The following is a 64,005-nucleotide window of genomic DNA, read 5'->3' as shown; positions in this document are numbered from 1 at the left end:
CACCCACGCCCACCAACGAGATAACATCTTTTTTTTTTTTCCTTCATCCATCCCCTACTGGTGGATGAAAAAACATTTCACTCTTTATCCTTCTTTCGGCTCTTTTCGTGTCTTACCGACAATCCACCGTTTTCTATTTTTTTTTTTCTTTCTTTTTTTACTCTGCACTCTTTTCTTTCTATTTTTTTTTTATTCTATTTTTTCTTTCTCCCCTTCCTGTTTTACATTGACCCCCCTCCCATCTTTCTCCACTTGCTCCTCATTTTTCACCTCACACTCGCCAAAAGTTTAACCGACAAATACTTTTTTTGATAGTGCAATTGTTTGAGTTTGTGGTTTTTTTTTTATTTTGGGTTTTCAAGGATTTTTAGGGGTGGAAAAATATGTGGAGAATCAAGTATATACTTTAGGGCTGTTTTAGGGTGAGTGGAAAAATTGAGGGAAAAATTGGAGGTACTTTTTTTGAGGATGGAGATGTTTTATTATTCAAGTGTTCTGAGAACATGTGTAGGGGGTGGGGCAGGTTGAATTAACAATTTAAAAAACTAAATAAATACACGAATTACCAATTACCGATTGTAGAATCGACTCAGAAAATTTTATTTCTGGCTCGTAATTTAGCGGAGGCAATTCCGAAAAAAAAAATCTCATGATTCCTGACACGACACAATTATTATGAACAATCGTTAATGTTATGTTGATAATTGATAAAAATTTGATTTCAAGGATATTTCATCTCTAAAATTCAGGTCTGACGTATCCCTTTAACCCCGTCAGACACGTCACAGCGGATTCAGTGCGCGCGTCGGGTGGAAAGGGGTGACAGGAGGGAGACGATGAGAATGAGGGAGGAGATGGAGAGAGTGTGAGGGAGAGAGTGGCTCTCTCCATGAAGCGAGGACTTGGCGTCCCCAGCCTCGCTCGCCTCATGACATATTCATGGTTCATTATCATAGCGAATCATGGCCCATCAGCTTTTGATTGTCTGCCCAGCGTTGTTAGTCCCAACTAATGCGACTGCGTATCATCCACGTGACTGCTGCCTTTCTATTTCCCTCCATACCCAACTTCCACCCACTTACTCTACTCTTTTACTTACCCACAAAATCCCCCACCCAGGCATCAATTCTAAATTTTTTGAATATTTCAAATTTTCCCGCTCCCGCCCCCAATCAAATTCATCCAATAATTTTTATTTTCATTTTCATTCCCTTTTTAATTTCCAAAGTCGAGAGATATGAGTCAATTTCTTCACTCCCTTGTATCAGTCAAATCTATAATAAAAATCATAAAATATCCATCACCGAATAGTATTAAAAAATCCTTTTCAATCTGCCAGCCATTCTTCGTTAATCGGATTCACCAGTTGAATGATTGTAATGCATGATTTGGAAATGCGTTGCCAATCCGGATTATGGACGGACAGTGGGTGCACTTATGGGCTCTGGCCCAAATACTTTATAGAGTACCTCGTGAACCAATGAAAATCGTACAAGCCTCATACTAAAATCAGGTAATCGTATTTACTCCATATTTTTCCGTGCATCCAACCCCCCCCCCCCATTACTCCTCTATTCCAGTGATAAAAAATTACTTGTAATGCATTTTTCAAATTGATGGTAAGACGCAAATTTTCTTTGGGTCCTCAGAAAAAAATTCACTCGATAATTCTCTTACATCTCCCAAAAATTGATCGCATCGGTTTGAAATTGAGAAATTGAAATTCCCAAAAAAATACAAAATAATTTATAATCCATGAAATATTCATTCCAGTGATTACTATTATTATAATAAAAATGTCTCCTTTCCCCCTGTTGTCGAGATCCATTTTGTTTTCCACTTGAAATGATCTCACCCTCGATCCATCCCACTCAACAGTTGAAACCCTAATTACTTTAAAGTACTTTTAAATGCGTCAAAAGGGCTATGGGAGTATGACCTCCTGTTGGAGACGAGTGTTCACCTCCAATTGAAGAGACACTTCTAAAACACCATAACAAATGGAGAAGTGATGTGCGGAGTGATTTGTCCACGGTAGCCCCTCGGGTAAAATGCTCGAGACAATTTAAAAGTGTTTGAAAAAAAAAATAAATAAATAAAATGAGTGGAAAAAATGGCGAGAGAGATAAAGTATACGGTTGCGGTGTGGCAGGCAGGTGACGGAGTGTTGCGAGTTGCATAATAAATAATGCTAGAGCCCGAACCACGAGCCGTTTCCTGTCCTTCCATTTTGTTGACTGAATGACAGCAGTTGTGCTGGCATTCAATGGCACCCTGGAAAAACCGCCGATGGAAACCTGTACATGTTCCCGTGTGGAATTCACGTGACTCCAGCCACTTCATTCTAGTTTAAATCAACCGATGGGAAATCGTTAAGTAACAGGTTACACCCAGAGAAAAATCATTTGACGATTTATTTACTATTCATCGAATTAAATTAATTCCCTTCAACACATTTTTTTTTACATTTTAAAAATAAAATGCAACGATTTTTTTAATTTTCGTTGTCAATCCCATTTGCTCTGGGTTAATTTGAGCGAGGGTTGAGGCAATTGCTCGGTGATTACTGTCCACTGATGACAGTTGGATTGCTTTGAGAATATTTACTTGGGTCTCTGTTCGCTCATTCATTCGCAAACAAAATCATCGTTGATTTTAAGTGGCGCACCTTTATGACACGCCACATTATCTCATCAATTTTTTATTCCAACTGCCTGACGAATCACTGGCAACCGCGCACTCTTCATTATTTCATACCACAATAATCTGTTTCAATAAAATAAAAAAATAAAAAAATGAATAATACAATATATTATTTTACGTACGTAATACCTAAACCAAAAATTCTGTTATCACCCGATTTTTTATCTCAGCGGAATGAATTATTGTTGAAAAAAAAGGGTAAACCCGTAGAACGGAATGTCCCCCATAAATCGAAAAGTGTCTCCATATTTTTCCCCCGTCATTCGAAAAAAGGCAAGAGATACATAAGGATAGACCCCCGAAAACTTGGCAGCTTTATCTCGGCATTACTCGAAAATTTATTCATATATAATGAAGATTTGAATAATGCAGCGGGTTAACCCCTTGTTCCTCGCGGCTTTTCCAAGGCCTATGGCCTTTGCCATCCCCACACGGACATACATAGTTATATATACATATGTACAACACCTCGAACACTCTGTCGGGGTATAAAGCTCATGGCGATGAGATCGGGGAGACTGGGAGTCCAGGAATACACTAGTGTGCAAAATACGAAGAGGTGTAAGATGTAACAAACAACTGGTGAGATTATATTCAACGTGCTTTTGGCAAAATAGGGGCTTTCTAGGGGTGGGTTAAAAAGGGGTTGAGAGTTGGATGAAATACGCGCCAGTTGTGTTTTCCGGTTGGAATTATGAGGGGAAATACGCGGAAATTAAGCGTCCACGCATTTGATTATTACCCTCTTAATCTCGATGACTATCAGGGGAAAATAACATATCAGAATTTGTATTAATTCTTCAGGACCACGGTTAATTACCCCTCCGATTTATCCCGTAATTAATTCATCAATATTTTATCGAGGTGCGTTCAACTGAATCGGTTCTCGGTGTAATCCGCAATATTTATATTAAATATCCCCGATTTCACTCATACTCTAGCATTATCAACGAGTCAGGATCATTTTTTTTTATCTACTGATTATTATGTTCCCGGGAAATGATGAGAGAAATTTTGAAAGTTTGAATTGGCAATTTTTACGGTTTGGGGAATTCTTGGCTTTTTGTTGTGTTAATTTTTTTTTTAGTGGGTGGGTTGAAAAAAATGGACATTATGGTTAACACACGGAGTTTGAAGGAGCTCTCAGAGTCAAATGGGCGGGTTATCCCAGAGCCGTTGTTGCTCGTTTATCGTTTATTCATGCGGGCATTACGGGCCTAGGTTAATTATAATTTATAACACACGAGGAACGACATCGCATGGTTTCACCGAGTGGTGGTCAATGGCTTTAATTTATCTCCTTTCTGACCAATAATAACAGCAATAATAATATTAGTAATAATAAATAAAAAATATTGTAAACAACGAGAAACCGTCACGTGTCATTTTCTCGCTGATAAATCTCGACATATTGACAGAAATAAAGTTGGACATATTTTCAGGGATTTTTTTTTCTAATGGAATAAAATGATCTCTTCCCTACCCGGAAATAAATCCGTTTCCGATACCCTTTGTAATTTGAGATGATCGGCTTGTCGTGACCTCGGGATCAAGGGACCAGGGATCGTATTTGTGTCCCTATTTTTTTTTTTTCTCTCGAGTGTATCATCACTAGCTTCCGAGGGAACAGCATCGAGTGGATTTCGAAGGTTTTGGGGTACCGGATAACCAGCGAATGGACGAGAGTGATGGTGTCGAGGTGTGGGTGTCCCTTTAATTTTGTTCTCTTCTCGTTTTTTTTTTTTTTTTGCACTTGGATTTCGACGGGAGAGAGGAAAAAAGGGGTGAAAGGGTGGCGGTGGGAGGGCTTGGAGGGGAGGGGAAAAGTGCTCGACAGACCGGCACAAAGCTTGCTAATGGATGTCCACTCCCCCGCGAAAGAGACGAAAGATATAACTACCTGCAGACTAATCCCTGCGACGAATTTATTTTACCCCAATCCTCTGTTTCACCAGAAAAAGCCGTATTTTAATGTTCAATACTCGATTTATGTATTGGAATATTTTATTAAAAGAAAACCAATGTTGAATATTTATTCACTTCAGAGGAATTTTTTTTAATAAAAAAATTGATGACGGGGAGATATATTCAATAAAAATGATGAATTATGGAACGGCTAGGAAAAATTCTGTAATTGTTGAGTAAATTTTTATTTAATTTAATTTTTTACCTATTTTTATTGAATTACATTTTGACGTGTCTTTGGAGAAAAAGGGTAATGAATTTATTTTCAATTCAATCGTCAACTTGGTTTTTTTTTGGCGAAACAGAGAGTTGGACTAACTCTTTTATTGACCCCAGGACCCGATTTATTTTCAGTCTCAGGATCTCTTCCACTGGGTTACGAAAAACCTGCAGACCGATGTCTCATACTGAGAAAAGCATTTGCAACTTCATTTTCAATTGAGTTTAATGAGTAATTTTTTTTTATCAATTCTGTGGATTATTCGTCTTGTTTTATTTTTCTTCAGCGACTAATGTATATGTACCAGATTCTCCTTCAGCTGCAGGCCATTTACAAATATATTGGATTTAACTGGTGTTTCGCCCCTCTCGGGCGAATTACTTCCTCGACCTCTAGAGCAGTTTCCCCAGCGAATCGATTATTTATTTTCGGTTTACCCAATGGGGAAAAATCGAAAATACGAAATTAGACCAACCTTCGCCCAGTTATTTACCGAATGACACAATTTTCAAGGGGGGTGAGAATTTGGAGTTATTGATTCCACTCTTGGTTGAAAATTCAAGGTATAATCTACGTCATGCAAATGAAAAATTGAATTTTTACCGACGATTCAGCGATTTTCTCCAGTGACTAAATCCTCCAAATTCTCTAAAACAGATTCCATATTTTTTTTTGACAAACCATTGAGGAATTTTCCCCAAAATTCTGCTGCAATTCTTCCCCCGATTCTCCGTAAAATTTCGGACACTTCTAATTTGATAAAATATTGCAAAAATGGAAATAAAAAATTCGTAATAGGATAAAAACGGAATTGTTCGGTTGATTGCAAGTGGTTACACCAGTACATTGTGAGGGTAATGACGATGGGGGGTACTTGCACTATGAGTTTTTGTATTATACGGAGATTATGAACCTGTTTGGGTCCGGATCGTCTCGTAGGTTGAGGGGAGTCTTGTTGGGGTGGCGTGTACGAGAGTTGTCTCACCCCAACCCTCCGATCTCTCTCACTCACCAGGAGTTGTCCCGAGACATACGAGACAAGCAAAACGCGCACGCACCGAGTGTACGTTTTTTCACCCCCTGTTTCACCCTGGGTGCCCCTTGGGAGGGGGCGCGTTCTTTATGCTCGATATAATACCGCTCTGAAAACACACACTTCTCTCTCCCTTCCATTTTTTTTCTCCCAAGTATATACAACCCGCGACAATGGCTCGTGCCTCTACAATTCTGACGTCTCAAAAAAGAAAAAAAAATAGAGAATATTTTTCTGACTGAATATTTTTTTTTATCCCTACCGATTAAAAATTGTATAGTCATCAAAAAAATTTCCACAGTATTTCCGGAATGTTTCGGAATTTTCCGGAATTTTCCGGAATTACTAACTCCATTATAATTGCAATTAATCGATGGTCATTTATTTTTAATTGGGATTTTCGAGAGATTTTTCAAAAACTTGGCTGACACACTCATGCGATTATGCATGTCATTTCTGTGGAGTTACTCCTGTGCCTGGAAAATTACGTCAACGCGAAACATTATGTAAAGCTCATGAAGTAAGATAATGGACTAAGGCGTTGGGTGAGGTAAAAGAAAATGGAAACAAATCCGGTGAGCTTATTCAGCGTCGACCATTTAGTAATCCGACGAGCGTTTGGAGCTCGGGAGTTTACAAGGAATATTTAAGTCTCCACTAAGCTGGGATTAACTGGTTGCGCTTGGGCGAGTGTTTTCCAGTAAACATCTTGATTAACTAAGGCAACCGGCTTTTGTTTTCCCACCTTCCCTCTTTTCCTTTTTTCCTCTTTTTCCCTTTTTTCCCTTTTCCCCGCTTTCCCCTCTCCCCCATTTTTCCCTCCACCAAAACTCCAATTCACTGACGGCAATTAAAATTAAACCATTTAAATCTCGGATTATTCAAATAATTATAAATTTTCATCTCCATTTGATAACGATAAATTAATTATAATTATTTACACCTTTGTTAATTAATTCTGATAAGGAAATTCAATTGACAGATGCAAAGTGATTTGATATATTTTTTTTTCCTTCGTCTGCGCTTTTGCCCCATTGTAAAGTTTTCTTTTTTTTACTTCAATGCGGGTGCATTATTTATTATTGTTACTGTAATTGAACGTACAGTGATCGTAGATGCTCAGAATGCTTGACATGCAAATCGCGTGTGTGTGTCCCACCGTGTTGTTCTTGTATAAATATTTCAGCAAGAATAGCCCCTTTTATCTACTTTTCTCCAGTGCCTCGTCGAATATGAATAAGATAGTTGGGGTATATATATGTCGCCAATTTTATCCTCACGAATTCCCTCACTACTGCGACATTGTTTCGCTCTTCTTTCTTCACTCTTCATTTATGTACGAATTTTTAGAACTAGAAAAAGTTTGAAAAAAAAAAAATACATCTCACATGCAAATGGTTTTTGAATTACAAATTTTCAATAGAACTGGAAATGAAATTTTTCCAGTCGAAACTTTTTCTTGGGTATTAGATAAAAAAAAAACTACCCCATTTTGTGGTACCACGTAAAATTACGGAATTATTATTATTGCATGAGTGTTCCGAGAGCGGTAAACAATTCTTTTTTTTTTTTGCAAAGAATTGTTCATCGATTCTGGATTGATAAACGAGAGAATTATGACAAAATCATTTGTAAAATACAATTACTCCAATTGGCTCTAATTATTTAATCTGGTGTCGGGATAACTCGTAACAAACAAACACTTCAAGTCATAAACTTCGCGCCCAATGAACTTTTTTCATTAATAAAGTGAATAAAAAATGAGACTCCCATAAAGAACAAATTAATTTAAAGTGTACCTCAAGATAGTCGACACTGTCCCCATCTCATCTAGCTTCTTCATCCCTTAGACCATCTGATCTCACGCAATTATCCCCCCACCCACCCCTTAAGTACTCTCCTGTGGCACCACGCACCTTCATCCCAGAAAAAAAAACTAGCTATTTTTTCAATTAAGAAACAACACAGCCTCCATGAAAACCAAGATGGTGATGAACCGTTGGAGGGGACACTTGAGTGCTCCAGGGGTGTATCTCGGCATTAATGTGGCCATAAACTAAAAAAAAAACCGAGGAATAATTCCCCTGAATTTCACGACGAGAAATACGACCTCAAGAAATCTCAAATGTCCAGAGACTAAAAAATTGAATTAAAATGATTAAATGGAAATTAAAAAAAATACCAAAGAAATAAAAAAAAATACCAAAGAAATAAAAAAAAATACCAAAGAAATAAAAAAAAAATACCGTCACCCACCGAATCCCCAATTGCTATCCTATCATCTACGATAATGGAAATCTAATGTTTCCGGTAATCGATAATCAGACGATAAAAACAGTAGAGCATTTATTTGGGGATTAACGACATCCGGCTAATTCAATTACCCCCAAATTATTGACCCTTCCTGTCGATAGTGGACCGGAAAACACGCAATAAAACATTATCCCTTATAATACACACTTATAATAAATGCATTGACAGCTTATTATCGTAAATTCACTGGCCATTACCCTGCACCCCAAAATGACCCATTGAACGGGGTAAATAAAGTATGAAAGTACATTTATCTTATCCACTTAGAGAGTCACCGCAATGAGGAGTTCTGGGTGACATTAATCCGATAATTAGTGCAATTAGTGTTCATCAATCTGTTCTGCGTGGAAAAAAAAAATCTGATGCAAAAGGAAAAAAAAAAAATGACGGAAAATAATACCTCCTGATCTCGACGTTCACCTCTTCCCCAGGAAACACCGGAAACTGGATACACACTAGAAATTCACAGCGATGAATGCGGAAGAAATAGTAGAACGACGGGGGTAGTGGTTTTCGGGGTGGAGAATGCCACGGGGGTGATTGTGTTCTGTACGATAAATTATTCAGTGGCATTGCTCCAGTGCTCGTCGACAGTTTTCGCTATATCTGAATACACAAAACACAGCCCGTGTGGATCTCCCCGGCCATTGAAAAGCCGTTGTTACCCTGAAGTTCCACAGTCGACCATTCCTCCCCATTCCTCCCCATTCCTCCCCATTCCTCCCCATTCCTCCCCAATTTTCCCTGTCTCCCAAAAAACAAAACCCCCAAAAAACCCCATCAACTTTTTTTTTCCTCCCCCCGACAAAAACTAAAAAATGACCGTCAATCATCATTATCATGTACCCTGCGATGACCGAGAGGAGAAAGAAAAAAAAAAATTCGAGTGTTCCGCGAATAGTGCAATATTAATTCCGGCATTGCGTGCAATAACACCGGCACGAATCCCAAAAATAGAAAAAAAAAAGGATTTCGTAAAGAGCATGAAAGGGCGAGTTGGTCGAAGAGAAAATGAGGGAACCTATCGTCTCAGACAAATTCCCCCTAGACGATCGTCCATTGCACTTTCCCTCGGTGCCGTCATGTGCGCGCATTCCACATCGCACTGCATAATTCCAACGTTTTTTTTTTTTTTTATCTCCCCCAGTTGCCCCCGACCGGACATTACACCCCGGACAGAGCACACGGCGCCAATATTTAGAGACCACATATGAAAAAAAAAGACAAGGACATAGTTTTCCGCCCTTCGCCAGCACCAATCCCTTATTCATGCATCATTGCGATAAGTTCGCACAGGTGGAAGTTCAGACATCGAGGGAACAAGTCCTGTGTGGAAAAAAAAAAATGAGCGAAAAACACCTAGTTGCTTTTCTCCCTATTCACATCCCTCGTTGCTTACGTAATGACCGTAATTCCGTCACGTTGAAATCATGCAAACGTTCCTTGTTTTTTTTTTCTTTCTTTCCTCTTTTTTTTACAAAACCCAGGTATGACCAATGAGGAATAAAAAAACATTGGGCGGAAAAAGTTTTTCCACCCCAGCCGTATTATTTCTTCACTGGTTATTTCCACTTATCTCGCCCTTGAGGACAAGTTTTAGACCCAGTTGGAGTTAACTTGAACTTTTTACTTCACTAACTAGTGGAGTTAATAAATAAAATGCTGGTTAATTAAGGGATATTGTTAGAAGGGCTAGTTTATCCAACGTGTGCAAATGATCAAGCAAATACTCTCCAATAACAGGACATGACGAGATTGAGAGTCAATCCTTAAGGGTATTATTTATTTTTTACTCCCCTGTTTTAAAAAAATTATCAACCTGCAAAATATATTCACAATATACGATAACAATAACATAATGATTATTATAAAAAAATTTTTGTGAGAGCTTCGATTTCAGGAGCAATGGAAATAAAAAAGATGTTAATTAAAGGCAAGATGAATGTGATTTTTCGCGTCAGAGGCGATCAAACAAATTCGTTACAATACCATGGAAAGAGAGTACAGAGCACTTACCCTAAGGGTTGCATTGTCAACGCCAGAGGATGCCTTTAAAATACCCGAGGTTGAATGTAGAGCGATAAGGCAAACAGGATTTTCGAGTACAAAAGGAACGCTTGGGTTTCGCTTGCCACATGTTACCTTGTATTTTCGTCGTATCAAGTACATATACAACAATTTTCCATCCCCTCTCACCACCTCATCACCCACTTCATCCCCTTTCTCTCTCTCGTTCGCTGTATTTTCTCTTTATTTTACGCTAATGCTTCTCCTCTATCTTTGTTTTGTTTGAAGTATATTCCACCCTTCGACATCGTTACGCAAAGGGGTGTGTTCTGTTTTGTGAGCGTGCGTTCTGAGGGCTCATCGTTTTTGGGAGCGATAAAGAGAGGAGTATTTGGACTCCTTGGGGACCCCCTACCTCGGTACAAACAAATAGCCCGGGAGTCTCGATCATTGTTTACATTCTCTGGCAATTATCCCCGCGGCATGCTCCGGCAGTCTTTAGCCGTTGGGCATGTTAAATAAGTGGTGATGTAACTGGTAATGCCTCTGTTATTTTCCGGGATTATTTATTCACTGATTGACGAGTCGGGATTTTTCGCGATAAAAAAAAAATCCGGGGATAATTCATTACATCCCTCATCATACCTGATCATACCTGATCATACCTGAACTCCATTGCAATTGAAAATTCAGGTAATTGGTTTAATTTCTTTTTTTTTTGGCCATTAAGTCGCGATTTTGGTTGGCATTCAGGACATCTTGAAATAGCTGGAACTCGGGTATGTGGAATGTCTCGTTACGTCTTGCATTTAACTCCCTGGAATATTCAGTCCAGACATGAAGAATGTACACCCAAATGACTGGGGTAATCAGCACCGTTAAATATTCAAGTGTATGCAAATGTTTGAGTAAACGGGGAAATACCAAGACCACGAAAATAGAGAATTTGGTATTGGACTAATTGCACAATTACTCCATAGATGTACGTTTGAACGGATGCAGAATGAGTTAAATACTTGAGGATGAAATTTCCTTTGGTTTAAATATAAACTGCGAGTGTCTCGAGGTCGTGTTAAAGAGTCATGATCTAGTGTCTGCCGTAACATATTTGTAATGCACCTCTCTGGCACATGGTGGAGGATAAATGGACGCTGACAGTCCTGATGGGACACCACCAGTAACAATTACTCTTGATCAGTCACTCAGACTATTTAAATTAATAAAACTACCAGGCAAAGTGGATATATCGATTTTATTAATCCCATTAGTTCCATTAATCGAAATGAATACCGGATTCTGGGGTTCATTAAGGATGAGAGTGAAATCAGTCCTCTGGCGTTTTGATAGATTTAAATAAAGGCGCGTTTTTTTTAAATTTTATTCACTCGCTTATTTCAATCGTTCATTGTTTATTTATGAGAACATCCGCGCACTCGTTCGAGATCTCTCAAATTCAGCCGCGGTAAAAAAAATTTTGAATTGATTTCGAATTCGTGACCACTTCATAAATTTATTATTTTCACTCAAAGAACTCGTGGCAAGTCTGCACGCAATCGCCATCACCTCTCCAGATTCCAAGTGAACATAAAAATAAATAATCCGACACACGTGAGTTTCACTTTTCACTCAAATTAATTTTTTCCCGATAAATCACTCAGAAAATTCGGAATTCCGCGAGAGGAATTTGGAAAGGATTTCAGGTTTAATCAATAGAAATATTTTATCAATAACATCGAGATTCATTTTATTATACTATATATTATTTATAGTTGAGTAGGTATTTGGAACAAAGTTGGACACGAAGTTTTTTCTTTCTTTAATGGTAAAATGAGTTATGGCACATGATATGTACAACAAAAGGGGAGAATCATTCACTCGATCCTAGACAAAATCCTCCCGATTTCCTCATTCATCTCCCCCTTCCTCCCCCTATCCCTCCCCATATCGTCTTACATTGCGTGCAATTTTCAAGTGTTTCTCGGGATTTGTGGTTTTTCTCTCCGTTTTTCGGTAATTTATTTTTTATTAACGTACCAACAAAATACATATGCTCATGTGTGACTGTCACTGCGGCTTCCGAACAATTGAGGAGAAATATACAAACACGGATGTATGTCGTATCTGTCAAGAGTAACAGACACCCGGTAACGGATTCATATAAATATTTCAAGCCCAATTGAATTTTCACTAGACAATATCTCGCGATCGACAGATCACCGTTCGCAAATCAATGCTTTTTTCTTTTTTTTTACAAGAACAATTTACAATAAGTACATTTACAATCAGCCAAATATGTACAGATTCGAGCAATATTTTTTTTTCATTCATCAATGGAAAAAAGAATTTTTATTTCACCTTCGATATTTTTTTTTCGGTCAATATTCACTTCTGTAATTTGCACGCAACGTAATCGCACATAAATTTCTACATTGTCAGGCAATTTAACTAGTAATTGTTTTTCTCATTTTTTTTTTCACGTTTTAATTATGATATGTCTTCGTTACGATCTTATGCGTCGGTCAGTGATTGAGAATTCTCTCGCTGTTGGGGAAATTAATGAGATAATCAACTAAATGGACTCGCGAGGGAATTCTCAGTCTTCAACAATTCTTTTGGCTTTGGCTTTATTTTCAGAGTTCTGTTTTATATGTATTTCTCATATTTCATTTAACTTGTATAAACATTTAAATTAAAGGTAGCTATAGTTTGCGTTTTTTTTTTTACTTAACGCGGTTTTATCCCTCTTTTAATTTTTTACACAAAAAATTAAACACTTGTGTTTAACGTACGCCGGAAATTTCTCTCAACTTTACAATCATCGAAATAATCTGGAATTACTTGTTCAATGGAACTGTACGAGTTGTCTAATTATGTTACAAAAACAACGGGAATATCTTGTGAGATCGACGAGGTGCATCATGTACTTGGTCAATTGTACGAATTTTAAAATGATTATTCGCTGAATAATTCAGGATAAATAATACACCAATTGCTTAATCAATAATTATTCAATTTGTCTTGGGTATTTTTAAGTTCATGATGCATTTCAGTTGAACCAGTGCCACATTGCAACTCCCATTACTCATCATCTCCATAAGTATACATATATATACAATATACATATATACTTACGTAATAAGAATTATTTAAAAGCATATATTGCGATATGACTTGTTACCCTGTGTTTGATGTCTACAGAAAACCTGTCATCATCCAGAATAATTCTCCGATCAATTGGTGTCTCAGAATAAATAAAACAAAATCAATTAATCATTCAAATATCACAACATAAATGACTAGAAAAAAATTAACAATCCCCATTCGATTATTTCCTTGAGCTGACTATTACAAATTAATTCCCCATTAATCAAACTCGTGAGACAAATGAATGAGAAAAAAAAAATAATTTAATTCACCTAGAGTATTAAATTACACTATATTGCACTAAAAATCATCCACACTCCCACCTACGAGTTCAGAAAAACAAATGGCTTATCTCACCGGGACTAGAGTTGATATCCCTCTAAAAAATCACTTACACTATATTTGTACAGCTTACAAATAAATCCTGCGTCACATGATTAATAAATTCACGTTATCTTATGTCACCTGCTGGATGCGCACGTCTCGTGATTTTTCATTTTAAAATTTCTACAATCACCAAAATGGCCCACATTAAATTGAAGACAATGAGAACAAACGTAAGGAGCAAGATGAGGCATATTCATACAGCATAACTCAAAACCCGTGTAATTACTCTCTCCCGGATAATAAAACCAATGCGATGATAAACGATGGGTGTGACTATTTAAAAAGGAATAGTTTTCGATACGATATAATACAGTCTTCTCACTGATTGTCCGATATCACCACCACGTGTCAGCCACTAAAATTTCACCAATCCCTTGTCCCCACGAAATACAAATTTCATCATCAACCCGAGCATCCCCATTAAATCATCACTAATTAACCAATCTCATTCATTAGTATTAATATCACTTTCCACGTGAACCGTAACTCACGCATTGACTAATAACAAATACATAATGAGTTTAATATTATCATTAATTTTTTATGACCTTCATTAATTTTGTTATTACCTCTGTTTTTTTTTTTTCTCAACTCCGGTCTCCTCAACCCTCGAATTGTACTTTTTCCAAGCGAATGTGACTAGGTTCATGTGTATATCTCCTCCACCCCTTTCTCTTATATTTTCTATACTTGTGTAATATATACACGTGTGCGCATATGCCTATATTTCTGTGTTATATACGTCCGTCTGTTTTTAAATGGTATAAACTACCCGGTAAAAGAGACACGAAGCGTGGGAAATCGTACTGAAGTACACGGTATGGGCGGTTGGGACGTCTACCCATATCTCTTTTTCCTCCGTTTGGACTTGGAAATATTGTCCCTCCGTGACTTCCGGTTTCAAAGAGTTTTTTTTTTCCCGCTTCTGTAGACTATCCAAGTGGGTTATGTCCGATCGATCACAAAACTACCCCGAGCGTATGCTCTGTATTTTCACCGCAGCACGAAGAACACCAACTCGTAAACTTGTCGGTCATTTTTTTTTTGTTCCGCTCTTTTGTTTTTACCACAACTTTTAAAATAATCACTCTTTTCTCCATTTTTTTTTAACTTCCCCACTAGCCGAACTGTTCACCAACTTTACACTCAATGTTCTCATTTATTTTTATTATTATTTTAATATTCGTTTGAGCCCTAGCAAATTGGTTAATGCTGTTTGGGTGCTCATGACAACAGTTTTCACACGCACCACATCGCGTTTTTAATCGGTCTGGTTATTTTATCGTTAAAGTTTTAATTACAATTTGTTCAGGGCCAGCCGGAGTACTCGTTGAGGGGCTCGGGTTTTGGCTCAAGATTCGATGATGGCGGCTGTGGTGGTGGATACAGTCAATTCTGCTGTCACAAGCCACCCTCGGGTCAATGCTGAGCGGCGAATTTCATTCGTTTCTGCTTCTGCCGCTGATTGCAGAACCACACCCTCACCACATTTTTCTTAAGATCAAGTTTCTCCGCTATTGCCGCTATTTTTTCACCAGAGGGTCGGGGCTGCACCGCAAAAAATGCCTCGAGGGAGCGTTTTTCAGGTGCTGCAATGCTGGTACGTTTTCGTTTCTTTTCACCAGCAGGTAGTACCGATGGTGCATCAGGATCGCGTCTCTTGTTCTTCGCCTGGGCCTCAGCCTCCTCCAGCCATGCCTGAAGAATTGGTTTCAGGGCGATCATGTTGTTGTGGGATAGTGTCAGCGATTCGAAGCGACATATCGTTGATTGTGAGAGTGCACCGACACCAGGGAGTTTGAGATTTGCCAGGGCTTTGCCGACATCGGCCTGTGTTACACCGAGTTTAATGCGTCTCTGTTTGAATCTCTCAGCAAATGCCTCCAGCTCACGTGGATCTGTATCGGCATCAGGATGGAGACCAGCTGCTGCTGCTGCTGCTGCTGCTGCTGCCATCGCTGGATGATGGTGCGGATGGGGTACACTACCTCCGATATTTGCGTGATGATGATGACTCATCATTCCGTTCATGCCACCGTAGACCGATGGACCGTGGATGCCCCCGTGGTGATTACCTCCACCACCTCCACCACCCTCTGACATCGGGGTGAGGGTTGTCATTGAATTCGCTGGATCCAGCATGTCCAGGCTCTCCATACCTGGATGGCTCATCTGTAAGCAACGAGCGAGCGACTTTTAATTCACGCACAGACTCCATTTTAATTCTCGTATTTAACCTATGAGGATCGCCTTATTGTTGAAAATTTTTCATTCAAGTAATTGTTTATCAGGCAATGAAAATTTATTGAGCTTTTTGCTGACAATTAAATTTTCAACAATTCGGGGAGATACAACGATTTTTCATCGTCATTTCTACCGTTGACCCTCGAATTAAATTTAAGATTAAATCTAAGATTAAATAGGTAATGATTTGAGGAAAAATGATTTTTTTAAGGGCGCGTGAAATTAATCTCGGATGTCTCGCCACGTCAAAACCCGTTTCCCTCGGTGGGTTGAGACAAGTTTAATAATTTAATTGAAATTCCCATCGAGGAACATGTTGGCATAGGATACATAAGGGTCGACTAGCCTTTTCCCGTCAATAGCAAATCCCCCACCCGACACGCGTCTCGCAGCTAGTAATTTAACACCAGGAGAAAAAAAAAACCCGTACTAAAAATAATGATAATTAATCACGAGAGTTATCACTGCATTACAACTCGGATGTACCTATTACTCTCATTATCCGATCCATTTACAATGAAATAAATGTTGAAGGGCTTTCGATTTACTATATAAATGTTGCGTAAATATTAATGCCGCAAATTGGTGTGCGTGGGGGTGAGCTAGCAAAGTGGCGGTTAATTCTTGTATTACATGTGCGTACGTAGCCACTCACAATTATGCACCCGGCACGTGCCACGACCCCCCACGCCTCCCCCTGCAAATTATTTATGAGCTTCCCTTATATTTTTAAAACAATGAATATTTTATACCAACACCACGAAATTAACTAGCTACACCTACAACAATTAATCGACTGATCTTCACATTAGTTATAAATAATAAAATCGATTGAAAAAAAAAAGTTCTCCCCACGTTATGAATGTGAAAAATTTATATTTATGTACCAAAGTGGTTAATCCTGTTGGTGCGATAAAAGACGGCGAAACGACCAGAAATATTTCCTCCCCCCTCATCAATTCTCCACAAAAATTGTCTTCTCCCTTCACCCCCAGCAGTTATATTCGAATCGAATAGGAATAGGGGTGCGAGAAAAAATTCACTGAGAAAAGGCGAATTCCCGCAACCGACTGCCTCGTCAGAGTCCAGGACGAATATGTGATACTCCGGGGAAAAACCCACGCAATATTTCATCATTACCCTGACACCCCTTACGGTAGGGTTATTCAAGGGAGAATCATCCCCCTTTAGTCAATTCGCTCTGTACTTTGTCGATCCTTCATCGTAGTGGTCTTGTTTCTCACCCCTTAACCCCCATCCGGGGTCATGAATCGAGGAGTTATCCAAAAACTCGTTATGTCGAGCCCTTTCAAAATACCCACCCAAAAACTATATCACGTTTATTGAATTCGTCAGTGTTTCTGATATAAAAGCCAACTTTATGCGACACTTAACGCCCCAGCCATCTGCGTGGCTCAGGGATGTAGGGGGGGAAAATATTTGGACATCGAGGGGACCCCACGTGGTGATAATTTAATGCACACTTAACGACCAGAGGCTTGTGTTTACAAACTGGACTCATCCGGTGGGGATTAATTTCAAATGTGATTTGAATTCGGTTTCAATTATTCTCGACTTGTCATTCGACTTGATTTTTTTATCCCCAAAATTCAGGTATCCCAATTTTTTTTATTATTTATTCATTATTTATATTACAATTTATATATTGAATGGTAAAATAGAGTTTTCTATGATTTTCAGGTTTTGGTAATTTCTGGATATTTCATCCGTATTTTATCGGTCATCATTTTAGTGCGATTATTTTAGCATTCAATTTCAGGTATGGATTGTATGACTTAAGTGGTAATAAAATTATTATCAAGGTTAGACTCACAAATAGGTGTGATTGTACCTGGTGATGAGGCCGATTGTTGGGGTGTGGACTTCCCATGTGTGCCCCATGATGATAAACTGATACTGGATCATGTTTCAGTGGCATTGGTGTGCCAGCATTGTGTTTACCTAAATCCGCAGCAAGTGCTTCTGCTCTTGACAGCAATCCATCCTGAATTCCGCTGTTTAATCCCCCAAAAATGTCACCCTGCAATTTAAAATTCATAGTTCACCCTATAAATCACAAATCACCAATTCCAATGAGCTAATCTTATAAATTTCCAATTCCAGGTAAAAATTCTCAATCATGACAGTTGAATTTCGATTGAAATTTTTCGTTTATTTTGAAAATTTATGAAAATTCAATTTCTCGTGTTAAATTACTCAAAAATATTGCGGATTGACAAATATTTTTCACCGCGAGCGATTTCAATGATTTAAGGGAGTCACTCGTTTTAATAATCCACCAGCTGTTTGACTTGGGAATAGGGAAATAAAAATCAAGGCGTACCGCGTGTTCCCGCGAATTCACCCTCAAGCAGAAAATTCACGGTATTATGTACAACGATATATTCATTACGGTCCGTAACGTCCGCATAGACCGATCAATGTTTCATGTGAAAAGCACCGTCGTGCCGAGGTAGGGGAGGGACTTCGATTATTTATGAACTTTCCCTTTGCTTTCTTTTTTCACTTACACCACCTCCTCCTGGTTGCCATTATATTCGCATTTTATGACACCCCAAATCATTCTTTTTCCTTCCGGTATTCCAGCGTGACGAGTAAGAAATATTTGTCAATTGAATTATCACAAATAAATAATTCGAATGAATTATTCGCGACATCCTCAATCTTTTGAACAATATTTCCTATTAATTACAATTTTTTAATTATATAAAAAAAAAGCTATAAAGCTTTGATTTTTATTTCGAATCACCGAGAAAATGGAAAGAATGAAAAATCACTCTGGATTTGTATAAATAAATAATTAATCTTTGCGTTGTGGAATTTTGTGAAAAGACTGATTAGTCCGTTGTTGTGGACGTTAACGAGACGATTAATCTACGACCCTCGAGGATCAAGAGGGATCTTCTTATTGTTGAAAAGGCGTATGTTTAACAGAGTAAGGTGAAGAAGGACATGACTGAAATAGGGTAGAAATTGCTCTGGTTAAGAAGAGTTGTTAGCAGCCCCTCAAGTTAAACTTGTTGCTGTGTATTGCCTCCTGTATCCACCCCCCGAGGGCTAATAGAGTCATTTTTTTCACCGACATATCCTTGTTTTCCACTTTATTCTTTCTTCCACCTCGTCCAGTTATTTTCTCCTCGTATTTCCACCGACGTTAAGAAATTAGGCAATTACAATTGAATTATCTCCCACAAAAAGCCCTGTGGGTTTTTATTTGTACACCTCTGGGGAGACGTTCGAGTAAGAGAAATTGCGGGTTTAAGTGGTACGAAAAATAGAGGGAATAATGTGGTGATTTTGCCAAGATGGGAAATTGCGGGGAATGAGAATTGACTGCTTTGCGTATTAATGGCGACGCCATTTGGAGATTGATCAATTGTTACTCTGGATTATCGATCAATTATTTGATTTTTCGGTTCAATTATTCCCCTGAAATTACGATTAATCGAAAAAATAATGGAAATTCGTGGAATTTTTTTTTGTTATTCTTAATAAGATTTAATTCATATTGAAGAATCTTTTGAAAATTGCAGCGACTTTATTGATTTGGAACTATCTCTCATAGTCAATGAAGGATTGATGGAGTTGAGGTCATTTCATTCAGAACTTGAATTTCTTCACTTGAACTTTAAACTGTTTGCCAATAAGACGTCAATAATTCAGGGTCTGAGCAGAAGAAGACGGCAATTGACAAGTGACAGGACTATTTATACAAAATCTTAGAAAAACGACACCTCAAAAATATCGACACCTCAAAAATCGATTAATAAAAAAAATCGAGTGTTAAAAATTTTCTTGAAAATTGTCAAAAAAATATAAATAATCCCAGATTATTCGAAACGTAATTGCAAATTAAATTGTACCCGCATTATTCCCCCGCAAGTACCTCAACAGCTCAGACAATCGCATATGAATAATTCCATCACTCGCTTAATCGATCCATCAATTTCAATCTATCGTTGAGATACCGAGCGACTCATCCAGACATCCGTCAATCGATTCCCAAATTATGAGAAGATGCAATATAATCTCACGTTAAAATTTACCCACGTGAACTCTTTCAAAATTAGTGCAATCCACTTTTTATTTTCATCCCCTAACCCACATCCCCATGTGGTCCATTTCGGTTGAATAACCGTTAAAAAATTATTCGCAAACCCAGTGTTTGTACGTAGACACTTAACCAAACTCTAGAGTCACTTGCACAGCTATAAAACGAGCGCAGTCTCGATTTCATGAATAAATAAAATAATCGAGAAAATGTGACAGGTGACACGAAAACGAGGAGACTGGTTGTTCGTGCATGGCGGAGTGCCTTGTGTCTAGAGAAAGCTCCTGGTGATATATCCGTCGGAGATCATCAAAAATCTTAGATTTAAAGAATAATCGAGTGCTCAAGTCCTCTCAATAATAAAAAATTAACATACACCGTTTAATTTTAATTAATAATTCGTATCCGCGGGGGTGTAAATGCATTTGCAGATGTAATAATAGGTAGACTATCGTTTATGCATGGGGCAGACGAATATCGATTAATCATTAAGCTGTCTGATTTGAAATATATGGTATTAAAAATGGAATGTCGTGGTTAATTTTTTTTTCAAGAGTTATCTGGAAACTGAATTTTTACGGTTAGATAATGCATTAAATGGGATGATTCTAGTCATAATTTATTATGACATTATTATGGAAAGAGTAATGACATGTCTGATGAGTTATATTTTCAGTGTTTTTATTGCTGGTATTTATTTTGACTCTCCATGAGAGAAATTCTTTATTTAGCTTTCCTGGAAAATTGTAAGTGACAATGAGTGGTAATGACTGATAATATTATAAAGTTTTGAACTACGTTGGAGGCAGTTATTTTCAAATAGTTACAGCGATCAATTTGTTTGCAACTATTTTAGAACTTTCGATTCGGATCAAGTGCGGAAATGCCGCGTAATTCATTGATTGTTTTGACTATTTTCGAATTGCATAACGCGAGCATTAATTTTGAATTAAGTATATGGAGGTATTTTTGTGACTAGCGTATGGAAGTAGGCTGTGAATAATTAAGTAATTGAAAAAGAAAGTCTTCAAATGGTTTACCGATCGTCAATGAGCACGACAGAACGTTTTGAAAATGATTAATGCAGGGAAATTGTGTTTTTTTATAAATATTTGATGAATCATTGATTTATTAAATATCACTCCGGCAACCGAATGGTCAAATTCGTTACGAATTTATTTATATATACTAGGATGTTTTTAGAAATTGATTTTGATAATGCAGGATTGGGATTTGAATTGCAATAATAATTAAACAATTTTTGGATGACTTTCTTCGACGATTTAATCAAGAACTTTGATGGGACATAGATTACCGCAACAAATTGAATCAATAAACAACAACTATGGTAAATACTGACTTTTCAAGTACGTTGAATTGCTGAACTAAGGTTGCGTGAATGAATTAATAAAAAATTGCCCCCATTGTTACTTTAAAAAATTTTATTTCTGAGGAATTTCAAAAATATTCCATTTCTCTCCCGAAAAATCTCTAAAAATTGGAACGATTCTGGATAATTTTCTGATGAAATTTCCATCAGCATTTTTTTATAATTGTTTACTCGAGAAAAGCTAACAAACCGAGGAAAAGGGGATGGGCTGAAATGTACAGGTGTCCAAGCGGATCCGTAAAAAGCATAAGTGACACTCGACTTCGGTTTTTATGGCGCACAAACTATCCTTACTGGAAAAGCTAACGTTAGGTCTCCCATCGTATATCTAAATAATCAATTTGCCCCTGGCCATAATCGTAACCGCGAGTTAGCCAGTTTATGTGGGCCACACTACCGGTAACTACGTGCACCCTCTCCGTAAAACATAAATATTACGAGAAGAGTACACCAACATGAAGCCTCCCTCAAACTTCACCAACTCTTTGGTCGTCAGTGCAAAACCCTCTTTCACGTATCTCAACATAAATTTATCCCATTTTTCCAGGACTACCGGTGAAATGGCTCTTTTCATGCGCATTAAAACAACTCAAAAATTATTACAGCTCATGATTCGGTTTAATCGAAGTCTATAATTTCGCAATTACACGACGACCCGGAAAAAATATTCAATAACAATTCCCGAACTACTGGATTCCACCATTTTTATCTGATTCATTCATTCATTCATCAAGACATTCATATAATTGAAATAAATAATTAAAATAATTTTAATACTCACATTATGCCTTGGCGACCAGGAATTACACATGATCGACGCATCTTCAAGTATCCGACTCTGTAACGAGATAAATTAATTACATTAATAATAAAAAATAATTTCGCAACTCAAAAGTTTAGAATTTTCGTTTGAAATTCGTGAGAGAAAAATTCTCAATGACCGAAAGATCGAAAAAATAATTATACAACATAATTTTTATTTAAAACCAGAAAACGTATTGCATAAGTCATGCAAATCCAAAAGTAGAGTGAACATTGAACTATCATCGATCGACATCATTAACCGGAGATAAAAATACAGGTTCGATAGTCTGGGGCGGTAGTGATACCTAGACGACAGCTAGGAAACAATTATGCAATCGATAGGATCAATTGCAATTGAAATTTCAGGATGACCAACACCAGTGGATCCAATTCGTCGATCATGCATGATCTCGCCTGATTATCCGATTTTTAATTTTTTTTTTTGTCGGTTGTTTATGGAGCCAAGGGTGGGGTAAAGTGGAAAAGTCATCGGTAGATTCAGACGAAAATTATAATCAATCACCTCTGACCTCGTTTGACGGGGAAATGGTTATAAATATTGAAACAACCCGGGGTGGAATAGTATGAAGATTTAAAGTGGTAGTAGTGATTCTGGAGATTGACAGAATCGGGGCATGCCGACGTCGCGACGCTTTCACCAATTAAACGAGTTACTTCGGGAATTCAAACCATTATGCAGCATTAGATTATTCAATTTCAATAGTTCGACGTCTGAATATCTATTTTTCGAGACGTCCTTCAGCTCCTGACTTTTGTATTTTTGGGATTATAATTAACTCGTCGCGACGGTTAATCAAGGGATTGGAGAGAAGTAATTTTTATGAATTTACTCTGTCTGCGGATTAAAATCGAGATTTTTAGCAATTAAAATTTATCAAGTAAACGAAAAAAAAATATGCAAAAATATTTGTGCCTCTGATTTTTAATGGAAACCTCGAAGATTCGAAATCTAGTCACCATCGGATTTCGTTCCAACCCATCTAGTTAATTTGCACTTTTTTTCTCTTATCGCGATACGAGTTATCACATTTAAACTTGAACATGTGTATGTCGAGCAAACAGTGGAAGTCACACGTACACATGAGTGGAGTCCATCGTTTGGTACTTGGCAATTTTATTTTCACTGGTTGGCCGTAGTACACTATCCCCCACCCTCTCCACCCCCTCGGTACGATGTACGTGACCGATTAACCAACCACCGGTCGAGCATTGATTGAATTCTATACTCGTGCGAGCGATATGAGAGATTGCATCGCGGCTGGCGAACTCGTCCCTTGCCCCGGGAAAATTTCATACTCGAGAGGCGAAAAATGCAAAAAAAAAAGGGGAGAGTAACATTGCACGGTACTCCTGCCTGGCAATATACCTATATTACCGCTGAATTGTTAAGCGCCTGAATTGTTCCATGTTTTTTCTCTCCCGCTGTACTTTTTGAAAAATCAACTTTTTTTTCCGCCACTACGTGGATTCAATAAAAATTGCCGAATGGAGGACTCAATGGGTGAGTGAAAAATGGAATTTATGTAATAATCAATCGAAATTGATTTTTTTTTTCAATTGAAAAGAATTTAATCAACGATATTTCCAAAATTCGTTTGCCCACATTATAATTACTGAAAAAATGGTTTTCATAGATTTTTCGTCAGAATTTTTTTCAAAGGAAAAATTCAGGTTTTCGCTTTTGAGAGCGAGAGGGGGTGGCAGGGGGTGGGAGGGGGCGGGAAAATGTCTGGTGAAGAATGAAAAATTATCCCGGGAGGAATAAGAAGAAAATGATATTTTCATTTTTAGTGTGACGTATATAAGGAGAATGATAGGTAGAATAGCGAGGTAACCGCAATTTCACGAAATTGCGGCGTATATGGGTGGTATATAGCAAAGAGCCGAGGTACGTGACGTCCGTATCATCCCTTACAGCAGGGGAGAAGATAACGCGAGGAGCATCGCGTGATTGCCGGCCTCGGACAACCGATTCTGCGCTCTCGAAATCCTCAACACTTGTACATAATATACAATATCAAGGCTTCCAACACATACCAAGGACCAATACACGATAAATTCAGCCAACCTATCGCCAAACATATGTATCCCCTTGTACTATATGCAACACTATATACTGCTTCAATATATTGTTCCATGGCAAGTCTATATTCTACAGTCAATCGATTTTCTCGCTAATTGATTTTCCACGAAAACCACTTTCAGCAAATTTCAACTGCCCAATTTGAAGAACAATGGGGACTACACTTTTCGGATGTATTTTAAACCCCAATAATGGACCTTTCAATTAAACTTTTTGCCTTTTTTTTTTTATCGTGTGGGAAATAATACTGGGAGTCACATTTTAATGGAAATTAATTGGAATCGGTGGACAATTGGGGGAGGAAGGGGGAAAATCGAGGGGGAACCATTGGAACATAAAATGAAACAAAAAAGTTACAATTGTTGAATAATTGGAGATGATGAGGGTGATTGAAAATTGTCTTTGCATGAGTTTTTTTTTTCCTTCAATTGAAGTAATTAGAGAGTGAGAGTGAGGGGTTGGGGAGGGGAGTTCATGAAAATTTTGTGGAAGCACCGGATTACCGGATGTCTTATCAATATTTTTATATCAATAGTAAGATATCAAAAAAATATTCCTGAGTGTAATGACAGATTTTATTCCTCTCGGATAGTGAATAGAATAAATAGAAATGATTTTCGCGCTCGTCATTGGATTTCTTTGTGTTGATGATAACATAGTCAATTGACCAATGAGAGGATGTCTTATCAATGGTTGGGTAAGAATATCAACAAAATATTGGGAGTGTCATGACAGATTTTATTCCTCTCGGATAGTGAATAGAATAAATACAAATGATTTTCCCGGTGTTTACATCTGAGCGAGACGCGCCCCGCGCTCGTCATTGGATTTCTTTGTGTTGATGATAACATAGTCAATTGACCAATGAGAGGATGTCTTATCAATGGTTGGGTAAGAATATCAAAAAAATATTGGGAGTGTAATGACAGATTTTATTTCTCTCGGATAGTGAATAGAATAAATACAAATGATTTTCCCGGTGTTTACATTTGAGCGAGACGCGCCTCGCGTTCGTCATTGGATTTCTTTGTGTTGATGATAACATAATCAATTGACCAATGACAGTTTTATTTGGAATGACCAATGACAGTTTTATTCCGAATGACCAATGAGAGATATTGACGCGTGAAAAGTCTCTCGAGAATTTAATTCTGGGGTGTCACTTTTTCTTTGATATTTTCCGTGTTGAAAAGAGTTGTCTCCTTTCAAATGAGAGAAAGAGAGGGTGAGAAGAGGAGAGGAAGAGACGAAGAGAGGATAGAAAAGGAGAGATGAGACACAAGTTTTATCGGAGAGAAAGAGCGCAAAGTTGCGCTGATAATTACCTAGATTTACGAGAGTCGTGCGAGTCAAAGTGTGAAGTCGTGTTCAAAGTCCCCAGCACTTTGCCATCCCTCTTTTCCCCTCGGTAACCATTCACTCATCCTCAATCCCAAACCCGAAGAAGTCTATCTCATCTTCTTCTCTCCCTTGATGTTACATTTCTACATAGCACTCGTCTCTCTTCTCATCGCAATTCTCGTTAATAACAAATGAATCCACGGCCCACTGGGTACCCTCCACACTTTTGTTATAATCGAAGAAACTTCTACTCTATCGTCACTGTCAACCCGTTTATATTATTCACCGATTTCGTTTAAAGAAGTTTGAACACCTGTCCAGTCTCGACGTACCCACGAGATCTTTTTTAAAAAAAAAACAGGAAATATTCAAAATTGATTTAACAACTAAAAAAAATAAATCGGATTGATACATTCGTTACGAAGTAATTAATTATAATCTCGTTTATTTATTTCAATTAGAGGAGATAAAATTGATGAAAAAGAAAATGCAGGAGGGGAAATTCTCAATAGAATTTGATGTTAATGAATTCCATAAAATGTTTGATTCACTCGAGACGAAAAAATGATAAAGAAATAGAAAGAATAAAGGAACCGAGACGAACCTCCGGGACTGAGATATAACGCACGGGGTAACCCAAGGTAGAAGCGGATTTATGTTGCAGTTTTCTTCAGCTCCTTCCTCTCTGACGACATTACTATTTCACGAGAAAAACACGAGTTCACGATGAAGCGCGAGAGAAGCGCCTAAGAGCCCAGCTAAAGGGAATTTATGAAATTTCGTAATGTAATATTCCGATTCGCTGTAGAAACGCCACGTGGAAAACTCCCGGGTCTTTCAGTTGATTTTTTGACCATTTTCCACTCAGATCCCTAAAAACCCCATCCAAGAATTCTCTTGAAGCGCCAAAGAGTCAGCCATTTATTTCCTCCTTTTAATGAAAAAATTCAATTACACCTGTTTCATCAGTCATTATCGCGTATTCAATTTTCATTTTCACCTTTTTAATACTTTGAAATTTTGTAAACTAAATGCATCACCTTTTTTAATCCTCTTTTTTATTAACACAACGCCAGATTGAGGGAAATGCAGCTGTTGAGAAATTCTCTTTGTTTTTTTTATTTATTTATTTTTTTATTACAAATTGTCCGTTCGGAAAAAATTTTTGCAACAATTTTTACTGAATTTTTTGTGTCTTTGAATTTTTTATTTTATGACTCGAGTCCGATATGTATTGCTTGCTTTATTGGTGGAGTAATTATCGCTGGGATTATAATTTATTCATCATCCGATTACCGTAATTTTTATTTCACTTCTTCCTGAAAAAAGGAAACTGCACGTTTGCAGGATTTAAACCAACTAATTGTGCACTTTGTCGTTTTATCGGACGAATACATTTATGTACGGAAAATAAACATGAATTGTTAATGAAAGTCGGTGGACATTTTTTACACGTGCGCTTTATCAACTTGTGATACTGTTCCTCAGAGTTTAAAGACTTCGTGTAAGTGAAAAATGCACGGAACACGTGAAACAAACCGAGTGAAAGATAAATAAAAATGAATTGTTGATGAATGCCAGTGAACATTTTAACACGTGTACTCTCTATTCATGGAAAAAAGAAATGTTTAAATTTTCTCAATCAGAATTTATCCGAAATCAGAATCATTTGATTCCAGAATTAATTACAAAAAAAAAATGAAAATGTGAAAAAATCGCGGAAATCATTTCTGGAAATTCAATTAATGAAAAATTCAATGATATTTATTATTTATTTTTTTATTTCATATGTTCGATATGAGTCTGCCATTTTTTTTTAACTTGATTTTTAACCGACGATTCATTATTTTTAATATAAAAATGTGTAAAATAACGGCAATTATTTTTTATTTATTTTGGATTAATGGAGAATTCAATGATTTTTAATTTTTATATCGGTCTTGACTTTTAACTCAATGTCTACGGCGATAGCTCGGAAAAACGCGTGTAAAAAATCCGTGATTTCGTATATAGCGGCTATATTGAGGCCACCAGCGCTGATTGGCTACATTGCGTACCGCCCCCGCAGCCCCGCCAATCAGATCTCGACGCTCTCTCACATCGATCCACACCATCCACTATAGTCACAGCCGCCATACTCAAAACCCTCTCTCCTCTCTCTTTTCCACTGTTCCACCTCATCCTCTCACCCAAAAAATTTCTCGTCTCACTTTTTGCCTCCCGATGGTACCACGTACCGCGGACTCGAGAAAACCGCAATTGTACCGCCCAAAAAATTTCACCCCACGGACTAAAATCCACCAAAAATTACGTGCATGAAAGAAAATAATTCTCTAAATGATTTTCCATTCAACAACACACTGAGAAAATTTCTGTTGCTGTATTTATCAATTTTTTTTTTATAAATTCAGGGTTTAGTAATTTTTTTAAATATTTTTTTATCGGTTTATGTTCATTTGTAATTCCTGTTATCTTTTTCTGGCATGTTTAGGCTATTTTCGAGTGTTTTGATGATCCTCTAATTGCGATCGAGGTGATAAAACAACGGAAATGACAGGTCGAATGATAAATCCGCTGTGTCACAGTTGTCTCTTTCATAACAGAATTATCGAGGGTGCAAAGCAGGTGAATTCATCAGGATCTACATGTACCTGTTCATAAAAAATACCAGATCATTCCCTAGTAATTCCTCCAATTTTCGTAATTTTTAATAATTTTCCCGAGAAGTTATTCGCTGTCAATAATCATGATTTCACAAACCGCTTCATATTTTTTAGTAATTTTTGTCATTTTCGTTGAATATTTCCGGTCATATTCCCGGATGCCTATAGCGTATAAACTGAGAATATTGCATGATAAATTCGTGTCAAACCGAGCGAAAATCCTGGTCTGTCGTACAGGGCATATGCCAGCGGTCTCATAATCAATGCAAACTCGACTTTGCTAGTCCGTACCGCAGTGAACCGCCCGTTTTCCGCGTTGTTGACACTTACCCGGTGTTTATGTGTAGGTAAATAGTGGATATGACCTACAGGCGAAACGCGACCATGAACCCCTCATGTACACCACTCGTGTCGAAATCACCAAGGAAGACCACTGTCCAATTATTCCACCTTTCCACACTGATTCAATTTTATTTCCCCACCTATCGATATTTCCGAATGAATAAATATATAATAATCATTCTAAACCCGACAAAGTCCGAGATTATGAAAATGTCAAAGACTGGCATGAGTGTGAAATTTGACGGAAAATTCTGGACACTCGCAATTTTTTTTTCTTCGATTTTTAAATTTAATGCGAGTCGGGATTGATTTATAAAATTGATCGTAAGACGCCTTTGAGAGTTGGACTTAAAAATTATGATGTACCGAAGGAATTATTCAACTTGAAAAATTCGGTAAATATTGAGGAGTGGAAAGGGTCAGTAGGGCCGGGAATATTTTTTTTTTTGGTGAGTATTTGTGAATAAAAAAAATAGGTGAATAATTTGATGTAGGAAATAAAAATTGACCTAGTCACTCTCAGACGATTACATTCAATTAGTCGAATCAATTTTTATAATGTCCCACCCCTCGGAATGATTTGATAGGGCCCTTCTCGGGGAATAAACATGGAATGTAGTTGGAGATCGATGTAAATCGTGTGACAGGTTGGTCGCGTGGCAGAAGTGTCAGGGATGAGTGAAGTAGATTGAAGGCACGTGACAGCACGTGTCAGTGACACCCCAATCGTCAAAACTCTCTCGAGTTGATCGGAAGAGGGAAGTGACGCGTACACCAAGAGAAATACCTAATAAAATTCGTCCTGACACATAATCGCGTGCCACTTGCCAAATTTTTACCATTGAATTCATAAAAAAAAAACTTTTTACAGAGAAAACAAATTTTCTCTGTAAATTTGATCCATCAAAATGTCCACCATTTTTCCCACCAAAAATCAAAAAATTAATAATCAATAGTTCATGAATAAATTATCCGAGTGAAAGAATTGATAAAAAAAAATTAATGTGATTTAATTGAATTAAAAAATTGGACACTTGAAATAAATATGTTATTTTTATTTGAAGTATTTCAAGTATATAATGTACATGGTTTATTAAGGTATATTCTTTCGTGGTGTATATACACATAAACATGAGGAATAACAACCGAGGGGTTGGAAAACTGCAACCAAGAATGAGACGAACTGAGGAAAAGCTCTGGGATAAATGTTATGTGCTTCTCCGGAGGGGTAGACGAAGTCTCCATCGGAGAGATGCTGGGATATACTTTAGTATCGTCTGGGATTCCCCTGCGGGATGCCCAAACGAGCATTAACAAAATTGAAACGTCGATTTGTCCGCGGTGATCGTAACACGGCATGACGATAATTTTATTAAGGGATTTTACCCCTCGAGTTACTGTATTACAGAGAGAGACGTTTGGATAAAGCCAATTTTCGGAAATGCCGGGAATTGTTCCCCGAGACTTCGTGACTCCTAGTGTCAATTCAACCTTCTGAGATAATTAAAAAAAAATTTCGTCAATAGTCCTGACGAGATAAACCAATTTTATCTGATTAATTTTATAATTATCATTACTGAACAAATTCAATTGATTTTCCACCAAAAAAAAGTGCAGACAATTATTAATAATAATAATACAAATAATAATAATGTAAAATTTATAATTTGTGAATATGGGGTTGTACAAATATTTTTTAATGCAATTAATTAATTTTTTTTTTAATGGAGGAACCGACGAATGGAATTGTGAATTAAAAAAATGACTTAAATTGAAAAAAATGACTCTCCCCCCGGAATAAATCGAGTACCGAGTATTTTCATACGAGCGTACATTGACAAGACATGATAGGTGAGTTCGATCGTTTTCTAATGTATATATACAACCGCTATAAGCCCCTCGGTGTACGTCAAAGAAAGCTGGTAAAACTAGTGAATTTGTTTAGTGATTGTACAGAGGTAGAAGGAAGGAAAGAAAACGAATAAAGGATGTAAACAGAAGCAGATTACACTGGGGGTTGAAAAGCGTGGATGTTTGAAGAGTGACACACATCCCTGTGAATTTATTCTAGGCTAAAATCCACTGGTACGTGGACACACGCACGTAAACACGGAGAAACAGGTGGACAAATGACCACTATTTATTGGAGGGGAGAATGTAACACACGGTTGATTTTAATCGAGAAGAGGACATATGGTAGTAATGATAGACTCTTGATTCTCGTGAGGGCCACTTCAATTTCACCTCGATAACCCGTGATTCCTCCATTTCACCGGAAATCCCATATTTTTTATTAAAAATTAAATGTAATTTAATCATGAAAAAAAAATACTGTTCTCCTGGATGGAATGGGAAAATACCGGAAATGATATCGGAGTGACTGAGAAATTATATCTCAAAGAATTCATAGTGTAAAATAAATTTTTTAATGTTCTTTTTTTATTACGTAATATGACCGGTCAAGTTCTGGATAAAAAGGAAATTTTAGAATTGATAAATTTGTTTTTAATGGAATCAGAATAAAATGTTAAAAATGGTGAAATAAATGGTGAAAATAATCCGGACACCTGGAGATTAAAGCCCGTAATAATCGGTAGATCCCTCATGAAGAGTAGAGCCCAGTATTTAGGTCGTTTCAACATAGAAAAACATTCCGGGGGACAGGAAAAGCTAGTGGAAGAGAGAAGAGATGTGCATATGACTGGCCAAAAATAAATTATTGAATTATTGAACCGTCCGACCGTCGGCAGTTGGGGAAAAAGTGAAATTTTGTGGGGCGAATTAATTTCACCGGTGAGACGGCGGCCAACTTTTTATCTAAATACAAAAATTATGAGGACTCATCGTAATTCGAGTTAATTCTATTATTTCAATTACTTTGTTATTCTCATAATTGAATACGACTAAAATTATTGGACTTTCCCATCGAGACGTCAAGTTCGTCCAAATAACGTGAGAAAAATCTGAATAAATAAATATTTTTTTAATATTTAATTAATTATTCCATTGAGTGGGGGGTATTACATATTTTTACAGCGAAGTCATTTTTTTTCTTCAATTTTTTCATTCGACTCCAATGATTCGAAATGAATTCGACTTTTTTCGTGAATTTGTCGGGGAAAAGGTGAAGGATAAACGACTGGTTCGAATTTTCAGGAATATCGTCGAATCTGAGAGAGATAGCGACATTTTTATTATGACCTTTTTCCTAGAGCGGAATGAGGACCATAAAAAAGATAAGACCGAAAATTTCGTTATCTGTCTTGGATTCCGAGAAATTTCCGGAAAACTGCGGCATTAACTCAGTCAAATTATTATTGTTCACTTTTTTGTCGTCTCAATTATTTTATAATTATTTTATAATTGAGTTGTACATTTGGACAATCGATTTAATTACATGAAACATCAATTATCATTTTCCTGAATGATTTTATTGATGAATTTTTTCGGGGAAATGCATTTGCTCTCTGTAGGTCACTTAATTATTCTAGATTTTGAAGAGAAATGGCAAGTAGCATTGTGATTATACACTTGGGTTTATTTCCGGTATAACCCTGTTCGAAGTAACCACCGAGGGGGATGGTGTAAGTATATAGAGGTAAAAAAGATAAAGCAGGGCTTACTCCGGGGGCATTACGGGGACCGTAATAAAAATAATGATAAGAGCGTTAAACCGCGCTGAGGCACCACCGGACGTCCCTGTTTCATATATTTTTGGCTCTTTATTTCACGCATATTGTCTTTTTAATGCCGAAAACCAAGTGAATATTCTGGATGGAGTAATTGTTAATTCGCGTAATCTCTAAGTGCTCGGAAAGCCTGTCCACTTATTGCAATTGCACAAATGAAAATGCACAGGAAAATTTTCACTCAAAATTCAACAAGATAAAAATCCCTCAATCATTACAGACATTAATATTAATTTATATTAATTTGTTCCCGGGTACAAAAAAAATTGTAATTGAAATATTTTCTGCAACTTTACAAAAAATTTCTGGAAATGTTTTCAGAAAATTTTCCTTTTGAAACAAAAAAAAATTGGAAAGAAAACAATTGCATTTTTGGGAAATGGTTTGAAAAATTTGAAAAAAATATTCCGAATACAATTTTTTTACCCGGATTAAAGCATGAATATTGAGGGCTTTCGTTTCTGTGATCTCGTCAAGTATGGAAAGACTATTTTTACCACAATGAGGGCCGAAATTTCGATATATAATTGTACAGAGAATATAAATGGTAATTATGAGGGTTTGACGTGCGTGACCACTACAACTCGAGTCTTCTTTCATCGACTACTCTTTTTCCAACCACTTACGTGACGCCATATAACCCCTCTTTTAGTGTACATGTCTTTTTACCCCCTCGTCAACCAGTCTCGTACTCGATTTGTCGGTAAGAGACAGTCTAATAATGTTTCGGGGACTAATTCGACAGGGAAAGGGACACACGCGATGAGTTATGTTACTACATAAAAAATATCTCACATGCCTAGTCCAAAAAAAAAAAAACATCTAAAACCCAACAATTTTTACCCAATTCAACACAATTGATAGGTAATTAAAAACCATTACTCCTTCGTGAATAATAAATTGATGATGACAATTTATGAATTTTTTAGATTTAAGACTAAAAAAATGATTTTAAACGAGGGTAATTACCATCCCCGTCTTACGGTCAATTATTATTTTTTTTTAAGGGAATGGTAATGCAGTTTTTTGCATGATGGGTGCAGGTGGAGTAGGAATTTATAATCAATTCTTCGGGACTGAAGGAGAACAATTCCCCGGTGCGCAACAACTTTTTCCTCAGTGTGCATTTGTCTCGTTTCGTGGGTATGCCAAAGCCATTATTTTCAATTCGACCAAATTAACGCTACCATTCTTCGCGTCTCCGTGAAGGACAATAAATAAGGGCAAAGCGAGTAGTAAATATAAATCAGGAGTGATTGGATGTAAGTGGGGAGCGTTATGTGTCCCCAGTGTACCGTGTGCGGGGTAGAAACGTCGGCTTTTCTAGTCACTAGTAGATAGTTTTACTGCACTGTGGATTCATCCCCCTCTTTTTCTCGAGATCAATTTTTCTCATTCCCGTGTGCACGTCGAAAAATTCCCGATGAAATTCACCCTGACCCCGCGGTAATCGCACCGGCACTTCAATTTCCGAATTACTCCGGAAATTTCTCTAGGTAAAGTTTCTGGGGAAATTTTCAACGACAACGGGACGTCAATTTTTCTGGAGAATTTTTCATTGACGAATCAGTCAATTTCTGGAATGCACTGATGCTCTGGAATGAACGAAAAAATTTGGAAATATGGAAAATTCGAATCAATAATTTTCCTGAACTTTTGATTTATTAATTCAATTGGATTTGACGTTCGATTTCCGGAAACCGAGGAATTATGAAAAATCAATTATCAATCACCATGAAAGAGAAAAAAAAAATGAAATTCGGTGACTATTTTCCATTTTAAATACAATTCGAATTAGTAAAATAAATAAACATTCGGATTATTAAAAATGTGAAATTGATTAATTTACAATTTTAAATGTAACTTTTGAAGGAAAAATCGTAGGACAAGTGAAATAATGAATTCGTCCGAATCGTGAATTGAAATTCGGGTTGTCAGTGCTCCCCAATAAGTGTCTCCTTCATAACCTTTTTTTTTTTTCCCCAACACCTGACATCACTTACAATAGGGTGACATCAGGGCTCGTCAACCTGTGTTGTACATGTCCTGGTATTGATTATGCAATCTCATGTGTACTGTCCACGTAGTCCACCTGATGACACCCTCCTTTACTCGAAACCCAAAGTGGAGCCAAGGCTACTCTCGGTCAACTAATCGCTGACATTAATTGCCATTTCCTCGATCGACTTATGCATCACCTACATGTGTTACTTTCCCAGATTTCTTTCCCTCCTTTCTTTTTCCCTTTCAACTTTCAACTGTCAACGAACTGCTGATGAAGAATTCAAGACTATGACATTCTTCGATGTGACGATTTCTTTTTTCATCGATTCGGTTGAAAATTATTAATAATAAATTTGATTTATTAAATTTTATTTATTTGATTTATTAAATTTGGAAAATTCCCATTAAATTAAAATTCAGAGGAAAAAATTCGATTTCTAGTCGTAGAAATATTTTTAGAAAACCGATTTAATTAATTCATTAAATCGTTTCAATTCTGAGATAAAAATATGACGAACAGGATTTTTTTAGAATGAAAAGAGAAGAGTCGATGGGAAAAATCAGAGGACAGAGTGAGAAAAAGAATTTTCACGGGACTGATGACATATTACTTCGCTTGATATTCCAGACTTGTTTCGGCGAGCGGAAATAGCCTGTAAAATCGAAACGTTATAATTTCATCGGAATTTTCACAACGCTTTGAATAATTACAGAACGCGAGGGGACAGCTTTCATTAATAATCAACCTAGCCGCTGCATTAATTTCCATACATAACGATTATATCTCTCATCCGAGTCCCGACAAACTACAGCAGCTTCCAGTCAATATCTCCCCGATATCCCAGCTACACTAAAAAATCATCCCCTCATTTTTAAAAATATTAATTAACTAATACTCCAGAACAATAAATTTTCATATAACTGAAACAAATCTCCGCAAACTCCCCCAACCCCGCAATAAACCCGATAATTAATTCCCCAATTAATAAACTATAAATTGACCTGAAATCATATCCCCAAAAATTTGTAACAATTATTTGTGTAATTGTGGAATTTTTAAATTTATTTATATCGTATATTTTATTATGGATTATTGAATAAATTTTAATCAGTTGTTTAATCTCTGGGATATCTCGAACTTTCACTGGTGTGAAAATAAGATGAATAAATGAAAAAGTCAAATAAAGTTGAATCGATCAGACGTGTGATTGTTATCGGGTGACGGCACACAGTACCTGTAATCTCATCTGGGGACTCTCAACGGGTACCAACGGTTTTTATCCTATTACGTCGCATGAATAAACTAAACACACCGGTGGATGCCACAAACACACGGGTCTCAGAAGACGAGTGGGAAAAACCCGTTGAAAATAAATAAAATTATTCAAACCTTTCAAATTCTGTCTATCGCATAATCTCGCATTTCCAAACAAAAATCATCCACAAAATTGACATACGACTAATTGATCCCCACTCTCCCCTTCTCCCACTCTCCCCTTCACCCCTTCTCCCACTCTTTCTCTCCTCAAAAATTTTTTTGTGAAATTAATTCCATTTTTATCGTAATACCTTGGAAAAAATTCTCATGACACCGGAATAAATGACAATTCACTCAATAAACGTCAATTATCTAAACTCATATTTTCTCCATTCATGCATTTTCCACGAAAATAAAATCCCTGGTATGACGTCACTTGGTTAATTATTTTTCCAACGTGTCAGGGTTTAGCACATTATTAATAACTTTGTCTCATTGTCAGCGATTAATTCAATGGACACGAATAACTCGTCCTTAATTTTGGATATTTTTGGTATCGCTGGGAGAGAATAGACGAGTCAATTGACCATTTGTCGTCACATTGAGATAAATATTAATAATTAAACTGAATAATTGAATGAGCTGATGTTGACCCCCAGGGAATTGCAATCGAAATTTTCGCAGATCAGATAAAAAAAAAAGGGAGAAAGTTCTACAAGCGAAAGTGCACGTCTACTGTCTCGAATCTGATGTTGATTACTCCGGGATCGAATGACGAAGTGATAAAATTCGATCTGTCTTTGATCAGACCCGAATCCAATCGGCATTCGACTAATCTCGAAAGGATCGAATTGAATAATCGAATTGAATAATCGAATTGAATCCAAATTCTGTCTTCGGTCCTCGAAATTCGCGATTAATTTCCAATTCGTTTGTAATTTGATCATGAATGAATTGTAATTTGGGAGTCAATAGTTTATTAATTATTGATTGGATGATATCGATTGGAGGATTAAAAAATAAATAAAAATGAAACTCACCGGTGGATTTGGCATGCACCTTCTCGGTGGTGGCGGTGGTGGCATTTGATCCGGCGCAGCGCGATACGATGGCGGTGAATATCTTCCAGATGGAAAGCACCCAGGTGCCGATATGGGTGCCCCATGGAGACCCTTGCTCCCCATCATCTTATCAGGTGAGTACATCATTTTGTCGCTGTATCAGTAAAATTAAAAAAAAAAAAAACAATTGCCGTATCCACTGGACAAAGAATATCAGTACTCCCGTTGAATCACGGTGCCAGCCATGAGAGCCACAAAACAGCAGACAGGATGCCCTTGCACCCGCCTGATATACCCCCAAATATATATACCCTCCCCCTATTGTTTATAACAATATCACACCAGTGTTGAAAAAAGTGAATTAAATGTCACAAATACTTGTGTCACTGTCGGGTCGACGAGTCGATCCCCAATCCCCAAACAAATCTACTCTCATCGTTCATACTACCATCCGCATTATCCATCACAAATTAATATCACACAAAATAATAAATAAAAATCATCACTGATCACTGATAACCTGGATATGATATCCAGCGACTGTAAAAATCCAAAATCCAAATAACTGTTTAAATCCAAAAATCGACAATACACCGACAATCCAAATATCATTCAAATTTGTAACTGTCACTGTCATAAAATCTCGAATAATTATTAACCAAATTGGCCAATTGTTCACGAATTTTTAAAAACAACTCGGGTACTGGTGCACGAGACAGCGCGTCATGTTCTGGGCGAGTTGTTGAACCGGCAATCCCAACACGTTGCCCCGTTCTCGACTCTATTCTCTCATCCAGCCCCAGAGGAGGGATGAGTAAACTACAAAACTCGTGGTAACGGTAGTGGGGGGTGAATTGGGGGATGGTGGGCTTTTTGAATGCCACCAAAAACCGAGAGACAGAGAGAGATGAAATGATTTCGAGGTGGTGGACGGTGTGAAACACCAACGACAACGGGATATGCTCGATGGCCGGAGAATATAGGTTTCCCAGCAAATATCACGTACCCCCTCTGTTTTCTACATTAAACCTACCCCACCCTCTTGAATCCCCTCCCTTCCTCATCCCTCCTCACTCTTCTTCATCCCTCCTCACTCCTCCTCACCCTTCACCATTCTTCCTCACCCCTCCTCACCCTTCCTCACCATTCCTCACCCTTCCTCACCCTTCCTCACCCCTCCTCACCCTTCCTCGCCCTTTACCACCCCTTTCAACCCTCGTCATCTGATTCTTTTGCGCGTGCCCACGGCGTGGTTGGTCGAGACAGTCCAAAAAGCTTTTCTTATGAGAGAAAGAGAGACATTGAGAGAGACATGACGTACGAGGGGTAGAGGGATAGGGGTTTCAAGGGGTGAGAGAGATAGATATCAATGAGAGAGGGATGAAGCAACAAATATCAGGGATAGAGGACAGGGGTAGGTTGTCTCGGTGAAGAGAGATGGCTGATTTTCATCCCTCTCTTACTGCTCTCTCATATGTGAGACTCAGTGGGGTGGGACGAGGGAGGGGTAAAGGGGCGGAGCAATCGGCAAGAGCATGCGTCACAGTTGGTGTCGGCCATCTTGATAGGGGGGAGAATGAAGAGGGTTTTTGGTGTCTCTCCGTGGAAGGGGGAGGACAACCACTACCCGCAACCACTGTCTGACCCTTATAGTTTTTTCGGGGGTGGACATACACTTTGTGGTGCATCTTCGTGGGGTATTAAGAATTTGTATTTTGGATGGAATCATTTCTTCTCCTTTGTCTCGTTTTAATTGTTAATTATCGATTTTTTATTTGGGTTTTGGGCTGGAGGGTGCGGGGGCAGGGTGAGAGGGAGTTTTTTGGATTTTTGGGGAATTTCTCTTTGGGGGTGGTTTTTTTTAGGGATGAAGTAAAAGGAGGAAAAACTGAGGAGCGTGACAGGCAGAGATTTGTGCGCTCGAATTCGCTGGTTGAATTATTAATGTCCCTGTCCTCCCACCCCACCCCCTCGAGGTTCTCTTTTTCCGGTCGTCTTTTCCACACACAACATCCAATTGAAAAAAAAAAATAAATAAAGAAGTCGGTTGTGTGATTTCTTTTTGCCCCTCCGTTTTTTTTTAGGGGTTTTTTTTTCTTTTCGCCAGTGGAGATGGACAAGGGCACGGATAAAGTGTGTGACGATCGATGAAAACGATATATAACCCGGTGGCCATTTATATTTCATGGAACTGCTCATTCATCCTGTCAACGGGAATACGAATCTTTGTGGTCTTGTTATATAGATCGGTTAAGAATCGAATGTGGCGGTATTACAGTGGAAGGGGAAGGCAATGCAACTTCAGATATTATCATTTTTTTATCTGAAAAGATAACTGAAAATATTGGAGACCAGCTGGAGGGATTTTACTGAGGAGTTGCCGATATTTTCCGATTTTTCCATGACTCCCGAATTCTCATAGACGTGCGTCTATATTTTTTTATTTCCTGGGAAATTCTCAAATTTTTTTATTTCTCCAAGTGATTATCATTGTAATTATGATATCACAGTAATTAAATAATAATAAAAGATTTTTTTGCTTACCGATTTCAATAAAAAAATTAATACTGGAAAAAAAAATTCGGAATTGACAAAATATTTGAAAAAAAATTTCAATTGTTATGGAAAATTTGAATATTGGTTATTTTGGAGGGGATTTGTGATTAATTGTTGACCTGTGGTGCTGTTACCACGCGGGATAAAAAAAAATGAGAAAAACCCGAGACAGACTATTTCTTCGATTTTCTTTTTTCCGTGCTGGCGACCGCAGAGGGAAAAACTTTCTCCGCGTCGGAAAAAAATTTCTCAATGTTAGAAAACAAGTTCCTAGATTCAAGAATACTGTTGTCTTGACTCAAGAATAAGTTTTCCTTATTCCCAAAACTTTTCTCTAATATCAAGAAATTTCCCCCTTACTTTTTCATTATTTCCGCATCTCATCCAAAATTTCGGTCCGAATCCCAAATTGTTTTATTAAATACCAAACATACAACCGATTTATAATAAAAATTCCTGAATTCCACAATTACCCGAAATAATTTCCCCGTGAATTTTCCTCTAAAAAAAAAATTACCCAGTAATCCCATTTCTAAAATCCATGAAATCTGATGGTGACCCATCCCCTGAGTCGCCGCTTTCTGCTGCTTATCCTTATCAACAAAATCCTGTTTGTTTACTAATAAGTCCTCAGCGCAGGGCTCTGCAGAATCCGAATAAATGACTAATGGGAAAATGTCAGCGATTTTCATCATCTTCATTGCCAATTCCCCCAATTCCCATCGATAAACCATTTCACCAAAAACTTGACAAATTAATCCCCTGAATTTTCACCAGATAAAAAATCCAAGGACCTCATTTTTTTAATAATATACAACAATATATAACAATCATTATTATAACATAATAATAATATACCCCAATCCCATCGGTTGAGATATTAAAAAAAAAAAAAGTGATGGTCTGAGGACACTGAAATTCTGAGCTCTCGAGATAGCGTAGGAGTGCACATCCCGCCATAGGATGGCACGGGGATGAGGGGTTGAAGGGGGTGGTGAGGAGAACGGCGGGGGTGGTGAGAAGGGCTCGTTTTCCAGGGGATGTTGGCCGGAAGGTTCCCGCGGGGCCCGTGTTATCGCCTCGGCAGGATGACCAGCAGCCCGCGTCATCAAATATTAAATGTACTTGCAGCGGGCCGTCTCTAACCCCTCTCTGACCATCCCCCTTACCACCCCCCTGTGCCCCTTTGGCCTTTCGACGTGCCCCTCTATCCACCATAAAGGGTACTTCAACGCTCGTTGGACTTTACTCAGGGTAAAGGCGCGCATTGTTTCGCATTTTCGAAAGGGAGAGGATATCACCCCCTCAATCCCCTCATCCCCTTTATCCCCTTTATCCCCCTTATTCCCCTTATCCCCCTCATCACCCTCACCCCACGAAACCTTTTTCGATACGGATATAAAAATTAAAGGACAATTCAATTCAATTTGAAATTTCAAATTGAAATTTCAATTATTCGAAAAAAATTAAAGGAAATTAATTTTTTTATAAATATTGAAATTTTTTATAATTCTCCGTTGACGGATTATTTCCGAAATATTGAAAATAAAATTGAAATAAAAATAATAATAATAATAATTCAAATTGAAATTTAAAATGAAAGAAATTTTTGTTTTTATAACTATTAAAATTTTTTATAATTCTCCGTTGACGGATTATTTCATAAATATTAAAAATAAACTTGAAATAATAATAATAATAGTAGGAGAATTTTTAAGAATGTTTTTTTCCCCGTTCGCTCAAAAAAAAATCGACAATTCGTCTAGAATGGGTGAACGACTTTTGCATTGAAAATTTCGTAAGAAAATTTTTTATTGAATATTTCTCGGGGTGAAGTGGCGTATGAGCAAAGAGAAGACACCGAGAGCGGATGGACCTGTCGTCTCACCTAATCGACGTGACAGACTCCCATCTCATCCTCGAGTATTTACCCAACTCCACTTACAGTATCAGCAGTTACAATGAGTGACGTTTCTTTAAAAATTCATAGGCTGGGTGGTCAAAGGTGGCAGGGAGTTGAGAGTTGTCCCCCTGCCATCTCTTAGGGTCGGCTTTGAGAGTTGCCAAAATCACAGTTACGTGTCACGTTAATCCTTAAGTTTGCGGATTCAATCTAAATCGGAGAAAATTGCGGAGAACTTCTTTCCACTGGTCCCCTCGGTCTTCATTAATTCAATAGTCCCAAAATTTTGTGCCTCTTTTTCTAAAACCACCGATGATTCAATGCTTCCCCAGAAATAAATAATAAATAAATACCAAATAATGTGACAATTTATTTTCAACAACCTGGGTAAAAAAAAAAATGGTAATCCGAATATTTTTTCAAAATTTTCAATAAATTTCTGGAAAACTTTTCAGAAAATATTTTTAAAAAAATGGGAAAACAAAACAATTTCATTTTTGAGAATATTGAAAAATCAAAAAAGGAAAAAATTATATTCGCAAATATTTCTAGAAAATTATTTTAAAAAATTTGCGAAACAAATTTTTGAAAAATATTTCAACCCATTTTCCAAAAATACAATTGTTCTGTTCCCAATTTTTTTTTGTTTCAAAAAAAAATTTCTGGAAAGTATTCCAAAAATTTTTTGGAAATTTGGAAAAAATATTCCGTTTACAATTTTTTTTACCCGAGAATTTAAATTTTCATTTATCCATTTTTCCAATTAGAGGGAAATTATTCCTGGCATTTCCTCCCGCATTAAAAAACAAGCAAGTGCATGTGACTGACGTCACAAAAGGGGATGACATAGTGCGAGGGTCAGACATTGTCCATTTGTGGCCAGGTGGTATGGCACCCCTTGTACCCACCCCATTCACCCCGTGCAATACATATTTTTTTTTTCCACTTGACGTGTTCTCATTCCCGCCCTCTCCACCTTAAACCCCTGGAAACGAGAAAGGAATAGAAAAGGAAAAAAATTATAAAACCCCTGTCGACATTCCACACACCCCCTTCAACCGCGACTGCCGGATAGTCTGATTATACTCATTAGCTTGATTGGGAGTGTGCATTAATACATCTTTTTCTCTTTTTTTTCAACCGATTTTTCCCATCCCTGTGAAAACCGTCATACCTCGGACACACCATACCCCATTGTTGTTTTTATTTTATCCATAACTTGTGGACACCACGCGAAATAACACATGGTAGCAACAGAAAATTATGACTCATTGATTCCAGTCCTTATCTCTGAAAATATCCGTTTTTGGTTCAGAGGTGACAGTTTATTACAGCAATTGTAAACAAATAATAGTATTTAAAAAATCTCGACGTGTAAAATGTAATAACCGGTATTGACGCTAAATAAAATAAATTATTTAGAGCATAAATAATTTGAATGGAATGCTTTAATTTGAAAATTGACGATGCGGAATAACGGAGTTAGTTGGAAATGCCGTAAGGGATGATGGTTGACTTGATTTAGTTGGTACCCTGAAATCGCCATTGGTGTGGACAAACCTACAGGGGTTGAATCGGAGTTCTGTGTGGTATTGCAAGCCTATCTGGCTTATTCCAAACAGAGGCTACGAAACCGGTTACACATACCAGCGATGTTTGCCGACGAGATTCTATTAGGTTAGTCCATATTTAATGTCCGCCATCACTCTTTGATATCCAATAAAAATCCATAATAATCTTTCCTCGAGACAATAAAAATAAAAATTAATGAGATAAAATGATAAAATAGTAATGATCGAATGATCAAAGTGAACAGTGCGTTTATGATTCATAGAATTGACAGAATAAATAGATAATTCTTGTAAAAATGAATAAATGAGATAACAAGAGGAGTATTCATCTCAGACATTCAGTCTGTTCTCCGATTTCGATGGTCTTAATGCTTGATAATTGACTCACAATTTGATGAGACGAATGAGTGGTTTTTACCTCATAACTACGATTACTTCATTCGTTTTTCGACCCAAAAAGAAACGTCACTCACTCGAGAGTCGAGATTCAGTGAGAATCGATGTCTCGTTGGTGTGGGGTAACAAAAGTGTAAATTAAAGGACTAGTGGTGAAGATTCCAACTAGGTCAGACAGTCTCGGTTGGCTAAATTCATACCACCAATTTCTCCACGTTCACTCCCTCTTCTATCCGATATTTTCCTCATATTAAGTGAGTTTGAGGGGGTGAAATTCGTGTTATTCCAACTGTACTCAATTTGACTTCCATCTGAAATAATCCCGTTGGAGACGAATTCCAGAGTGATACTGCAGTCTGCTATCGATCCAGACACTGTCTCGATCATCAATCATATATAGTTGAGGTAATAATTATACTCCCGACTTAATCCACTCTGTTATCCAAACTCCATTATATTTTCAATGCTCTTATTTAAATTTTCATTCGAGTTGTGACGGCTATTTATTGGGTTATGGGTGGCAAACATTATCATCGATTTGTTTCACTTAAAAAACTCGTCGTTGCCGATGATTATATTATTATTTATCTATCCTCAACATTTTTTACAACTGCTTTATTTTAAAAAAAATGTACGCAGTCTTATCCCACCGTGTGACTATCGATTATTAATTGATAATTAATTATTTATTAAGTATCTCAAATCAGGGTTTTCAATGGGAAATTGTGGTCTATTAAATAGACGAGTACCTGAGAGTTGAAGGCACTTGTCAACCGGAAATTGGTGGAAGGAATGCGTCTCGTCCTACCGAAAAGATAAAACGGATTAGCCGCACGCACATGACCATTGAACACGCGAGCAAAAATGAAATGGATAAGCAGAGGGGATAAAAAAAAGTTTTACCGTAATTCTCATTCTCACGTAAAAAGGCGACAGTGTAATAAATTTAAACTTCTGAACTCCTCTCCTTACTCCTTATCTTACCACCATAATCGCCGACAATTTACGCCCTCTGAATGAATTAACCCAATTATACACTACCCTTCGTCAGTTATTTTTTTTTTTTTTCATTATTTTCCGTGGATAATAATCGCGTATGCCACCTGGCATTAATTTACCGTCTTAATTTATTGAAGACGACAATCAGGGGAGACGTGTAATTGCCGTAGGAATCAACAAGTAAGCTCTCATTATCATTAATTATTGATGGGGGTGGGGAAATTGATGATGAGAAAGAAATTAATAGGTTGAGAGTGAAGCACGAAAAGACGTGGAACTTGGGAAATTGAATTTTTTATTTTTCATTCGACAAATGAAAATTATTCCAAAAATTAATAACAATCACCGCAAAGCCCGACCTCACCCCTCCATTTTTTTAATTTTCCGATAATTACGCTGCCCATTCGAGAAAAAATTCATCCTTCAAAAATGAAAAAAATGAAAAATGAAAAGTCGGAAAAACTTACGACTCGAGGCAGGCCATTAAACCGCATCAGCTCCACCAAAAAAAAAAAAAAACTCTTCGGGAAATTAAAAAAAAAGAACAAACGTCCGCCATAATCCCAAGTTAATTCACTCTACTCCATCCCCGTATTTCAAACTGGAGAAAATTTTTCGGCAGTGAGTCAGAATGTAAAAAAAGGAAGTAGGTAAAAAGAAAAAGGAAGAGAAAAAAAAAATGGTGGGCCGAGGAGCAGTAACACACACGGAGGAAGGGAATTCGTAATATAGAGGGCCGGTCTACGGCCCCTCTGGGAGGAATTCCGGGCTACGTTTTAAATTGCTGCATCCCCAACCTCCTTGTTTATGTATGCCTCCGTGTTTCTTATTCTTGTGCCTGGGTACCTAGAGAAGAAGAAAGCGAATATAGTGGTGTAAGACACATCCAATCCCCTCCCCCTTTCACCCAACCATTTCTCCTCCCTTTTCTAACGCTCGGTGAACTTTATGTGCGCACCGACGGCATAAGTATGCGATCCTCCTTGTGTTGGGCTTTATGTGCCACTGTACCTTCGGCTTAACCAACTATCTACGAGTACATAAAACCTATGTACTTGGCCCTTGCTGAGGAGCTTTTGTTCTGACGCTAAAAACACTACAGTTTTTCGGGAAAATGGAAAAATCGGGGAATCGCGGCCTTAATGGATTCCGCATTATTTCTTCCTCGGAATTCTTAGATTAAAAATTATAAACAATTGAGTGACAGTTATTAGATTTTTCAATTATATGTATATATGTATTTCGCATTTGAATTTTCCTTTAAATCTTCAAATGTTCAAATAAAAATGGAAAATTCACCGGTTCTCCAGCACCTGGAAAAACCGAGGATTACCACTCGCCCCGAAAATTTCCCGGAATTTTCACCTCCCAAATCCCACAATTTTCCCACACGCGATGAGCGAGGGGTACCATTATTTTCTCGAGAGAAATAAATAAAATTCTCAAAGGACGTCCTCGACAATGCAGTCATGCATATTGCAACGATTTTCTAATATCCCGTGATTTCATCCTCAATATTATCCCAGACAATGGGCGAACTCAAATAACCTGGCCTCGACAATGGCGGAGTAGTTTCAAGTCAAAGGCACGAGATTTCCTAGGAAAAGTGGGTGGTCCAGGGGGTGGAAAGACTGACGAGAAATGAGCGATAGAGTGACAGGGGGTGGCGGAGGGGGTTGAAAGGGGAGGATGGGGAGAACGTGGAGAAAGGGGGGATATAGTACATAATGTTTTGGGGGGATCAGGGGGTTCAGAGGGGTTCAGAGGGGTTCAGAGGGGTTCAGTGGGGTTCAGAGGGGTTCGTAGGGGCTGAGAGGGGCTCCAGAGGGTCTCGAGGAAAGGAGAAACGATTGGGAAATGTTTGAACGGGCCTGTGGTATTGCCGGGGGGGTTTTCTTGGTTCGCCGGTGTTTGCTGACATATAAAGGGTACCGGATTCAAGCGAAAGGTAAAACGCATTTGGGGGAGAGGGGAGAGGGAGAGAAACACCGAACGTTGGCGAGAGGTTGGCGTCGCGGGAGTTCAATTGGTGGCGGCAATCCTAGTAATGTACCCGTGGGGCTCCGTCAAAGCGACTTCGTGCTCTGAACCCAGAGCATATATTTTTTTTCATTCGCATGCTTTCCCGCTTTTCTTTGGGCGCGAACCGCGGATGACATCACGACTTTTCCGCTTTAATTTTTCACCAACCCACGGGATTGGCCCTGCGCGGAATATCATTGAGCGGAACAACTGCTTATTTTTTGGGGAAAATTTTTATCAATTTTTATCGTGAGGAATTTCAGGAGAATATCAAATATAAAATATATTAATGATATAATAATATATCAGTTGTGTTAATATTATTTTAGGATGAGTCAATTATTTTTTATTTCTGTTCAAGGCATCGGCGGAATTTAAAGTGAAATTAAATATCCAAGAAAAAAAAAATATTCATTTTGGGGTGTATAGTGTTGATGATCATTTTTTTTTTGTGTTGGGAGTTTTCTTGGGAAAATTGGAGTGAGATAAAATGGGAAAAATATCTACCAATAATCATGAAGTAAATCTCAACCCGTCGGGTACATCTTACACTCGACTTTTTGGGGTGTGCGCAATACTCCAGTCGAAGATATAAGAGCCGCTCTCCCTTACCTCCCGCATTTTCACCTGAATATTTTATAAGTACTGCCCTTTGGTGTATTTCTCCTGGAAAATATGACTGTAGGTACCTCTGAGCCTCGGAAACAACAATTGTTTTATCGCTCGATCCTGGTGATTCCTTCGAACTCTTCGAGCTATTCGCGATGGGGCGTTTTTTTTTTTAATCACTTCCGGTGAATACCTCATGCCTCCATATTACCTGTATAAAATGCCAATGAACTCATTATTTATGACGGTATTTTTCCCAGGGAAGATGGAATAAAGGGAATTTTTGCGGTTGCGTATAGAAATAAATAAAGAAATTTACTCGAATGAAAAAAAAAATTGGATAATTTTGGAATTGCGAATTGTTTAAAAATTTTTGGCGAGGGGTGGAGAGCGGGAAAATATTGGAATTTCAAATAATTTCAGATGGTAATAAGAGGGTAAATTACGATCGTAAGTTACGATTTGATGTCAAATTTCAAATAATGGGATTTTAGTTCTGGATCTCCCCGATAGGTGGCTTTGCCCCACAAATCGTACGGATTTGTTCATCCGGTCTCTCGCAAGTGGTTCTGTATCACCCCTTTTGGTATATATGAAACAAGTGGTTTTCCAATTGTCGTACTTGCTTCGGCAGTACATATACTAAAATTGGAACGATACAGAGAAGATTAGCATGGCCCCTGCGCAAGGATGACACGCAAAATCGTGAAGCGTTCCACATTTTTTTGCAAATTCAATTAATTAAACGGTGTAATTAATTAACGAGACCTGAATCCACCCTCCCTTTATATTCAATTCAGATCCATATCAACTAATTATATTGTTAAAATCATTTAGTAATAAAATAATAAAGAGTCAACAGTAATTATTGCTGTATATGTCTGGGTCAATTAATTAAACGGTGTAATTAATTAACGAGACCTGAATTCATCCTCCCTTTTTATTCAATTCAGATTCATATCAACTAATTATATTGTTAAAATCATTTAGTAATAAAATAATAAAGAGTTAACGATAATTATTGCTGGGAATTGTTGGGAAAATTCCGGAAATTATGAGTTACGGCATGGAAATCATCCCTCACCGATGGAATTCAAGTAAAAAACGAAAACATTATTACAACATATTCTGTAATTTCGCTGGGCATCTTCTGAATTTTCGCTAGGTGAATTGTACCGGTTTAGCTGTTTCCAGAGATGAGGTACTGAATAAATAATGCGAATTGGTACGGTAGAAGTGGAAATGCTCAAGTTATGCACCCATACCATCCAATATTAAGCCGACTGCACTAAAAAATACGTGTAATGGGATTTCTCATGGAATATACCGTAATATCTATTTTTTTCTGATTTTTTTTGATTACATGGGAACGATTATAATTGAAAAATGACAAGTCCAAAATTTTCCTGCAATTTTTACAATTACGCAATGCGATAGAGATGAGAAATAAATAAATAATAATATAATATTGATAATGTTGTGATAAAAAATTGAAAAAAATGAATGGATTACGAAATAGGGTAAATCCCAGAATTTCTTGAACGGATAAATTTTGGTCCAGTAATGGATAAATAAATAAAACGGTAAATCCGAGGACACTTGGCCTTGTTTTTAATTTTTCACGTCGTTACGACGTCAACGGGTGTCTAAGGGAGTTGGTGGGTTTAGTCCGCACACCCTGACGACGTGGATCACCACCTTCCTCTCCTCGTCCTGTTTCGCACCTTCTTGTTTCCCTAGGGATTTAACTTTAAACACCGTCGGTTAAATTATACATGGGTAACGCCAAGGCGTTGGACGGTAAAACAGTTATAAAAACACCGGTAACTATGTTAGAATTAATTATTTAGAATCATCCGGATGGTGCGAAGACGATGTTGATGCCGATCCTGGGGGTTGGTCAGGTCGTAAAGGTCCTGGGGACCACGAGAATATCAAGTAGCTGCGGCTTTTCATCTCTTTCTCTTCTTTTATCAATTACATATTTTATCGGATTGATTATAAATTATTTGGAATGATTTTTAATTACCCACGAATTTCAATTTTTCGAGGGGTGGAAGGGCGGTGGGGTGGAGGGGCGGAAGGGCGGAAGGGCGGAAGTGCGGAAGGGCGATGGGTGGAGAGACGGAGGGGATGGAAAAAATACTGAAGAAATCCCAGAAGAGTCCGTGGATCTCTCTCGTCTTCCGACAATGGGAAACAATCGGCTTGGTACTCGTTGCTCTCTGTGCATCTATATATCTGGTCTGCAAAAAAGATAAGAAAAAAGAAAAAAAGATAAAAAGACAAGTGAAACGGCGAGAGAGTGGAGAAAGCACCGAGGTCGGACTGATTTCCCCGTGGGTCACTTGAGCTTTCCGCGTTTTCAGAAGTCGAGGGCAAAAAAAAAATCATTTCTCGTCCTTAAAAAATAGAAGAGTCTTTTTAGAAAACAGTAATATCCCAGAAATTTCAGGTTTTCTACCCCAGGAGTAGTCTCATCCCTAAAATCCCCCCAAAATATTTATTTATCAAACATTAATTTATTTATTCAATATAATCACACCGAGAGAATTTTTTCGCTTCGAATAAAATACATTTTTCTTTTTATATGATCGAATTATTTTTATAGACACGAGTTATCAATCAATTTATAAAAATTGAATCAGTTGAATGGAAAAGGAAAGGGAATTCGCGGAATTAGCGTTTCTCGGGAATTTTGGGGGGTGATTATTCTTTTCTCGAGTAAAATCCATGTCATGATTAAACTCTTTACTGGGATTCAACTGTTGTGTTAATCCTTGCAATTCCGTATATGCTTTTCGGGTTTGCATGCAACCACGACACACATTGGATAACATCGTGTGTACGAAGGCTCGGACATGATTGTTTGCAGAGCCGTTACCTAGGATACGACACCGACTAGCTTGTTGGTCTAATTCCATGTCCAATCCCCCTTTTTACTTTTCCTCTCTCCCTCGACAGTAAACTCCTCTTTCCTCTTGTCCAGTCAAACTATATCACGAGGAAACTGATAATCGGAGTTACTGACACATTCGGTCGTACAAAAAAAATATATTCTAATTATCCTCTAATTATATCTACACCGAGAGAAAAGTCAGGATAATTACACGATCTCGTTGAAATAAAAAGGACTTACCTCGGTACCATTGATTAGACACTCCGATAATTAACAGGACCACGAACATCGGAGGTGGTTTTACTTTTCACCACTGGAACCGCTGAATTAATCAGTAATTTCGATAATTTTAAATACGATAATTAACATCGAAAATAGGGTTCCTCTCTAAACTCATTCCAATTAAAACATCATTGTTGCCAGCTGTAAATAATAAATAAATCGGTAACAAATTGGTGAATTTAAATCAACCGAATTTAACATTTTTATTAATTATCCCTACTTCTCATTCGTCATTAGATTGAATAATCAATAAAATCGCGAGATCCCCAAAACTTTTTGTTTCAATTAATGTATAAATATCCCATTTATTTATTTATTTATAAATTGCCTAAAATCTGTAGAACAAATGAAAAAAAACGAATTCGCGACTGGTTTATTAAACAATTAAGAGATTGAATTAAAATTGTCTCAAATTAAGAATTACTCTCAGATGCAAAATCTCCGGAATTCTCTTCCCCTCGATCCGTCTCAAAATTTACCGCATTAAATAATAAATAATCCCTTTGAATAACGGGAAAATCTAGTGATGTTTCTTATGGTCGAGATCCATCTCTATCCCTGGGAATTCTAGTTTTCCGGAGGTGCACGAGGCACTAGGTTTTGTTCCGCCGGGGAAGGCGTCCACTATCTCACGCTTTCGTTAATTATTAACAATGTTGGGTGTACTTTGAGGAAAGAGGGGGGATGAAGTGGGGGGGGAAATAAAGGGCAAATCCCGGGCTCGACGGGGAGCCCATGGCCAAGATTAATTGGTGGTCAAACACTTGATTGCTCGAGCCACAGACTGCGAAAAAAAAATAAATTGAAAAATTCAATCGACGATCGAATTCAATTTCAAACGTTTCTTATCATTATCTTTATTGCACCCAGTCATTATCCAGGCAATACGTTTTTTTTTATAGAAACATCATCGATATTTATAACACCTAGATACTGAGGGATTAAATTCATGACAACGATATGTCTGCAATTAACTGAGTAGTCATTAATTTTAGTTCGATGATTCACTTGAAAATTCGGGGGAATTATTGATATTATTTATTTATATAGAATTATTTTCAGTTGAGATGAAGTTGTAACTGAAATTTCAAATTTTTAATAGTGTATGGAGAGATAGGGCGATGACAATCATATTAATGCATGTGATACTGTCAAAAGGGATTAGAGCTGAGATTATCGCGTTAATATGTGGTGGTTACTGATACCGTGAAATCTCGGGAGTCAAGGGTACGGGAGGTTCTCGAAAGATATGAAAAGTTCAATTCAGTCGATATTTTTCCCTCGCTGGACGATACTCGAGGACCACCACTATTAATTCAATCATTACGTCATTTCAATTAATTAACTGGAAGTTGATTATGAAGATTCTAGTGGTCGTGAATGTTCTGGTGGTGATTGCGGTGTATTCTCGTGAAACTGGAGTACCACCCGGGAAACAAGTGTATTTATCACTTCCTGAAAACGGTATTATTTTTTCCATCGAAATAATAAAATAATTTTTCCCATGGAAATAATAAAATAATTTTTTCCATCGAAATAATAAAATAATTTTTTCCATCGAAATAATAAAATAATTTTTATTTTTCGAAACGGGTAATAATTCTTTATGGGGATTCAAATCCCGTCTTAATTTTTGTACTAATTATTTAATCACCAAAATCTGGATTTTATTATAAAAAAATAATTAAATTGAGAAAAAAAAATGATTTTTCGGCTTGTAATAGACTTTTGCGGAATTGAACATTAATTTTCGATAGTTCAATCATCAGGCTGTGAAATTCGTATTAAAATCCATTGGCATTGATTTTTTTTCAGAGAGAAGGGATTTTCTGACATTTTGCCTGGGCGACGGCTACCAAAAAAATGCCACCCACCTGCAGCGCTTACCAGACATTCGATTTCCAGATGCCCTCGGAATTTCTGAGGAATTAGTCGACAAGTTTCAGGTTAATAATAGTAAAGATTCAATTATTCCATCATCCCCTTTCATTACTGAAATTCTAATGATGAGACGAATGATGGTGAATATTGCAGAAATTGGCGGTACCTGAAAATTTTACAACGAATTTATACGTCTGGGTCAAATCTCGATTTAACTTCACTCAGACTGATCTCCGACAGCTCATTGTCTATCGACAGGTGTGTCTTGACAACGGCAATTGCATTGAGCTCGATGATATCGGTGGCCTGTGCTGTCCTTTTTGAAAACACCAACAGGATAAAAAAAAATAAATAAATAAATATCTCCGAGGCACCACAGAATTTTCGGATTTTTATTAACAATTAATTATGAATATATTTAACTCGGCTCACGTCTCCAATATTTTTCAATCTATCAAATGTAATCAATGAATTAATATTACGCAGTAATTATTTTTGGATAATTAATAAGACAACAGTTATATTTTCTTGCAAAAAAAACTTTATCTGCACTTTGCAACGTAAACAATCTACACGTTAATCAACACAATGGAACAATTAGCACAATTGTTTATTAATTCTACTTGTCTATTTGTTTCGTAATTATTTTATTTGTTTCATTCTCCATTTAGAGTTTTCATTGATCGTCGATCTATCATGAGTATTCCTCGACATTCCGATGCGTCACAATATCAACGCACGTCTTCGTATTTTCTTGGATAGAAAAATAAAGTGATTTACAAACACTCAGTGTGAAATATTCAATAATAATCTTTCACTGTTACACATTTTGCTAAGCATTTGCTAATTCATCATTAATTAATTATTCATTCACAAGTGAAGTCGATGAATAGGACAAGTCGAATGTGAAACCTATTATCAATATATAATTATTCAATTATCTCGGTGGGAATAAATTGCAGAACAATATGTAACAATTTATTCAGAAGAGTATTTTGCAACGGAGAATTATTTCAGAGGCTGCCGCCGGAAATAAATGGAGAGTTAAATAATAGCGTTTTAAATTTGTTGTTGGTGTTATAAAATAGAAATATCCATGGAATATTGTTCTCAAGTAATTAATCGAGATTATTCCAATAATTACAGGGTAAATATGTGACAATTCAACTTGACCTGTTCCAGCACTTCTATTGAAATTCTGTCACCTGTATCTATTGTTTAATTACGCTCACTCACATCTGTTGAAAATTGTCTCTATGGTACAAGAAAGCTTTCAGTTCTAATTCTATTGACACTTACAAATTAGCGGATGACTTCACAACCAGCGAGAGATATCGATCGGTACGATCATTACTATTTATTTATTTCTCCAGTGAAATGTATTTTAGGCGAGTCGGAGGAACCATTAAAATTGGATACAAAACTCGAAAATGAGTCCAAAGATCATTCCACCTCTCATTTTTAGATAATTCAACAGCTCGCATTACGCGGACTAAAAAAAAATGGATGAAAATCTTTGAAATCACCTCCGGCCCCAATGACCCGGAGAATTTCTCTCCCTGATGATGAAAATCAGTAGAAATAATGGAGCCGTTGAAAAGCCACTCTATGTAATGAATCGTGTTATTCAAATATTGTTGTTAAACTTAGTAAATTATCGATAAACAAACAACCCTGTTGTTTGTCTCATCTCTCCCCAATCATTCTCCCCCCCCAAAAATCTCTAATTCATGGGCATTTTCCGGTTGAAATCTGTCATCGGAATCATGAACTCATTATTTATCATCGATTTCTCTCATCAGGGACTCCAAAAAATATAACTCCTAACATTTTGGCATCATCACTAAGAAATAAAAAAATGTTGGCGTCCTAATCCCTAATTTAATCAATCAGTCGTATAATTAATTTTTCTCCATGAAAACAAATTGAATCATTCAGTCAATCTCACAATGAGCTCGTGATTAATGAATTTTCGGTGGTTCCAAAATGATTAATTACACTCATTTTCATTAGTCCTATGTAAAATGATATGTAATGAGTAGTTACGCGCGACGATAATACGATATTACGCCCACGCACTCCAAAATTATCAAGACTTATGAATTATTCGCGTTATTAACATTGACGGGAGGAATATTCTTCCAAAAGTTAAATATATCAGACTATTAAACATTTATATCAAAGAAATTAATGTCAACTGTATTTTTTTATTTAATCTCGATGTAGTTTTTCAATGAAAAAATGAAAATTTCAATTTCTTCTCGAACTTCAATCGAATAAATTGAAACGGTATAACGAAATTTGAATAATTGTCATGAAGAACTCGAATTCATCGTTGATTATAATTACGCCTAATGATATGCCGATGAAAAAAGGCAAGCTACACAGCAATGACGCGTTGCGATTCATTTTTCCATTATCATAATTTATATTCACATTTGCGCTATTGAAAAAAACGTAAAAACAGAGTACTTTGGTAATATTCAGTCGTTAATAATTACGACGACTTAAAATTGTGAGTCGAAAGGAATTCTTATTGAGAGTCATCCAATAATTATTTTTGTGGATTAATGACAAAAAAAAAATTCAATAACTGAATCGGAACGAGAATAATTCACAAGTGAATACTATCCTACGAATATCTACGAGTGAGAAACTCTTCATTTTTCCTTTCAATGCATGTGATTTAATTTTGTCATCACAGAATTTCGTATCAGCATGAAATTTTTATGAAAATTTGTTGAAGAATTTTTATTGGTGTCTGAATTTTTAATTCTGCAGTGATTTCATCGTGAGATCTAATTAATTAAAGTCTCATCAATGAGATCAAATCGCAGATCTGAGATAATTTATGAGAGAACTCACTGAAGATAATCGTAATTGCCACAAGTATTTCAAATCATAAATTTATTTAATTCCGGTGAATTGTCGTCTGTATAATAAAAATTTGTTAAATCAATGAACAAATACGAGGATAAAATCTTTACTCAATAAAGACCGGTAATTTCACTAAATAAATCGTCAACATTTGCCTCGGAATTTTTAAAACAATCCAATTATTAAAAACAAATAGAATAATCATTATGTCGATTAATTATCCGACAATTACCTCAAACAGAAAATTCACACGATTATCAAAATGTGTTGTAACGTAATTCGTTGAATTATTCATTTTCACCTTAAAGATTTAGTCTTGTATTTTGTTAATCAACTATTTTGTTCACTCGCCATGGAAATATAATTGACAGTCTCAGACAGACTCCAAGCCACAAGTCAATGATTATTGATGGACTCGTTTGCCCACCCCCCAAATTTCCATCATGTTGCACCGTTTATTTATTCACTGTTAAGTATAAATAATATCGAGATATGTAAGCGTAGGATTCTCGTCGAGACGAGGGTTTTTAAAATATTCATAAAGTGACGATAAATAATAGTCACTCGTGATGTACTATGTCACTAGTACAGTTCAGAGAGCAAAAAAAGTCAATACTAATGTCTAACTAGATCATAATGAAGTAAATAATAACTGTAAATAAATTGATTCAAGCCTCACCTGCTTTTTCACCTCCATCATCGAACATAGTAAAGAAAAATCACTTCCTTCAATATTTATTCAGTTCAACAGAATTTAAAAAAATAAAAAAACTATTTATTTACGTTTTTGAGTAATGTCCAACACAAGTGGCAGTGGAAAACGAAAAAAAATTGACTTCGTTGGAGAAATGGTGTAAGATCACACGTTTGAAAATTTTTCTCGAGATATTTTTCGGTTTTTTGAATTCACCTTTATATCTTCTGAATATATTTTGAAAAATATCTCCAATTGAATTGACACCTTTGTAATCATCACGACCATTTCACCACAAATTTAAAATAAACAACCGAGCGAAAAAATGAAGAACTCGACTCGTCTCGTCTGTAATGAAGCCCATGGAGTCATAATGAGCATTAATATCGAAGCATTTGGTATTTGGCCATCAGATAATTGGCAATTTGTTCTATCCAGATTTCTCAATCAATCATTAACAAGTAATTTCATACGTGAGTGATAAGCGATGCGTGATAAATTACCGTTAATCCAGTTCACTCGAAGGACATGAGATTAGCAGGAATTGGCTTCCTCTCGACACCCCCTCGTACTGTGGCACGCAATTCCTTGACCCACTGATCAGCAAAATCACCAGATCCGGCTCTGAACTTGTAGACATTGCCCTTGTTGGGATCAGTGAGGAGAAATGTGTCCCGATGGAACATACTGTCCGAAAATTCGACGATCCATCCAAGGATCGATACCATTTTATATGGTTCTCGTTTAAAATCACACCTGTCCGATCCCTTGAAGCATTTCGGGGAGAAATAGACTATCGATGAGGCCCACAGCTGGATCCAGTACCTCTGCCATGTCGATACTGCAGGTTTTCTTCCATCTCTCATAACAACTTTTCGACGGAGAAGACCCTGCATCGAGCAACGGGGCTCCATTATACCGTCCACGGTACAGGGGAGTATCGGTAGAGTGCTGAAATTTTTAAAAATTATTTATCTATAAATATTCCTAGTCAACCAATTGTTTATTTATGGACAAACATTTCGATATTAGAATTATTAAAATTTTCCAAAATGTAAAGGCGGAGAAAAATTATGTCACACAAAATATTATTTTAAAATCAACGAGAATTTTCCCAGAGACATCTAAGTGGTCTAATCGTCTAATTAGATCACTGTTACGACTTCATTAATGAGAATTATCTTCTCATGCTATCGTTAATTACCTTGTTCTAGAAAGCAAACTGCAGTCGTCATTGAGAGCATCTGTGGGAGTTCCAGGTGAATTCTGATCCAGGTCAGTGACTGGTGACACCAAATGGGGCTCTTCGAGAACTGAATCGTCCAGGAGGTGACGCACTGTTATCTGGCTAGGCTCCAGCGATGTGCCCGTTCCCTTCCCAAAGATACTGAAATTCAATGAAATTATTTGATAATTTCAGGATCACTTTCTCCGTGATAAATTTTGATGATTACTGTCTCGCTGATATGATTTCTGTCATGCATAATTTGATGACAAGCATCGAATTTTTCTATGTCATTCCCTCTCGCCGATGAATTTGTATTTTCAATGCGCTTGTTCTACACGATTGTGCAGGCATGATTGCGTTCTTTAAGGTAACGAAAAATAATTGAATACAATGGTAAAGACAACGAGAGAAACAATTTACAATAAAATGCAGTCTCTCTGAAATAAATTCATCTCTTGTCATTTACCATTTTCCTACATAAACGTACGATAATGAGAAAAAATAAGAGAAATCAATTATCACGTGTCAGTAAATTCTCTAAAGCATTTCTTCCTCTTATATTTTCACTGGTAAATTTTCCAATGAGTTGTTAACACAATTTCCATTTTTACAATCCTATGAACATAAAAATTAAATCTAAACCACATGCCAATTATTTCCGTCAGTGTATCACCTCTATGAGACATAAAAAATTATGAGAACATGATTGTTATGTCAGTAGCGAATGGATAAAGCACTTAACATAGAAATCATTCCAATAATTATTCCAGGAATGAATCAGAAATTATCCGCGGAAAATTGTCAAGGATAAGACAGGGGAAAAAAATAGACAATGGAGATAAAAAAAAAATACCGTGAGAACTCGTGTAGATTTATCCCTTCTCCACTGAACAATTACCATTAAAACGAAAAAATAAACATATAGTTTAACATCAATGGGTGAGTAAATGTACTTCATGCATTTTCTAGGTTCCACGATGCCTCAATCCAAGGTGCACCATTGAAATTAAAACGATGAATAAAATATAACTAAATTATTAAAATGATGATCAACAAAATGATATGGTCCATAAGCCAATTGAATCTGATAAATTGTTAAAATCCCTGTTTGAGATCCTGGGACTCACCCAGACGTTCCATAAGTCCCGTATCGCCCTCCTTGTTTATGGAAGTTGCGTGGAAGGCTCGTGCTACGAAACCTGACAGAGCCATTTGTTTCTTTTGCTTTTCTCTTTCAATTAAAAATTTTTCATCGTGGATATTTATTTGTCTTTTGTTTGCGAAAGAAAGGGTGAACAAAATCAACGATCAAATCAACTCCAACAGCGATAAATTAATTCTGTCAAGCGATGAATCTTAATCCACGAAATTCAATCATCAATTGATTAATTAATTAATAGAATTATTTTAGCCATATAACAGATCAACATTGGGAGCTTCAACGTTTTTTTCCTGTTTGTTATTTTATTTAATTACTCACTTTGTTCCTAAACTCCGGCATTTCCGGTGTCCTGGAACGAATTTATTGGCTGCTGAAGCTGCATGAAGACGCAGTGAACCAGCACAGCCTCTTGCTGGTGATAAAGACAAGGCTGCAACACCAGTTGCTACGTCTCCCACGGATTCTTTACTGCTGCTAGACGAGGCCACTGGAGAATTGGGTTCGAGCTTCATCGATAATCTGAAATCAAATAATTGAGGTGCTGTGAATTCACTGCAAGAGTGACTTTTAATTATTCTAATTACTTGAAATGATCGTCTTCAAGGAATTTCTGCAGCTCCTCGATGTATCGTACACTATTTAAATATCTCTGAACATCTGGTAATGGAATGATGCCAGAGTAATCACTGGCTTGAAAGACAGTTACTCTCGTCAGCACTGTATTCATTTTTATTGCCCTCTGATGGTTGTCGTTATTCTGTAATCCGAAAAAATTTCAATTGCATTAAAAATAATTAAAATCTAGTCGTTTACAAGTGAAAAAAAAATATAAAGTGACGGATTGTTTTCAATTGGAATATTTACTCTTGTCGAATTTCTTATTTACCTTAGAAGACGGATGAGCCATGTCAATATATACAAGATCAGTGAGAAAAAGACCCAAATAAGGAATGCAAGGTAATCTGAGGGTCTCCATGTGCTCCCTGAGATTCATCCAGTTATTCTTATCACTGAATACCTCAGCCAATTTATCGAACGTACACTTATCTTTTTTCGAGAGGCACGCCCACGTTTTATTCAATCTGCAATATCCAAAAATAATTATAACGTCACCAATAAAATTAATCTGCATGGAAATTCCGGATGTCGATGGTATGACTCAGTTACCTATATATCGGAGCGCTTTGGAGACCGGATATGATAGCAAATAATGAGTGCATATTATTCAAGTCGTACAATTTCTTAGCGACGCGAATAAAATGGGCGATCATTTCAGACCGCTGTTTTGGAGTTGAGAAATTTAAAATTTCCTGGACCGTCCAGAAGCTCACCTGCATCAGAAAAAAATAATTAATGAACATGGATTTTATATTGAGAGATAAATATTGAATATTACGTGATTAAATCTTCTGGTAAAAGCGACGACATTCGGCGCCACCAGGAGTTTATTTTTCTTGTTCCACGAACAGCTGGAGAGCTCCTCGGGCCGGATTGCCTTGAAAACCCCAACATCCAGGATTGTCAGCTGACTTGCCAGATCCTCCGCTGAAATTCCAGTCGCAACGAGGGGCCCAGAGCCCTGGAGAGCAGCATTGCATCTGCCAGGCAAGGAATTCGACTTGCTTGCCACAGAATTACTGTATAAAAAAAAATAGTAATTATCACTACACGGTGAGAGGCCCACGATTCCACGAGTAAAACGTCAAAACCAGATGATTTAATTCAATGTCCAGATCATTACTCGACAAATACCTCAGCATCCACACAAAATTCTTCATCAAAGTCATTTTTCTCGGTTTTAAACTGCTCCATTAAAAAAATCACAGAAACTCTGCGTTATCTCTCTTATCTTTTTACATATTTATCGATAAATGAATATAACCACAATTAACTCATCTCATTTTGCAATTTTACAGCTGAATAAATTGAGACAGATGAAAGAATATTGAGAAATTAAATTTTTCTACTGCGCACAAATCGAAAATAACTCCTTCAAAGAACTCCACATCGAGAGCATTCTCAGCATTCCAATAGTAAATACAAAAAAAAAATCATCCTCCTACTTATACCGCCGACTACGAGTGGCATTAACACAGACAATCTCCAAACTTATCTTACGTTTTTCTCTCCTCTCAATTATTGAGTTAGAGCGATAAGATACGACTTATTAAGTCCCTCGAATGCCAGAGTGAAAAAAAAAATACAGAATAATCATTCCATCGAGCAATGAAGTTATAAATTACCCATAATTGTCGTAGCTGTGGTGACTCGGTGGTGTCAATTCCGAGTACTTTCTGTACGCTCTACACTTGTCACGGTGTTCCTTGCGTTCCTTGTGACACCTATCTCCTCCTTGGCTCATGTCACCACGCAACAGGGGACCACTGGGAGAGTTAGTATCATTGGCAAATATTTTATCCCGACAGTCCAAAGTATCAAACTTCATTCAAAAAAAAAAACGTAAATCAAGAGCAAATTATAAATGTTAAAGTGGTTAAATGAGTCAAAAATTATCAAGCAAAGGGGAATGGGGAGAGGTGGAGTGGTGAAACGAAATTTAAAGTGAATACTATTTGACAGGGAAATACTAATCTCTTGGAATAAAAATTAATAATTAATAATAAAATTTTTTGATGCCGTGAGTTTGAGAATATCTTGCGGATGCTCCATTATTTTCGAAATCCATCTCTTTCGGAGATATTCCCAAAAAAAAATAGAACTAAATTCTAAAACTGAGGGAAAACTAGGATTCTTTGCAAAAGGGACTGCAATGAAATTCAATTCAAAACCACGAAGTAAAATGAATTAATCTTTCAATAAATCAATGCTACCATGACCTATGAACATCTCAAATCAATAAAAAAAAAACAAACCTTTGATATTTTTTTGAGTGAAACAAACTCGCCAGACAAATCTCGTGGTATTGACGTGTAATGCATCTCAGCCATGAGACGAAGCTTCTTAACAGTCGCATCACATCTTCCCTCGGCGATCCCCAATAATTTTCTTATCACCAACACTGAGTCCTAAAATGCCCCAAGACTCAATACACAAACAAAACAGGTTGCACTCACACATCACCAGTAATTACATAACACACGAGCATCTTTCAAAACTCATCCAATAATAACTTGAGAATAATATCACAACACTCATAACTAAACCCGAAAAATATTCGTGACCTTGGAAAAAAGTAGGAACTGAATTGATCTAAAAATATCACGAACTCGGCCACCACAAGTGAATGTTTTTATTTGATGAATCGAGAGAGCAAAAAGCAATTCAACAAGTTTGCGGAGAAAGTAATATGAAACGTCATGACTGGAATTTATCACTCTTGTTTATTCCGGAATTATCACTGTAATGAGCAGCTGAATGAAATCATTTCAAATAGAAATCCTCGAATAATGCATCTCCAAATAATAATGCAGAATAAATTATTCTATGCAATTTCAAGATAATTGGCCTATGAATATTTGATTTATCTTATTGAGAAGACGATAATTAAAAAAAAAAAATTCATAAACCCCCAGAGGTCCATTCATGTCTGATATAAATACAAATAACAATCGAGTTCAATTTTTCTAAATAAAAATAAAATATTTAAGATTAGTTTACATTTTGAAAATCATGAAATCCCGAGAAATTATGATTCCTTATTTTTCCTTCCCATAATTTCGTAACAAATAAACAATAATTAAACGTCCACTGATTCATTTGATTAGATGATTCCCCCAAAGAATGGAGCTCCTCCCAAAAGCAAAAAAAAAATATTCCCACATCACAATTACATCTCAAAGAGACGTAAATACTGATTGACCCCGTCACTTGCACTTTCATTCACCCCATAAAAAAAAAATCCAGCGAATAACAGTGAACGCCCAGGAAGCAACAAAACCGTTATTCCCTTGCACCCATTGCACACGACTGACTTAAATAATAAAACCGTTGAATATTTATTTCACCTTATCCCCCAAAAATCAAGGTATCCCAGGCCTAGGAGTGCCTTGCAATTTGAAGGTTAATCCCTGATTACCAATACCCAGGAATAGCTTGATTTAGCAGGAATAGCTATATTTCAAATGATTAAATGATTATTCAGGTTGTTGGGACTGACGCTCACCGATTTGTTGTTACTCCTGGTGTGAAAATTGTCCAAGTACCCGGCACTCGATGATGCACATCAACTTCGATTTGTATTGCGTGACTGATGATGACGCCGTGACAACTCGATAACGACGATTTTACGACGTGACGATAACAAATGGAAAAACAAAACTAAATAAAATAGTCAGTGCGTCAAACAAGTCAACTGTTATTACCCCTTCCTCGGGCGTTTTCCAGTTTGTGTTTTAGATTGTTTTATGGACGATATGTCGCGGGGCGGTGGAGGGAGTTACACTGGGGAATTAATTCTGACTCGGCGGGGAAATTCAAACGAACTCTTGCAATTACTTGATTGATTACAATTGTATCAAATTGTCGTCATGACGCGTTAGGGGGTCTGGAATTTTCATCTCTGGATGAATGAATGCAATGGAATTTTTGGGGTTTTTTTTCAGCGGGAATTGTCTTACGGTGACATCTCTCGGGGATTCCCGGGATTTTTTGGATTTTTTTTTGTGAAATATTATTATTATTATTATTATTTTGAATATATTATTCTATATTTGTGATAATAATATTATTGTTATTATCATTATCAGGATATTATTTCATCAATTTAATAGGATAAGAGAATTTCCTACGTTATCAACTCTTCTGGGAAATTCCGAGAAAAAAATTGAAAAATTCGAAATTTTCAAAAAAGTATCAGGAGAGCATGAAAATCGAGGAGGTAATCACTGAAATTGAAAATTCGAAATTTTTCAAAAAGTATCAGGGGAGCATGAAAATCGTGGAGGTATTCACTGAAATTGAAAAATTTTAAATTTTCAGATAAATTTATTTGGTTTTGGAATATTGCAAAATGTGCGTGCAATGATTATGAATTTTTATTGGAAATAAATTTAATCTCGAGGGGATTTCACAATACCAAATATATCGACACGTTTTTATCACATGTCTGTACCCTGCGCATTGAAAAACACCGAGACAGAGTACCAGATATGTAACGGGTATGTGACGCAATTGCCGACTTATAGGTCACATATTTTAGCAGTTGTTTAGTGCACAGTACTAATGATTTTGCCACTTTGTTTACGAGACATCCTCGCTCGTTAGATGATACTTAGTCGGTGTGTAATGAGTGCACAACGATTAGCGACAATTAAAAGTATATCGTGGAAAAGTCGGCGATTCAAACCCAGTGAAATGTTTCAATGTAAAAACGTGGGATGCTAAAGCTCATTTTAACGAAGTATTTTAAAAATTTCACTAAACGTGAAAAATAAACAGGTACATAAGGATTACAAGAAAAATCCATAGACATTGCGTGTAAAATTCCCTCGTAAATATCGCGAATTCGTGGTAAAAATATTGAATGGGAATTCCTGGGAAAATGGGAGGAAGTATCGACTTTTTGTGGATCATGCGCCGGTATATGAAAATAAATTGGAGGGAAATATGTTCAAATCAAATTCAAATTTTATTCTCATTTTTATGAATGAATGAAAATTAAATTTCCCGGTTTAAACTCGTTGTAATTCCATCTCAATTTTAATCGATCATTCAGATTTAATTAGTATTAGGTAATTATTCTAGGATTGAATCACAAATTATTTGATGTGTACTCAGAATACTTGAGTTCACTAACCCAATAATGCAAATAATTTCCTCCCCAAGTGATAACTAATTATCATAAATGTTTATCTCCCTCATTAAGACGTGTAATTGAATAAAATAAATAAGGAATCATAACTTACCGTAGCCGAGCAATTCCACGGTTGGTTTCAACGAGGAAAGGGATAACAGTTATGTATTATGGAGTAGTTGAGTAGTGGATGTACTTCACGTTCATTCAGGAAACAATTTGTCATTTGAACGCTCAGCCATTTTCGTACCTCTTCTATCCTCTGGATCTCACTCTAGACAATTCAACCATTAAAATGCGACATTGTGACAAAAGACATTTGCATTTGGCAAAATTATTTGCATCTCGGACTTCATTGAACAATTCGTTTCAATCTACATCTCAAATTTCAATTAAAAGATCAATTAATCAATTTCTCACACTCTCCCAC

General features: G+C 36.9%; 4 protein-coding genes across 9 annotated transcripts in view; 2 read left to right on the top strand and 2 right to left on the bottom strand.

Annotated features, from left to right (window-relative positions):
- Positions 1 to 12,023: 12,023 nt before the first annotated feature.
- Positions 12,024 to 37,015, bottom strand: acj6 (abnormal chemosensory protein 6). The gene is made up of 4 exons (XM_011312643.1): positions 36,724 to 37,015; positions 22,260 to 22,316; positions 17,851 to 18,057; positions 12,024 to 15,944 (listed from the first exon to the last, which is right to left on the bottom strand). The coding sequence occupies exons 1-4, from the start codon at positions 36,889 to 36,891 to the stop codon at positions 15,192 to 15,194; spliced, it is 1,185 nt and encodes a 394-aa protein (XP_011310945.1). The 5' UTR covers positions 36,892 to 37,015; the 3' UTR covers positions 12,024 to 15,191.
- Positions 37,016 to 51,234: 14,219 nt separating this feature from the next.
- On the top strand, positions 51,235 to 52,262 carry LOC105271234 (uncharacterized). The gene is made up of 3 exons (XM_011312642.1): positions 51,235 to 51,445; positions 51,797 to 51,927; positions 52,016 to 52,262. Exons 1-3 carry the CDS (start codon positions 51,340 to 51,342, stop codon positions 52,184 to 52,186), a joined length of 408 nt encoding a protein of 135 aa, XP_011310944.1. The 5' UTR covers positions 51,235 to 51,339; the 3' UTR covers positions 52,187 to 52,262.
- Positions 52,263 to 52,380: 118 nt separating this feature from the next.
- RalGPS (Ral GEF with PH domain and SH3 binding motif) lies at positions 52,381 to 62,033 on the bottom strand. Of its 6 annotated transcripts, none has more exons than XM_011312638.1 (11): positions 61,947 to 62,033; positions 60,697 to 60,849; positions 60,067 to 60,207; positions 59,220 to 59,460; positions 58,991 to 59,154; positions 58,710 to 58,905; positions 58,408 to 58,580; positions 58,142 to 58,342; positions 57,789 to 57,860; positions 56,638 to 56,820; positions 52,381 to 56,384 (listed from the first exon to the last, which is right to left on the bottom strand). In XM_011312638.1, exons 2-11 carry the CDS (start codon positions 60,795 to 60,797, stop codon positions 55,949 to 55,951), a joined length of 1,908 nt encoding a protein of 635 aa, XP_011310940.1. In that variant the 5' UTR covers positions 60,798 to 60,849; positions 61,947 to 62,033; the 3' UTR covers positions 52,381 to 55,948. The 6 variants fall into 6 exon arrangements, with proteins under 6 accessions (XP_011310940.1, XP_011310939.1, XP_011310942.1 ...); XM_011312637.1 differs by having other exon boundaries at positions 60,067 to 60,263; positions 60,697 to 60,842; positions 61,947 to 62,023; XM_011312640.1 differs by lacking the exon at positions 60,067 to 60,207.
- A 920-nt stretch (positions 62,034 to 62,953) lies between these two features.
- The window catches only part of axo (axotactin), a 15,080-nt gene continuing 14,028 nt past the window's right edge, over positions 62,954 to 64,005 (top strand). Inside the window, exon 1 of the mRNA XM_011312634.1 lies at positions 62,954 to 63,220. The gene's annotated coding sequence lies outside the window, so the exon portion shown is untranslated. The remainder of the gene's footprint in view (positions 63,221 to 64,005) is intronic.

This window comes from Fopius arisanus, unplaced genomic scaffold (assembly GCF_000806365.1).
Source record: "Fopius arisanus strain USDA-PBARC FA_bdor unplaced genomic scaffold, ASM80636v1 scaffold00105, whole genome shotgun sequence".
NCBI classification, from domain to species: Eukaryota; Metazoa; Arthropoda; class Insecta; order Hymenoptera; family Braconidae; genus Fopius; species Fopius arisanus.
This window is presented reverse-complemented; position numbering and strand designations above follow the sequence as displayed.

Coding starts and splice junctions, on each gene's coding strand:
- acj6 (XM_011312643.1), bottom strand. CDS start 36,891: ATGATGTACTCACCTGATAAGATGATGGGGAGCAAGGGTCTCCATGGG. Junction 22,317..36,723: donor GGTGCATGCCAAATCCACCG/GTGAGTTTCATT, acceptor ATCTCGTTACAG/AGTCGGATACTTGAAGATGC. Junction 18,058..22,259: donor CCTGGTCGCCAAGGCATAAT/GTGAGTATTAAA, acceptor TTTAAATTGCAG/GGTGACATTTTTGGGGGATT.
- LOC105271234 (XM_011312642.1), top strand. CDS start 51,340: ATGAAGATTCTAGTGGTCGTGAATGTTCTGGTGGTGATTGCGGTGTAT. Junction 51,446..51,796: donor TTTATCACTTCCTGAAAACG/GTATTATTTTTT, acceptor ATTTTTTTTCAG/AGAGAAGGGATTTTCTGACA. Junction 51,928..52,015: donor AATTAGTCGACAAGTTTCAG/GTTAATAATAGT, acceptor TGAATATTGCAG/AAATTGGCGGTACCTGAAAA.
- RalGPS (XM_011312637.1), bottom strand. CDS start 60,771: ATGGCTGAGATGCATTACACGTCAATACCACGAGATTTGTCTGGCGAG. Junction 60,264..60,696: donor CACTCAAAAAAATATCAAAG/GTTTGTTTTTTT, acceptor TTTTGAATGAAG/TTTGATACTTTGGACTGTCG. Junction 59,461..60,066: donor CACAGCTACGACAATTATGG/GTAATTTATAAC, acceptor TTTTTTATACAG/TAATTCTGTGGCAAGCAAGT.